This window comes from Telmatherina bonti, assembly GCF_933228915.1.
Source record: "Telmatherina bonti genome assembly, chromosome: 14".
NCBI classification, from domain to species: Eukaryota; Metazoa; Chordata; class Actinopteri; order Atheriniformes; family Telmatherinidae; genus Telmatherina; species Telmatherina bonti.
The window spans coordinates 11,918,414-11,990,502 of record NC_136612.1 but is presented as its reverse complement, the minus strand read 5'-3'; the positions used below and the strand labels follow the sequence as shown (position 1 = coordinate 11,990,502).

Below are 72,089 nucleotides of genomic sequence, written 5' to 3'. Positions count from 1 at the left end.
TGTGTTTCACTTTAAGATAAAATATGTGCTTTTATCTCACTGAATCTTGTCCAGCTTACAGACACCTGCTGAACAGTTTCTTTGAAAAACATACAATGAAGCCCACACATGTAACAGATCATCATGATGAGCATGACAAGCTCTGCTAGCCGACAGTAGTATGTGCTGCCTGGACTGCCATCAGCTCTTCCAAGGTTTTTATTGTTCCATCATGAGGCAGCAGAGACTGGAGAAATGAACTGGGAGAGAGTTCACAATGTGAATTGTAATGTGTGGGGTTTTTTTTTTGCATCTCTATGTTGTTCCCCTTCAGGCGCAGTATAAAGATGCCTCTTTTTTTTTCACCTTCACCCATCCTGTCATCCTGTCCTCATGCTATCTTTTTTCCCATCTTGCTAAAAAGGTGCACCGCTCACGCAGCAGCTGCCTCAGTCTGCCTGGTCCTGTTTATGTTTATACTGTGTGTGTGGTGTCTACTCTTGGACGGGTTGTACAGGAATGATTTCGTTGGGTAGGGACGTTGTTTCAGTTACAATAAATAATTCTTATTCTGATTCTAATAGTTATGTGTGCTCACTGTCACCTCAAGCTACACCTACCAGTTTGTTACTGACAACATGGCATCTAGTCTGAATGTGTCTGCTTTTTTGCGCTGTAACACACCTAACAGTGAGCCACAATTTGATAACTTAACTACAAGGATTCAAGATTTTCCCTGGATAACTGTGTTGTCCAATCACACAGTCCGACAGCCAGGACATTTCGCCGCCAACACAAATAACGCAAGTTCTAACATTACACAGAATTTGTGCCTCATGTTCCTTTGTGTGCTGAAAGATTGTGTATTTTTGTGCCAAAAGATAAGAGTTTGGGATTTTATTTATATTTTTGCCATGTGACACCTTTGACACATCATGTAATGCTAGCAGCCTTAGCTAGCGGGTTATAACAGATACTTTTTCCTGCATGTTCTTTGGGAAATGTAAGTCTTACAGCTTTGGGTCTGAATGACAAAACATTGTCTTGTGTATGCCCTCACACCAATACTATAGCCGTCCCACAAACATGTTCTGGGTCTGTGGAACGAAAAGGTAGTCCAACATCAGGTACTGTCAGACCTCTCTGAAGATCCACATGTAAAACAGGCCAGAGTAAAAACGGAAGTTGGAAAGAAAAAGTCAAAAGTATGTTTATTCCGGTATGCAGGCTTCACATGCTTACCTTTAAATCATTCTTACTATTTTCTGAAGGTAAAATCAGTTTACATACAATAAATTAATAATGGATAAAACTGAAGTCTTCATCCAAGGCCAAAATAACAAAGAAAAGTAACATAACCCAAACACTCTCAAAGAAAATGAGAAGTTCTTCCCAATGACTGCAGTTCTCTTACTTAAAAATGTCTAACTTCTGTTTATAATCAGACTGAACACTCGCAGCTTGTTAATTAAACAATGTCAGAAGCTCAAAACACACACAAAAAGATTAATTTGAGAGAGTAGTTAGGCAGACAGCTGCTGCCAGAGGCCGCCATTACATTACAAAAAGCAATCTTGGCAAAGGTGTATGTCCTAGGCGGGAAAGAAATCTGGAGGTAACTAGAATTTAGGAGCAGCCAACCAGTAGATGACACGTCCCGGAACAGCCAATCACACTTGAATCTGACAAACAATGCGATCAAGTATAAAAGCGGCAACAGATTAAAACCTATGTATTAACTGAAACTAGCCCACCAGTTCTCTCCAAGGGAATACACCAATACTACAGCAATCCCACAAACATGTTCTGGGTCTGTGGAATCAAAAGGTACCTTTATTTGCCATTATTTGCCAGCCACAGGCTCACACACACACACACACACACACACACACACACACACACACACACAGATGTTGTGTATGTTGTAAGCCCATACTTTTCTCCACCTCTTCTCAATCCCCCTCAAACTTGACAAATAAAAAGTCTTTTCATGGTTTTTTTTATTGCCAATTGTTTAATCACTTTCAGTTAAAACTGCAGAAGGTAACTTACATATACATACAAAATGATGAACATATTTGTTAAAACTCTTTATCTTCTGGCAGTTTAAGTGAGCCAGATAATCTGTGAAAATTAAAATTCACATTCCTTTTTCTTTTCTTTTTCCATGTTATACTTTCAGGAGTCGAGGCTGGCTTTAGGCAGGGGCAAGAGGGGGCAAGGCCCCCTCAAACAACTACTTTGGCCCCTCAAATCAAATCAGCCAAAACTGCACAGAGCTGCGTTGTACAGCATTGCATTGGGGACCCCCCTCCTTCTCCCCCAGTGAACAACCAATCAGCATTTAGTATGCAAATGAGTTGACAAGCAGCCTGATTGGTGGGTGTCAGATTTCTCCCCCTAGCTGAGGTGCAGCTCATCGATAAACGTCGATAGCTTCGCATATATCTGATGTTTGAGGAAAGACACGGACTGTCTCTTGGTATTTTTGTCTCCATACAGAGACTCACATGAACTCCAGATGGCAGATATTTAATGTGAGGAACTTGGAGTAGCAGCAAGTAAATAAAAGCTGCGTTGTCAGCTCCTTTCGACGGAAGTGCTGGTGGCTTAAAATTACCTTGGAAAGATTTTGTTCTTATATTCAGTAATACAAGATTTGATGCATTCTGTTCGTTAAAAGCACCATCTGCAACGTGGCACGGATATAACGTGCTTACCTCCAAGACACAGCGACAGCGAAATAATAACTAGAACATAAAGATCTGAGATCGAAGTTAAAAATACTTCGCCACATGAAACATCTATTTCAGCAGCTTATGAAGCTGATGTATCACCTTACATGTTGATTATTTTGGGATAAAAGTCAAAGAAATATCAAAAGCGCACCGATCAGGAGGTCGACGGAAAAATGCGTCAACAAAAAGCAGCAGTTAAAAGAGCTGCTCAACATTTCCTAAATGAATTAAACGGAACTGAAAACCTGCGAAGTATTTTTCTTAACATGAATTGAAGATGTTTTCATGAAACATTTGGGCTCAGAGACGCTAATGTCGACAAGCAAAGCGTTTCTTCATAGATCCAATATGGAGTCAGGAGCCAGAAGCAGATAAGACACAAGACACAGCGTGTTGGAGCAGCACCTTCTTTTCCGTCTCCTTCCCAAGTTAGCAGCACGCAAAAACAAAATCAATTAAAATAAAATGCTTGTGACTGTGTTTTAGTCGTTGTTTGTAAAACCAGACGAGGCTGATTCCTTGCTGCAAAGCAGCAAACTTCACAGCTTTCCAGCACAAATCCATGTTGGTGAACCGTTCGTCACTTTTTCTTTTTTGGATCATCGGTGCTCACCTGCTGGTTTCACTGTGAAGCTGTTTTCAGTAGACATGGACAGTCCTTGTGGGTTGTAGTATAAAGCGCTTATTAATTGGGGACATGCTGGCCTTGGTGCGGCTCTCTCCTTACTGGGAAAGCCGTTCAGCAAGACTTGTTTTCCGGGATGAGGACAAGGCGTCTCCCGCTGCGCTCAGAAATCACCGAAGCTCTGTTCTGCTGCCTGACTATTACATGTTACAACGTGAATAGTTTTTCGGGTTTTCACACCCGCTCTTCATCCAGGGTTTGGACAACACATGACTCATGAATCGAATACCCAGTAAAGCTTGATATATGATGTTGACTAAGATAAATATGATGGTTTATTCCACTATATGAACAACTTTTATATTCAGTGGGAGCAGCATGGTTTTGAATAGATTTAACATGCTACAAGGCAAGTTGCAAAGGACCAGAAAAGACAGGAGAGTTATTGCACGAAGACACAACACACGTAAAATGGGATTTTAGATAAATATGGTATAATTATACATTAGTACAAAAGCCTTAATATAGTATATAAATTATCAATTTGAGGAAAATGTTAAATAGTCAAAACAACAATTAAAAATAAAGTTCACTTTTAATAACTGGGTTGTACAAAATACCATGAAAACCAAAAGACTAATCTGCAGATACAGTCTCTGTATGGAGACAAAAACACCAACAGACAGTCCGTGTCTTTCCTCAAACATCAGATGCGAAGCCATCGACGATAACAGATGAGCTGCACCTGCCGAGGTTCATTAGCAGCTCTTCTTCTTTCCATTGTTTGTTGATTCATTTTTATTAAAACGGATGAATTTGTTAAAAGTGTATCAGTCTCAACCAGAGAAGCTGATATATGGTCTGTCATCGGAGAAAAGACGTTACATTGAGTTTATGCTCAACTCAGCTTGCCATGGGCGGAGACTATAATCTTCTCGATGGTTCTGTACAGCTGACACGTTAACTCCAAATTCTTCTTCTATTCGCCTCATCCGCCCAACTTTCCGTGGCTCAGCGTGTAAAATGCAGTTTCCACAAAGCAGCCGTGTTTGCGCTCAGACACCTCTCCCTGATTGCGAGAAAAGCAACGAAGACGTTTCCTCCAATAAGAAAAGAGCTGTAACTCCCCAACCGGTGATTAGTCCGAAGCAAAATGGGAGTGGGTCAGCCCATTTGCATGAAAGCTTCACATTTCACAGACATGCACAGCTTTCCCTCCGCCTCATCCGCTCAACTTTCCGTGGCTCAGCGTGTAAAATGCAGTTTCCACAACGCAGCCGTGTTTGCGCTCAGACACCTCTCCCTGATTGCGAGAAAAGCAACGAAGACGTTTCCTCCAATAAGAAAAGAGCTGTAACTCCCCAACCGGTGATTAGTCCGAAGCAAAATGGGAGTGGATCAGCCCATTTGCATGAAAGCTTCACATTTCACAGACATGCACAGCTTTCCCTCCGCCTCATCCGCCCAACTTTCCGTGGCTCAGCGTGTAAAATGCAGTTTCCACAACGCAGCCGTGTTTGCGCTCAGACACCTCTCCCTGATTGCGAGAAAAGCAACGAAGACGTTTCCTCCAATAAGAAAAGAGCTGTAACTTCCCAACCGGTGATTAGTCCGAAGCAAAATGGGAGTGGATCAGCCCATTTGCATGAAAGCTTCACATTTCACAGACATGCACAGCTTTCCCTCCGCCTCATCCGCTCAACTTTCCGTGGCTCAGCGTGTAAAATGCAGTTTCCACAACGCAGCCGTGTTTGCGCTCAGACACCTCTCCCTGATTGCGAGAAAAGCAACGAAGACGTTTCCTCCAATAAGAAAAGAGCTGTAACTCCCCAACCGGTGATTAGTCCGAAGCAAAATAGGAGTGGATCAGCCCATTTGCCTGAAAGCTTCACATTTCACAGACATGCACAGCTTTCCCTCCGCCTCATCCGCTCAACTTTCCGTGGCTCAGCGTGTAAAATGCAGTTTCCACAACGCAGCCGTGTTTGCGCTCAGACACCTCTCCCTGATTGCGAGAAAAGCAACGAAGACGTTTCCTCCAATAAGAAAAGAGCTGTACCTCCCCAACCGGTGATTACGCCGAAGCAAAATAGGAGTGGATCAGCCCATTTGCCTGAAAGCTTCACTTTTCCCAGACATTCGCAGCTTTCCCTCCGCAATTTTCGTCGTACCGGTCATTTTGGTTCCCAAGCACGTAGATCTGTTCGGTTTCTGCAGTTACACCCTTATCCGTGAAGCTGTGCGAGCTGCAGTGGAAATGGCATACCTGGACCAAAGAGAAGATAACCCCTCCCACCTCTTTTCTCGTTGGAGGAAACGTTCACCTTGCTTTTTCGACAGAATCAGCGAGTTGTATCGGACCAGGTAGCCTATTTCACCTGCGTTTTACACGCTGAGCTACGGAAAGGCTGTTGAGGCGAATAGAACCTGGACAGAACCACCGAGAAGATTATAGTCTCCGCCCATCGCAAGCTGAGTTGAGCATAAAAGGCAGGTGCTGCTCTCAGTGTAACATCTTGTCGCCGATGACAGATCATAGATCAGCTTGTCTGGTTGAGACTGATACACTTCTAACGAATTCATCCGTTCTCATTAAACTGAATCAACGAACAATGGAACGAAGAACTGCTGCTGAACCTCGGCAGGTGCAGCGCATCAGTGATTGTCGAATTCTTCGCATGGGTCTACATCTGACCCTTGCTGAAAGACACGTGGTGTTTCTCGGTATTTCTGTCTCGATACCGAGACTCTCGTTGATCGTGGACTTCAGATGCCTGATCGCATCTGCGCGACTGACGCGCTGGTGTCTTAAAATCACCTTGGAACGATTTGACGTTCAACTTGATTATCGATATGTGACGAACTCCGTTCGTCAACAGGACCGTCTGCAACGCGGCACGAATGGCGTGTTTGTCGATTTGTGATGCACTCCGTTATCATGAGCGTTGTCTGCAACGTGGCACGAATGACGTGCTTATCTCCAGGACACAACCAACGCGACATAATTACTAAATCGTAAAGAAATGAGATGGAGGCGATAAACACATCGCCACACGAAACGTCGATTTCAGCAGCTCATGAAGCTGATGCTAAGCGGCCCTACATGACGATTATTGTGGGATAAAACTCAAAGAAATATCAAATGCAAACTCCGAATCCGGAGTGTCCGAAATCCACACTCGACGGAAAATTGACGGAAAAAACAGAAGTTAAAGGAGCTGATCGACATTTTCAAAATGAATAAACTGATTTGAAAACTTGCAAAGTGTTTTTTCTAAACATGAGTGTAAGATGTTTTCATGAAACATTTGTGCTCTATCCAGAAACGCAAATGTCGACAAGCAAAGCGTTTCTTTTTAGTCTCAGCAGGTTGTTTGTAAAACCAGACTAGGCTTATTCGTGGCTGTGTACGCTGTGATTTTCAACACAGAAAGCAGCAAACTTCACAGCTTCCAGCAGAAATCCTGGTTGGTGAACCGTAGTTTTCTTCGTCACTTTTTCCTTTTTGGATCATCGGTGCTCACCTGCTGGTTTCACTGTGAAGCTGTTTTCAGTGGACATGGACAGTCTTTGTGGGTTGGTTCACACTTTGCGCTTATTTATTGTGGACATGCTGGCCTTGGTGCGGCTCTTTCTTTCCTGGGAACGGCGTTCATCAAGACTTTTTCCAGAATAATACACGACGTCTCCCGCTGCGCTCAGAAATCACCGAAGCTCTGTTCCGCCTGATATTACATGTTACAACGTCAAGTTTTCACACCCATCTTCATCCAGGGTTTGGAAAACATATGACTCATGAATCAGATACACAGTCATGTCTGATATATGATGTCGATTAAGATAAATATGATGGTTTATTTCCACTATATCAATACATTTTAAATTCAGTGGGAGCAGCCTGGACCTGAAAAGACAGGAGAGTTATTTTTTTTTATGTCACAGCACCCACACCCACACGAAGACACAACACACGTGAAATGGGATTTTAGATAAAGATAGCATATTTATACATGAGTACAAAAGCCTTAAAATACACTCAGTGTCGAGTCACACAATATTAACCAGTGCAGAGATCTGACAAGTTTTGCTCTATACCCATTGAAATGACATTTAACTGCTTAGAAATAAATGTCAAAAAACACAACAAAACTAGTATATAAACTATCTGAGGACAAAATCCAACAAACAAAAATAATATTCAGTTTTTCTTTTTTTACTTTTCTTTATAACTGGGTTGTAAAAAAAAAAAAAAAAGATGCAGTTTAACAATTTGCTCAAACTCTTGTCCCTGGTTGAGACTTTTCTTTAAAACGTGACATGAAAGACACTGTTGTGTATCTGTGCTGTGTTTGTGCAAGTGTGTGAATAAAGAGTAAGTCTGTTTTGGTGATGAGTGTCGTGCAAATTGTCCAAGCTGTTTTGGTCAAGATTAGGATGTTTGCTAATATCTGGCGATCTGGAGAGGAAGAATTCTGCCTCCTGATAAAGAACTTCCTGCGATTTTCCGTCTTATTTCAGTGAAACTCTTTCCTTCTCGATGAGGTGTTTTAGCTGTTATAATTGAAGATTTTAATATGTAATAATTCGGCCACACCAACACCAGCCCCTGCCCGATCAATAAGCAAAGTGTGGTCCGACCAACCTTCAACAGCTGTTCATGTCAACTAAAAACAGCTTCACTATGAAAAATGCACATCGATGATTTGAAGAATAATAGTTGAAGAAGATAAAAACAAAAAAGTCACACCAAACAACAAATAACCATTTTGATTTCTGTTTTATTCCACAAATAAAATGTCTTTCATTTTCATCAACTCTGGATGTTCCGGTACAGTTGGGTCATTTTACCAGCTGTGGGGCTCCTCGGTTACTATTTACTACTTCACGTGTAAATATGTAATAGACAGGCGACACAAAGCTCCGGAGATTTCATATGAAGGCCGACAGATGTCTGAACGCAGCGGGAGAAGCCTTGTCCTGATCCCGGGAAAAGTCTTGCTGAACGGCTTTCCCAGTAAGGAGAGAGCCGCACCAAGGCCAGCATGTCCTTGGTGGAACTTGGATTTTTTTCCCCCCTTCTTCTATCTGCCATTCTCCCATCCAAACTTCTTATTTTAAAGTTTGTTTAGTTATTTTAAATGTATGCAGTGGGGGGTCACTAAACAGTAGAGCCTGCTTTGTACAAATAAACTTTTTGTAGCAGTGTTTTCATCCTGACATGATCATTCTGTGTTCTCTTTGTCAGGATACTGATGATAAGGAAAGCCTGTACAGTGATGTACCAGCAGGGATCTCCTGCTATGATCAGGAAAACGTGTCTCCACACATGCAGTCCCTTCACCATGATGCATCTCCGGTGGGAATCATCCTGGAGGGAAATGTTGTGATGACTGCGGAGAGTCTGCACCAGGCTTTGTACATTGTCTTTGGACTCACCTATTCACTGCATCTTAACTCCACAAAGTACATGAAGAACACAGATTTTTTTCAACAGGTACTTCTGAACTTTAGTAAGACAGAACTTAACCTGAAACTTTAAACAATCAAGAATCAACTTGCAATGTAAGGTCCCAAAATCTCTTCTTCCCAAGTTGTCAAGTGTAAGGTTTTTTGTTTTGTTGTTGTTCTTTTTGAAATGAATCTCAAGTAGGTTACTTTCTTTTAAAAAAATGTTTTTTACATCTTTGTTTAAACTGTTACATGTCCTGAAAGTATAGCACGGAAGAAGTAAAAAAGTAATATGAATTTTTTTTTTCACAGATTATCTGTCTCACTTAAACTGCCAGAAGAAAATGAGAGTTGATATGTTGATCATTTTGTATGTATATGTAAGTTACCTTCTGCAGTTTTAACTGAAAGTGATTAAACAATCGGCAATAATAATAATAATAATAATAAAAAAACATTATGAAAAGAGTTTTTATTTTTTAATTTAATTTAATGTACTACAGGGTAAAGTGAGGATTAAAAGAGAAGCAAACACTTAAAAAGTGGTATTCCAGCATATAATGCAGTTTCGATTTTTACCTTTGTTATATCACAGATCTTTTTTTTTTTTAGTCCTGAAAATAATTTAAACTTAAGTTCAAAGTTGTCAAGTTAGAGGGGGATTGAGAAGAGGTGAAGAAAAGTATGAGTTTGCAACATAATACACAAAATATGTGTGTGTGTGTGTGTGTGTGTGTGTGTGGTTTGTAAATGCTAATTAGCCAATGTTTAGCAGGGCTGAGTTTGACCATGTTTGTTCACAGTTGAATATGTGAAGAACAGTCAAGCTGCTACATTGAATGTAGTCCACTGCACTTATTGAACTAATGCTTCATTTATTAAAAAAGTTTAAGTCCTACATGTTTATCCTTGCGGAGTAAAGCTCAAAGAAACATCCATAGCTTACTGCTGAGGATTGTTTGAGAACAACTGGAAAATGTGTCACTAAGAGATCCACAAAACATCAACAGCAGCTAAAGGAGCTGGTCAACACATTTTCAATGTGATTAAAACAAAGTTAAAACCTTGTGAAGTGTTTTTCTTAACATGAGAGTAAGATGTTTACATGAAACATTTATCATATATATATATATATATATATATATATATATATATATATATATATATATATATATATATATATATATATATATATATATATATGTGTGTGTGTGTGTGTGTGTGTGTGTGTGTGTGCGTGTGTGTTTGTGTGTGTGTGTGTGCGTGTGTGTGTGTGTGTGTGTGTGTGTATATATGTTGGCAGAGCCTCTATTCAGAGAAACATGCACTGTGTTCGTCCATAGTTGGAAATTAAATCAGATAAAATAAAATGTTTGTGATGATGTTTTAGTCTTGGCACACTGATGTCAGTTTGTTGTCATGTAAAACCCGAGTAGGCTGATTCACAGCTGTGTTTGTTACGACTTTCTACACAGAAAGCAGTAAATCCCACCGTTTCCAGTGCAAGTCCTCATTGGGGAACCATTTTTAAAAAAAAAAAAAAAAAAGTACTTCTTCCTCTCTGGATCATCAGTCTGCATCTGCTTTCATTGTGAAGCTGTTTTCAGCTGACATGGACAGTCCCTGTGGGTTATTAACTGGAGACATGCTGGGGATGGTGAAGCTCTTACTTGGGGTTTTGTTCAGAGCGTTTCACACTCAGACATGTTTTTCTCTCTCAGCTGTCCTCCTGCTCAACAAGTCTCTGCTTGTCTATAAGAATTATCTGCTTCAGGTGAAACCTGTTTTCACTCTGACAGGATCCTGTATGTAAAAACAAACTTTACTCAACGTGCTTCAATGTTTCTTTGTTGGTACTTTTGTTTTACTTTGCAGTACGTCATTGTTTCACCCCTGTTTGTGTAATTATGTTTTACAGTGCCATTTTCTTTGTGATCATATCTTCATGAACATGTGAACAGCTTCCAGCACAGACTACAGTTTACTTGTCATACTGGGGTTGGTGTTGAAATTCTGCCATCTGCCTGCTTCAAAGATTCCCTTCTCACCTGGACAAATCAGACTAAATAGTGTGATCAATAGTTTAGCCTTGGATTTGAGATTATGAGCCGGTCTGAGGTGAAACACAGCATGCTGACACACAAGCAGAGACATATTGAGTGTGAGGACAGAGTTCAGGAAAGCAGTTTTGTAGAACAACGACTCCCTCCAGCTGAAAACAAATGAACCCCATGAGTTTTCTGGTTTTCACACCCAGTTTACAGCTCTGGTTTGGAAAACATTTACAGGTTCATGATTCAAATACCCAATAAAGCTGAACTAGTTGTTATATCTGATACATGTTGGTAAAGGCAAATATTATGGTTTATTTGAGATATATAAATTATTATTAAATTCAGAGGGTGTAGCCTGATGATTATAAACAGTAAAATGACACTTTTATTAATTTCAAAAATTGTTTTAAAAACAATAAACAGTTATTTTATTATAACATGTATTTATCTATTAAATGTTTAAGTGTCCTGTGTTGCTATGTCCAGTTATTTGCAGGGTGGCCTCAGCATGTTAAAACATAAAATAGAAAAATAAAATAAAAACAGGTAAAACTAACAGTCCTGAGCCACGATGGTCCTTTTAAAAGTCAGGGGGAGCAGAGTCAGCCACACTAAACCTTGAAATAGTAAAATCTGGTTTATTAATAAACAGATAAAGGATCAAAAGTTTAAAATAATAAAACCCAGTCCTCTAAAATGCCCACGGTGCGGCTTGGGGTGGTCCTCCTCTCCTCTGACGTATCCATTCACACAGTCTTCCGTTCTGCTGCACCAAGTCCCAGGACCTGCAGAGAGGAGCAAATACGGCAGTCCACAATCCCAAGAGGGGAACCCTTCCTGCCTGACCCTGCTGCCAGCCTCTCCGTCTGGACCCTAAACTTGACCATGATACTCACGCTTGGTCCTGGGTCAGGAACATCTGGAGGCCCAGGACTGAGTAGCTGTCCCATCGGGTCCAGACTGGTTGCTGCACTTCAGGCTCCTGCCCTCCCACCGCCAAGCCATGGTGGGACCCGTCCTCACTGCTCCCTCAGCGGTCGCTTCTTCTTCTCCTTCTCCTTCTTCTAGGAGCGTTCTCTCTTTCCCTCCAGCTGTGTCTCTTCCACTTTTCCTTCTTTCTCCTTCTCTTACCTCTCCATGTCACACCTGTTGCCCCACTTTAAATGGCCTGCTGCCGGGACACTCACCGGTGTTCTTAAGAACTATTAACTATTAGGTTGACGGGTCTCTATGAAGGTCTTTATGAAGTGGAGTTGTGAAAAATCACCATTGTGTTAGTGTGAATAATTAGTAGCTCAAATACTGAAAATATACTGCAGACTATATAAAGCTATTATGTTTAATAATGTTAAAGTATGTCAGTATAATGCAACGTCCCTGACAGCGGTTTGGCTACAAGAAATTGATCAGGTGAATTATGCTCTGCATAAGTAAGACAGAAGCTCCACTAAGTGGCTGTATTGTGTAATTACACATTTAAGTCTCAAGTTGGTGATGAAAAATATGCAGTTGGCACTGCAAGGGTGGATCTAGGTTTATTTTAGTTGGAGGCAGGAGGGATATACTCAGAACCAGAAAAGGTTTATTGCTAAGTAGGTTTACACGTACAAGGAATTTGTTTTGGTGTATGGTTGCTAAAAAGACCAGATATATACAGAAAAAAAGATAATTAAAATAAATGAAAAAAAAAATAAATAAAAACCACTAAATGTACAATAGTGACAAGGTGTGTATGACCTTTTCATTTAGGACATTAAAGCTGGGCTAGGTATTGTTGGGGAGCTAGCAAGATGTGAAAGTGGCGCCTTGTCTTGGCTCCTCCCCCTGCATTGGCTCCTCCCCCTCTGGTTTTGCTCCTTGCCTGATCCAAGGCTTTTTAATTTGCAGCTTTTTCCACCAAAGATTTTCTCTTTCTCGGCTGTTTAGCAGGAGGAGGCCAATAAACCGACCCGGGTCGGGAAATCCTCTCTGCATTTTCTCAGCCATGTTTGCCTTCCAAGTTTCTTCTTCTCTACTTTTTATTTCATCCTAACATGCTGATTATATGCAGGGTGTACCTATCAGGAATGTGCTGCTGGAGGGGGAGGAGGGGAGCCAGGAGAAGAAGCTCCGAAATATAAGAAATAAACAACTTCATTTGGGTCTGAAAGTTTGGATTGGTTGGAGTTTTTACAGATTTACAGTAAACTGAGGGGTCTAACTAGATTTCTTATTGTTCATGACTACAAAATGTACAGACTACTATCAGGACAAGGATCCACTTCAGTCAGAGTAAATAAATAATGTCTCTGAGGAACATTACCTACCCCAGCTTTCAAGGTGCTCTATTACACTATTTCTAGTTTTCTACAGTGTTATAGTGGTGAATACTCATCAGACATATGAGCAGCACTTTTGAGTTTTCCAGCACGCTCTACGTTTGGTTTCCATGGTGACGGAAAAATTGGTTTTAGAGCGTTTTTTTCTACTTTGAAATTTTAGTGACATCCCGGAGGAGGGACTCAGTGATTGGTCACCTTTTCCAGGTTGTGGTCATTCACAAGAAAAAAGCCATGCTCACCTTCACTGCTCGGTATAACTACTACTAGCAGCTGACCAATCAGACGCAGCCCGCAGGCAGGACATAGGGCGGAGCTTTCTCTGTTCGCTTGTTGCTGGCAGAGGCTGATCTGAGAGGATCAACACAAAATGAATGAAGGGGTTTGTGAAAAATGCTTTATTATTTCTTGCCCTTCCAGACTTGCATATTGAAATAAACTAGAAAAGCACTCCGAGAGCACAGACCTCCACCAAGCATATTGTGATTAACACCCAACATAACTTCAAAGTGATCCAGAATCCAGGATCTCTTCCGGATGTCCACCAAAATGTAATCATTTATTCCTTGTGAGACCCCCAACATATCCTGAAGATTTCATCAAAATCCATCCATAACTTTTTGAGTAATGTTACTAACAGACGAATGAACAAACTCAGATGAAAACATAATCTCCTTGGGGGAGTAGTCAGACTGAAATGTAAAGAATAGAGCCACTTTAAAATTATGATGAACATGTAATTCACATAAACAAGGTAACATCATCATCTTCAACATCTGCCTGTTATGTAAATCTGGTAAACTAAAGAACAGTATGCTAAGGGCAATTATTGTGCAAAAACAACACCAATTTTAAATTAACATTTTGAGGCCTTCAAGCTTCAATTAAGCAAAATGGTGTATTTACATTTTGTGTTGCTTAATCACCTTTATGTTTAGTAACTACATTTGCTGTTGCAAGTTCTGAACGGTTATCAGAATCAGAACTATCCAGCTCCTCTGCTGGTCAATCTGAAAGGTCTGGATTGACACAGAGTGAATACATATGTAACCAATGTCATATTTTTAGAAAGAAAAAAATTACATTATTTAGAAAAAAAGTTTTTACATTGTGGCATAAGTTGCAGACATTTAACAGAGACAATTAAACGATGCACAGAATTCAATGCCATCAGTTTAGTCATTTAGATCAAGTGATATAGTCATTTAATTCACCCAACTATGACAGAACAACATTTAATTCATAGCCCTAAGCCGGGTTCTGCCGGAGGTTTTCTTTCTGTTAAAAGGGAGTTTTTCCTTCCCACTGCTGCCTGGGGCATGCACAGGATGGGGTATTGGATCAGTCATGATTTGATGCAATTAGTTGGTTTCTATTATAGGATATGTATGAATTGGCTTGAAATGATGTGTATGTTGATTTGTGTATGTAAAGTGCCCTGTGACAACATTGTTGTGAAGTGGCGCTATACAAATAAAGTTGAATTAAATTGAATTGAAATCGGAAAAGGGAACAGCAAAATAAATCAAAGGTAGGATTAAACCATCAAATCAGAGCATAAATGTTAAAAACCAGAAACAAATTAAGATTCAAAACAATTTAAGGAGTAATAAAAATTATTAAGAAAAAATAAAAATCTGTACTCATCTGATCTATACTTAAAACAAGTAAAAAAAAAAAATCCAAGCTGAGACTGTAAACCCATCAGTCCTGAAGAGGGTCATGTTAGCCCTCGTACCATGGGGCTGATAGTTTTCAACCATCCAGTCACTGTGAATCACGTCAATGTAGAAAACGGATTTTTAAGATCCGCCAAATGAAACCCATCCAATAATCGATTGGTTTAACAGAGTCCAACTCCTAAAGTATCCAAGGTTAATCCAAGTAAAATCCACAAGTTATTGTACTTGATCATGATCAGAAAGTCAAAAGTCTGATTTTATTCCAGCAGCTGTTTGGATTGGATGATGATAATTCCTTAAACAGTCCAGGTTTTGACTTCTTTTCAGACTCTGTCCTTTTGCAGCAGCAGATCCAGCTTACTCCTCACAGGGCGAGAAGAAGGAAACACTGTTTCTCTTAATGAGTGTACCTTATAAAGTCTAATTTTCTTTTGACATCATCTATTGCTGGGTACATGAGCACACAAGCCTTGCCTTCAGACCACTTCTGATCAGTCTGTCAGCCTTTGGAAAGTCCCGAGTTCTGACAGTTGATGAGACTTGCTGAGCTGTAAACTTGAGCTGCAACAAACAATCTGCATCCCATACTTACTACGTTATAAGATGTTTACCACTGTTCAAGCTGCTGCGCTAACCGGCTTTACTTCTTCAGAAGGGGACTTTCTCCAGAGCTCAGCAAATCTGCTGCTTCTGCTGTCAGTTCTTTCCATAGGAGGCTGAATAAATATTTAGTTTGAAAAGATTAAATATACAGAAACAGTTGAGATGCAAAATCAGTCATCGTTTTACACAGGGTTACACTTGGTGAAAGGAAACAGAGACGAAGAAATTTTAGACTTTAATGCTATAAAGCAGGGTGTAATTATTATTATATTATTACTGTTGGTGCATTTGAGTCACATTTAATGCATGAATGGGCCATATGAAAAGGATTTCCTTATAACTAGGTGTGATGGGCCGAGCAGTGAAGCACAGTCAGGCACAGGTTTAAAGTTAAAAAGTAGGGTTTTTGTTCTGACCCAAAAAGAAAAAGTTATTTTAACATAAATGAATAAATTCAGCCTATAAAAGAGGTAAACTGAACAAAACTATGATCAAAGAACTTGTAGCAGAAGGAACTCAAGAAACTAAATGAAACCAACTGACCTAACAAATGACACACAAGGGGAAACTTACAGGGGTGCTATGATGGTATTTGGAGTTTTCTGAGCTTTCTACAGTGTTACAGTGTTGAATCCTCATCAGACATGTGAACGGCACTGTTTTTTTTATCACCTAAACGCATGTTTGAGTTTGAGTTTGAGTTCCAGCACGCTCTCCGTTCGGTTTCCATGGCGACGAAAAACGTGTCGTTTTAGAGAGTTTTTTTCTACTTGGAAATCCTTGTGACGTCCCGGGGGATAAGGTTCGGTGATTGGTTACCTTCTACTGGTTAACAAGGGCATGTACAAATACATCAGGCGGGTGGAAAACGTGGGATAAAGTTATTTCCAACGATGGCTGGTGAGTTTACCAAAGAGAGACATCCTGCTGCATTCGTTGCTGTGGGTTGCTGTTTTCCACTTTGTTTTCAGGCTCTGATTCAGGTTCCAACATGTAGGGCTGTATGCTATGTGTTCACATTATATTTTGTTTTTTTCTTATTGAGTTCATATTAGCCTAATCCTTCTGTTTATGAGACGTTACAATGACGGTGAAAGCAGTTGCGGTGCGCGCTCCCGATGTAGTGCAGTGGTGGGAGGCGGGGCTTAATGCGGAAGAGTCTCAATCCACTCGTTTTGCCCACAGGCTGATCTGACAGCCTACGGAGAGGGTCGGTCTGAAGTAAATAAAGCCATTTGTGACAATAACTCCATCAATCTCAGCCCTTCTGGTCTCAGAAATAAAAGTAAATTAGCCTAAAATGCACAGAATAGTTCCACTTTAATGCTATAAAGCAGGGTGTAATTATTATGTGACCAACTGTTGGTGCATTTGAGCCACATTTATTGGATGACTTAGATATATGAAAAGGATTTTTTTTATAACTAGGTGTGATGGCCGAGCAGTTAAGCACAGTCAGGCACAGGTTTAATGTTCAAAAATAGGGTTTTTATTATGACTCAAAAAAGAAAGTTATTTTGACATTAATGAATAAGTCCAGCCTATAAAAGAGGTCAACTTAACAAAACTATAATCAAAGAACTTGTAGCAGAAGGAACACAAGCAACACAATGAAACCAACTGACCTAACGAATGACACACAAGGGGAAACTTAAATAGTGGCTCATCAGCCCAAACAAAAACAGACAAAGGGGATAACACACAAAAACCTAACTAAATGAACAAAAGAAACCCTAAATTCCCCCTCCCATTTCTGCCACTGGTCTGGTTCAATTAGCTGGCTCCACCCTGTGGCCACCTGCTGGTTCACAGCCAAGGGACTGGAGCCACTGAAACTCAAAGGAAAAAGAAAACAAATTAAAACAATCATGCCATCACAACATAAACTAAAATGCGTGCTTTTTCAGAATAGCTGCGATGCTACATGAAACTAATATCTAACAAAAACATTGCTCTGTAAATCAAATCCTGGTAAAACAAAATAAATCTAAGTGTATGTGTGGTGCATTTTAATATCACCCATGTGTGACTGTAGGCACAGCCATCACACTAGGCTAATTATTTTTTTTACATATCTAGAAAAATGCATCAGAAAGACAAACAGTAGAAGAAGTCAGGCAGGAAGTTGACTCAGTTGACAGTTACTGGAGAATAACTTTAACACCATTTTTTAACAGTACATTTCTGGTCTTATTTCAATAAAATAAAGACGTCTAACATTTGATTCTTAATATGTTGATTTTTCAAAGTGAACCCTCAAATTCAAGTTGAATTAAAATCACATCACCACAAAATAAATTTTCTAAACTGATCCTTATTCATGTATTAATCTGATTAGATTATAAATGCATTATTTGTAGTTTTTGTTGACTAAACATAGGAAAAAATGTAATAAAGCTGTTTTTTCTTTCACCATATTAGTATTATTTTGTGTTAAAGATTTAGTGGCAGTACCAATAATAATCTTGCCCATTTTTATAAACAAAGCAGATCTTTGTGACAAACAAAATGACTTTGGGGTGGGGCGGCAAAGGGGGCAAGCCCCACTAGTGTGTTGTGTCTAGCAACACCTCTGCTCATGATTGACATACCCTTGAAGAACTTGTGATTTTGTGACGTTGCCTACTTGGCAGTTGTGGTTGTGGTGAGAGGGGCAAGCAGTGGGTCGTTTTTCAATCTGGGCGCTGTTGGAGTGACTTGGGGAGTTATTTCAATAGGCAACTTTATATCTGAGCAGACAAGGATTACATGTAGAGTTTCCTAAGATTCCATCATACGACCAGGAAACTCGCAGGCTAGTTGTTGATATTTCCATCTTCTTTCTCTGACTGCCCATGTTACCATCCACCATGAGGTGTTTGAATGGCACGGAGGGAACGACCCCTGCATCATCAGCACCAGTTGTCTGTGACTGTGGAGACAGGCTGATGGCTAAACAAACACTTAAAAATCATCTCCCCATTCTGGATTTTTTTTTCTTTCAATAAAATTAAGCTGAACCATTGAATTTATTGGCGTCAAACTTGCTGCTCTACAAACTGTTTTCACCGACTGACTATTGTCACAGTCACTGTTTACATAAAACTTCATCTGCAGAGGAAGATGATGACATTAAAAAAGTCTCTTGATTTTCTCACAGAAGTTTCTGCTGTGAGGTTACAGCAGAAAAACCTTCTGACTGATTAACCTGGTGAAAGATCTCCCTCTGCAAAATGCAGAGACGGACGAATGGCTTGCCTCCCTGGGTCAGGTCGCTGATCTGGAAAAATATACTGGGATAAATTATAGCCTATTATCATCTCAGGACAGTAACCCTATACCTGGGTCTTATGCAAACACGGGAGCGGACAGCGAGGGGAACTCAGCAGTGAATTGAAGGCGATTTCCACCGAGCAACAGGTGGATGCTTTTTATTTCTTTTTAAGTTAGGATTTTGGATAGCAGCACAATTGAAGCTTGTCACCCTTTACCTGGAAAAAAAAAAAAAACAGCGGTAACACAGCAGCTGTTATACCGAGATGTTTGGGCAGAAAGGACAAGATTGAGGCATGGGAAGATGTTTAAATGAACTGTTTATTAAAAAAAAAAAAAAAAAAAAGACACTTGCTGCTTGAAGAAAATAAAAGCAATAAGAGAACATGGACTAAAACTGCAAAATATTCCTCTTTATGAACGGAACGCCAGGAAAAAAAAACAAATAATGCGAAGCTTGGAAGATCTGCAGAACCAGTAAGAAAGATTTACTGTTCTGATGACAGTGGTGGCATAACGGAGTGGAAATTATGAACTGCAAACATTTCAACACAGTGACGACAACACATGGGACATGGAACAGACACTGATCTGAACAACAGCTTTTCCAACTCTGTAACAACATCTGTTACTGTTACTAACACAGCTGTCAGCAAGAAAATATGTTTAATGATCAACTTAAATATCAGAAATCTGTATGCAAATTTAGAGCATATCACAGACCACTTAAATATTTTACACATTCATTATTGCAATGTAAGAAACATGGATTAACACAGAGAAATGGATTGATTTTGAGTCAGAGGGATATGAATTTACATGTAGATCGTAGGAGTAAAGGTGGTGGAGGTATGCGTTAAAAGGAGAATACTAAAGAAATGTTTTGGAGTCAAATGGATCATTTTATCAATAGAAAATTATAATTACAAAATTAAAATGAAAAATGCAACTATAGCTGTTTAAAGGTGTCCAGTATCGAACAATCACTGAATGGAAGGAATGTTTACCATCAAGCAGGATTGCCCAAGTCCAGTTTTTGAGATCTATCCTGCAACTTTTCTTCCACTCTTGTGCCTCAACACACCTGAATAAATTAATTGCTTTCCACAAGGCCTCTATAGAGCTGAAAGATGTTCATTAGTGAGGTAAGCCATTTGATTCAGGTGTTGCAGAAGAACAGTAGATCTTGAAGACATGGGTCCCTCTGCCATGAATTGATAAACAATTTATCAATACAATGTAATGTATGAACTTGTACCCAGCTATTCGACCTACCAGAATATCTTCTTTCAGTGCCATTTATCAATAACTTTTTTCATATTTTAAATAAGATACTTTTTACTCAGTGACATCGGTGACATTTTTTTTTTCATTTTATAGTGGAATTTTTATTTGCTTTGTAAGTTTCTTGACCTGTGACCTTCAGGTACCAGGACAACTAGCCAAGCCACTGCTATCTACTTAGATCAGAAACTATTTGTATTCTAAACATTTGTTTATTTTAAAAAGAAAAAAAATCTAATAAAGTACACCATAAAGTGTTTACCATAAGAGCGATATAGCATCAAGAAATAGTTTTAGGTGGGGGTGAGAAGCTATAAATGACACAAGGTGATGCTGTTTTAACACTTGCTCTGAGCAAGTGCAAGCTGAGTTCTTCAGCTTGCTCTCAGCTCACATTCACATCTTCTTGTCTTCTGTATTTTTGCTGAAAGTGAAATTGGATTAGTAAGAGGGACACAATAATATCCAAGCAATCAAAACTTTATTTGTAGAGTGCGTTCACATACCACAAGGTAACCCAAAGTGCTGTACAGCTAAAACAAAATACTTTAACATTATTTGCACAAAAATTTCAAAAGTAAAACTTTGAAAACTATTCTAAAAGAGAAAGACAATCAGTAATGTGCTCACACCGTCTTTTCCCCATTAACAGGCAGACAGCTGAGTTCTGGACCAGCTGTTGGCGGCGGAGGAGACACTGGTTAATCCCATTATAAAATGAGTTGCAATAGTCCAGTCTAGAGAAGATAAAAGCATGAATAACCCTTTCCAGGACGGCATGAGGAACATAAGGCCTCACTTTACTGAACAGGTCAGTATCCCGAAAGTCATTACATTCAGGTTTCTTTCTTAGTGCATGACCTCGCTGATAAAGTCACACCTACCTGCTGGTCAACCCATATATAAAAGTCAAGCTTCGCTACTGTCTAGGAGTGACATTTGGTGATGGAGGGCCTTGGTGTACAATTAACTCAGTGTTTGAGCTTTGTGACATAATCCACTATCCTGCTGGAAGTATCCACCAGAATAACGGTGGTGTATCTGTGTTATATACAAATATCTGGTATTCAGATGGTAGCCACTTATTGCTTGACTGATCTGGAATACTTAGCACTTAAATGTTGTCCCTCTTATCTTCCACAAGAGTTTTCTGTTGTGGTAATAACATTGCTATGATGCTTGGTTACCTGCTATCAGTCTTAAAAAACAACTACAGATCCATCTAGATGGAGTCTTTTCTTAAAGGCTCACAATACTGCAATCTACTCAGGTATCAGACAATGTCACGGCAAAGTCGGAGTAAACCTGAAAAGAGGCATCAAGGTTACAAAAGCCATTTTCAGGGCAGGCAAAGGACTGAACAGCACTTTGAATGCTCTGACCAGTGGCAGGCTGGGGTTAAAATAATCCCCAGAACTTGGTTCAGGTAGATCTTTTTATGTGATTGAACAAAGGATGCAAGTGAGGCTATAATTTAAGACAATTTTAATTGAAGTATAAAAACATAATACATAACATTGAAACGTGTGTGTGTGTGTGATGATGACATGAATAAAACAAAAAGAGAGAAAAGAAAAACAAAACCAAAGCAAATTTTTTCAGTTTGAAGTTTACAGTGTTTGACCAGTATGGTTGTCTCAGCCACTCTGTATATGAATGCATCATTATCCGCCATTATCAGGCCCTTTTTCACAAATAGAGAATTTAAATAACAGTGATTGAGTTATGTTAAATCAGAGGAATAAATGTAATTTCTATTGGTTCAGAGCCAAATGTGTCGGACATCCCAGCTCAGCAAGTTGGTTTATATTAATCCTTTCTGACAGCTAATAAATGCTAAGCTAAATTACGACTGCAGTAAATAAGGTTAAACTCTTGTGAGACAAAGATTTACTGATGAATAAATCTTTTAAAAATCGTGACTTATTTGCTTTTTCATTTTGATGACAAACATTCAAAGTTTCAAATTAAAAATGTAAATATGTTATAAAAACAATATATATTTACCTTCTAGTTATTGCTTATGTTTAGTTATTGCTTAAGAATGTCCTACCTTGTATTTACATTTATTCTTGAGGCATTAGTTGTATGAACAAATATCCAACAGAGAAGACTGTACACCAGCGCTGCTGCCTTGTGGGTTTAATGTAAAAGTATTACTCAAATCACAACATAAATAATTTGAATATCTGCAGATAGGTGACAAGGATGAACATTGACCCCAACCACGAGGGGACGTGGAGGATCTTTCATGTTGCTGGGGCCATTTTGCAGACATAGATTAGGTCTATTTATGGAAGAAACTTTCAAAGAAAAATGAACACGATCAAAACTTTCACCTTTATGTTAAAAGTGAGTATTACATAATAAAGGAAGTGGCTTTTTATTAATAAGTAACAATGGACCCAACCATAAGGCCTCAAAGGTCACTGAACCAGTTGACAATTACTAAACTCATGCTAGTTGTCATTTGTTGAAGAATTTTGAATGAAATGTTAACACTTGCATCATTATGGAGCAGTCTCATTTAAAAGAGCAACGGTCAGAGGTTTAAAGTGAACAGTAAAGTTTATGTGAACAGATTTAAGCTCTGGTTTTTGTTGGTCTTCCTGAACGTGGTGAGTACAACATCTAACAACAACTCTGCGTTGCATGATCAAACAATCATTACATGAACAGGACCAAAAGCAATATAATACTGCACCCACAGGGAGACAGGGACAACACCGTAGTGTCAGTAAAAATATTGAGCACAGAGAAACTTTAAGTTCACTCTACAAACTTGGAGAGTGAAAACAGCTTTGGGATTTAGCAGTTGACTTTCTATAGACAAGCCAAGACTTGCTGAGGGAGAGGATATCAGGAAGAGAAAAGTATGTCTGCATGTGAAATGCACTGAAAAATAAAAACAAAAAATAAAACTGAGCATGTCCAATCAAAGACAATTTAAGATTTGTGAAACCTCTATCATATTTGTGAAATTGCAAAGTCCTTTGCTTTTGTTGTGGAAATTTTATGTTCTGACTTAGATTTTCATATATTTCATAGTCCTAGCGTATATTCATTTCTGATTATGGCTTTGTGGGCTTTCTGAAAAGGTCATCATGAACTTAGGAACTTAAGCTTAGTTACACAGTGTCTGCTTATTCCCCTTTACAAACAATGTGTAGAGGGCCTGACATGTTTGCATTCAGACATCTGATTAGTTAGAACACTCTCTTCCTTGAAGAGGGTTACAGCGAACAACAGACATTTCTTGTCTCTACCGGGACTCAGGTAGAGCATTTCAGACTTCTGCCCCGTCGGACCTCTGGACTGTCTCTCCAAATTGCACTTTGTATTATTCTGTTCTTTCTTATTTTCTGTTCAATAAATTTTGTATTTTGTAACATTGTGTTGACAGAAAGAAAAAGGCGGTAACCTAGTGATAGCCTGCAGGCATTCTCACCAGACCCTTTAGAGACATTTCTCTTCCACTCTCAGTCTCTGTAGCTAACATGAGTCATTTTTATTTAAACCTGTTCTTCTTGGTCTGGTGAGAAGGCCTGCAGGCTATCACTAGGTTACCGCCTTTTTCTTAATGTCTACACAATGTTAGGCTGTTTTTTTTTATGTATCAAACTGCTCTCGCAATTTTATGTTTATCTTGTTAGAGAAAATACTTGTTTAAAGATGCAATAAGCAGCCTAGGGTCTGGTTTTTGCATTTTTAAATTTGTTGAATATTAGCATTAAAAAGGAAGCATGGAGGCCTAAAGTCAATAATGACACAAAAATTGGCAGCGAAGATTGATACAGCCCAATGTGCAAATAGCACAGGACAGCCCTAAACAAATGAAAAAACGTCTTCCTGTTTCTTTTTTGCTATCTTTCACCAAATTATCAGATGAAAAAGAAAATCCCATTTTAGGACCTATAAATGTGGGTGGAACTTTACCACAGACACAAGGATCAGAAAAAAGAGGACCTAGAAGAATAAATGAGCTCTTTACTTCTGAAACAATCTTCAGATTCTTAACATTTTTTCACTTTTCTTCTATCTGACCACATTCAACCACTGCTGCAGCCTTGGTCTGCTCCACCCTCTTTAAACTTCCCATGTCTTTATTGTTACCTGTGATACACATTTTTAATCATTAGGATTCTTTATCCTTAACTGAGTGAAGGATGTTTTCATCAATACTTTATATCCAACATTTACAGATGTACTGATGTCACCTGATGTTTCTTTTCACTCAGATGACTCATTATTTCAGATCATCCTCTCCAGCTCTGACCTTATTGAGGCTTCTTTACCCCAGTTTAACAGCAGTTTCTTTTGTACACATTATCATCTATAGATTGGATACAATCATCGGATCAATGGTATTAGTATAAAGTATAAATCTGATGAGAAGAAAGTCAAATTTCAGTAGCTGCTGTCAGAGAAAAAAATGATGTGAGCGTTCTTTTCACAGTGAAAGAAAATTATGTCAGATTGGAACTTATTTATGTTGAATGTCACTGGATATTGAACCTTGTAGTTTCATCTGAATCCAGAAATCCCCACCTTTCCCCCCTCATGGCATCTGGAAATTCTTCAACTGTATATATTAATAAACAAAAACTTTCCATGCTCCATATTGTGAAAGTACAAGGGGAGGTGGGGCATGTCACCTGAGGATATAGAACCACTGATGCAATCCAAGGCAAACACATACGGTAAAAATCATTCATATAGTTTTAAATATAAACATATTGTCACACATGCTTCTTTTCTAGGTTATGTGAAAATGTTTCCAAAACTGAATAACTATAAAACTGGAGCATGAATTTGCACATCCACATAAATAGATTTGTCTTTTCAGTTAAGCAAATCTCCTTCGGCTACTGAGACTGAATCAAACTCATTCTGCCCAGACATGTTCTTCACATGGAAATTCTGCAAACTTTGGATGAAGACAACAGCCCTGTACATAAACTTCAGGACACAAGAATCAAGATCTTTATTTGCCATGAGTTGCATCCTGGAGTTAGGGGTGCAACATAAAAGGCTTCACATGCTTACCTTCAAACCACTCTTACTATTATCTAAAATTAAAATCAGTTTACATACAATAAATTAATTAATGGATAAAACTGAAGTCTTCATCCAAGGCCAAAATTACAAACAAAAGTAACATAACCCAAACACTCAAAGAAAATGAGAAGTTCTTCCCAATGACTGCAGTTCTCTTACTTAAAAATGTCTAACTTCTGTTTATAATCAGACTGAACACTCGCAGCTTGTTAATTAAACAATGTCAGAAGCTCAAAACACACACACAAAGATTAATTTGAGAGAGTAGTGAGGTAGACAGCTGCTGCCAGAGGCCGCCATTACATTACAAAAAGAAATCCTGGTGAAGGTGTATGTCCTGGGCGGTAAAGAAATTTGGAGGGAACTAGAATTTAGGAGCAGCCAACCAGTAGATGACACGTCCTGGAACAGCCAATCACAGTTGAATCTGCGGGTTATACGATCAAGTATAAAAGTGGCAACAGGTTAAAACCTACGTATTGACTGAGACTAGCGCGCACCAGTTCTCTCCAAGAGCAGTAACAAGAATACATCAAGTATTTAGACAATGGATGGAGACCAAAGACGCGACGGTAACGGACAGCAGATTTTACTTTATGAATTTCATCTTTACAATATACGGATACGCTTTGATTGGAAAATAGGAAGGGAACCAGTTGTCATAGTTCATGGTTTTGAACAGGAACTCGCCAATATATTCCTCTGGAGAGTTATAGAGCATGTCATAATACGGCGCTTTATTTAAAAACACATTTAACGTCTAGCATGTCGAGCATCGGATTGAAGACAAATATGCAATGATTATGCAAGAAGAGATGAAAGCAAGACGAGATTACGCAAGTATTTTTGAAAGGAAGCTGCACAGAGGATGTCTGCGAAAAGTAATGTGAAAAATGTGGCAAAAGTACCACAAATGTATTCCACTCAACAGATCAAAATATTACCAGCAGTATCGGAATGAAGAAAAATGTGCAATGATTACGCAAAGAAGAGCTAAAAAGTGTTTTTTTTTTGCAAAGGAAGGAGGATGTCTCTGATGACTGACGGCGACAGATGCAATTGATTATTTTAAATAAATAAAAAATAAAGCGAAAACCTTTTAATGTGTGTTTTATTGTGTCTTTACTTTTAACACAAAACTGTGCTACACGTGTTTATTGTCTGGTGTGAAGCGGCTGTGTGCTCGAGGCAGTAGGAAGAGGTTCTCTGCGGTGGCTGATGAGTGCAAACGCGCATATAGAAAAACAGCTGCAACAAGAAAACTCTGCATATTCAGTCTCACAACAGAAGTGCTCCGGCAAGTTTATACCCGAGCAGTGGCGTCGCCAGCCAGTTTTTCTGGGGATTTAGCCCTGGATGTTTTGCGTTTAGCCCCGGAAGCCAAAACCTGTGTAAGTCAATGTACATAGATGCTCTTAAACTAAGCAGCCACGCGCTCCGTGGATCCGCTCCGGTTTTTCTCTTCAGCCGCAGGCTCGCACACACACACACACACACACACAGACACAGTGCTGTGTCTGTGTGTGTGAAAAACCATTAAGTTTTATTATTTGCAGCGCTCCTCTATAGATGCAGCATTTCCCGCTTGCTTATGCAGCTATTTCTATATGCAACCGTTTTGCTATATGAAGTGCGTTTGCACTTGTTGGCCCCTGTAGTTCTCACTGCCATGGAGCCCCAACCTCTCCCACACTGAGGCGGTGAAGCAAAGACTGGGATTTTCACTCCAGAGCACAAGAGGGTTTACATCTTTCACACACACACACACACACACACAGGCACACACACACACTCACACACACAAAACATTGAAATTGAAAAATCAATCTTGATTCATCCAAATCTCCCAGACCACAAACCCACAAGTTGAACACACACCTGCACATTTCCACATAACCATACATATAATGCTGGTCGTGACATAATCACACAAAGCTGCACCATAAGGCCAGTTTTTTCACTTCTTAACCTTTGTTAAAAGGATCTGTACCACAACAAGACCCGGTAATAATTGTGTAAATATGTTATTATATCATATCAGCACATCTTTTAGATTTTAATTCATCATCACAACTGATATTCATCTCACAAATGCAAACAAGAGGTGATTGATTGTTGGCTTATCCATTTGGTTTGTTGTTTCTCAAGCAGCCATGTATTTAATTTAAAACATTTATAGCAGTATCATAACTTTGTTAAATGGACAACAATATTACAGTGATGCATGATGAGTGTTGATCATTGTAGAAATATCAAATGTTCACTGATTAGAAGTGACTGAGGTCGACGGAAAAATACGTTCAGTGTGTTTTATTCAACGTCAATAAAACAGAATTGAATACTTGCAAGGTGTTTTCTTAACATGAGTTTAAAATGTTTTGACACACAAAGGGTTGGAGCAGCACCTTTTGTATGGTGTCTGTCCATAGTTAGCAGCATGCAAAAAATAAAATAAAATAACAGAGCATTCTTAACAACAACAATACACTTGCCGCCAGGAATTTTGAGCCCAACGAAAGACAATGACACAGACCCCACCATTTGATCGCAAATTATAGATTTTATTTTTTTTACTTCAACTGCTTTAAGCTGATCAAATAAATAGCTTTTCATGGGAATAATAAAGATCTGTGGATGTTTTCAACATCTGTATTTACATCACAGTGTATACATCTGACTAGGATGTTTTAATATTATTGGTCACCTTAATACAGGCAGATGCAGGATGCTCAGTGTTTTAAATCAACTGTCCAGTAACCAGTAAAACCAGTATAGGCTATTTGCTTGATAACAGAGTGCATGTAGCAGCAACAAATGATAAATGAGCACAGGTTAAACGCACCGGACTGGCATATTTAATGACCCAGTGAACAGTTGAACAGCCTGACCCAATCTGCAGGAAAAATGCGGGACCTGAGGGTCACGGGTCAGCCTGCACCACCAGCTGACATCATCAATGATGTGATGCATCCAACCTCAGATGCTGGAGCGGGTGAATGTTAGTTAGCATTAGCCTGTAGATAGCTAGCTTATTTCATGGAGCAACAAGTTCAGTTCATCCGATCACAAACAAAGAAGGTTTAAAAGCATAAGTAGGATGTGACAAAACTGCTGAATACCTGTGCGCATCAGGGAAATTAATTAAACTATTTTATTAGGTTTGTTCTATTTTTTGTGATATGTATATATATATATATATATATATATATATATATATATATATATATATATATATATATATATATATATATATATATATATATATATATCTAATTCTATATATTCTAGAAAAAAGTGTCTACATTGTATTTACTTACACAAATCTTTCAGGTAATCACATAGCCCAGATATTTTACCCAATTAGGGACAGCTTATATGATATGTACCCTTCGAAACATCACAACCTGACTTTCTTTTATGAAGTAATAAAAGGGGGCAAAGCACTTTTATAATAATTGATGCAATGTCTCAGTATGTAAATCACTAGTGTTCATGGATAAATAGGCTATATATTATTTATACACTCACTGGTAGAGTTGCAAATGAAATTTAGGCTATGTTTTTGTGATATACAACAAAACAGAATCAACCTAAAATGAAAATATAGACACTGAATGCACACATTTCTCATATTAAACTCACTTCACAGAACAACATGAACCGTGAGGAAAATGTTTTAATGTCTGTGTTATTTCAAATTGAAAATGTATTATAGTTTCATCATCTCCATTCTTTTACTTTCGATGAAGTAATTTACCGTCTAGATTTTTCTGTACATGTGAGTCATTTTACCAGTGGTACAGCCCCCTTGCTTACGATTACTAATTCACACTAAAACGTGCAGGTGACACAAAGCTGAAGTGATTTCTGAGGGATGCATGAGAGAGGCCTCTCCCAGTAAGGAAAGGTCCCAGTTGTCCCTAATTATAAAGTCTGGGGAGGATTTCCTCCCTGTCTATTAGAAATCTCTCCTGACAAAAAAAAAAAAAAAAATTGGAACACAGATTTTTAAGATCTGCCCCATCAAACCCACCCATAACTCCATTAGTGTAACTGTATTGTCCTAGGTTAATTTATTTAAAATCCATTCAAGGGGCTCTACGATGCTATTTCTAGTTTTCTGAGTTTTGTTCGGTGTTATAGTGTTGAATACTCACCAGACATGTGAGCAGCGCAACACATGTTTGAGTTTTCCAGCACTCTCTATGTTCGGTTTAAATGGCAACGCAAACGATAGGTTTTGGAGAGTTTTTTTCTACTTTGAATTTTAGTGATTTTAGGGACTCAGCTACTGGTCATCTTCTCTAGGTTGTGCACATTCACGAGAAGAGTGAGAGACAGGCTGATAGACTTATATACATATATCTTTGTTATGTCTACGTTCAGGCTAAAGTTCACGCAGATGATGGCTAACTGAACCAGTGTAGCATCAGTAATCTTAGCTGAGCTGAGATGTTTGTAATTGTAATATCAGCATCTTAGGGGGTTTAGAAGTTTAGAAGTGGGTATACTCAATGCTGACTGAAAAAGAAGTGGGTATACACTGTACACCCGCGTATACCCTGGACTACACCACTGGTGGCAGGGCTTGAGGAAACATCTTTAGTCTACCTGCTGGGCATTGCTGCCTGATGCACCTCCGCAAGTGTCTTCATGCAATCTGAACATCTCCTTGGGCATTCATGGGTCATCAGCCGAGGACCACCAGTCATTGATGTTTCCAGAGGCGGTCCCGGCTAGTTTTGCACCATGGGCGATCCACCCATTAGCGCAACCTCCCACATCTGACCAACCATAACCACTCAACCTCATCCCATATTTCAGAAGTGCCTCTGAAATATGGGAAGAATGTACAATTAAGATACAATAGGATAGTTAGATCACATTTAACACAAATCAGTTACCCAGTTAAAATAAGTCATAATAATGCACAAATTAAAATAATTTGTTAACCTCCTATTAGCTAAGTATAACACATTGCAAATGATCTAAAAAGCATCACATAAAGCTTACAAAATTTCATGTCAAAATATATTGACATCATATGAATGTTATATAAGTTATTTAAGTTAGCATAGACCCATGTATAGCATTAAAAATTCCGCAGTCAGGACATGCTATTGTTTACCGATTTCCCAGACTAATAGGCCCATGTGAACTTGCACTTGTTGTGTTGCAAACACAAAGTGGCCCATTGGTTAAAAATAACAGCATGAATTTATGTCTCAAATCTTAATAGTTAAAAGCTAAAAAACAATTACAGTCATCTTCTATAGCTAAGTAGCAACATATTAGCAAGAGGATAATAAATAGTGTACAGGCTACTGTTTTATTACATGTACATTTAACGTCACTCATAGAGACCTGCATACCTTTATCTTTTCAGTGTTTCTGTTTTTTTTTTCCCCTTCTCTTTCTGAACATGGCACCTGATGGTTTCTTTCACCTTTTGTCCATGATACACCCTTGACTCAACCTAACATCATCACCTTTTCCAATCCGTCAAACACGCAGAATTAAGACTGACATTGCGTGATATGAACAAATTCCTGTTAATACAGGCAGATTTGTGTGTTTTTGTTTTTTTTTTCTTACATTTTCACATAACCTAATAAATTTAATATTACATAATTTTATTAATTTTATGAATGAAATACAACTAATTTGGAAGAAAGAGTTTGTGTTGTGTGTGGCCGAGATCATAAGAAGTCAATCTATCCCTCGCCTTCCTTGCTTTTCCTCTGAGAGTGAAACTAACCAGCTCACAACCTCTGCAGTTGTAAGTTGATTCCCTTCCCGTCTCCCCCCTGCCTTTTCTTCAGACACACACACAGCCTGTATGCATGACTCTCAGCAGTAGGTTGACATGAAAATAGCGTGCCAAGCAACTAGCGATTTTCTCTTCTTTTTGAGAGCACTCGTGTGAAACTGTCCTTGGATGTTTCACTCCTTTAACCCCAGGAAATCTGGTGGTGGAGCGATGGCAGAGATTTCTCCCTGCCATCCTCTACTGATGGCCTTTGTGTTTGGCCCCCAGTACTTATACTTCCTTCTTATCCACAGTCATGAAGCTTCCATTCTCTGCCTCCTCTGCCAGATCTTTGATGGTTTTTCTGACACCCTGCTTCTGTGCATCCTATATCACAAAGCAGGCAGACAGCTGCAACACACTTCAACAGGGTATGTAATGGCTTTCCAGCCACACCAAACCTTAAAATAGTAAAATCTGGTTTATTAATAAACAGATAAAGGATCAAAAGTTTAAAATAATAAAACCCAGTCCTCTAAAATGTCCACGGTGCGGCTTGGGGTGGTCCTCCTCTCCTCTGACGTATCCATTCACACAGTCTTCTGTTCTGCTGCACCAAGTCCCAGGACCTGCAGAGAGGAACAAATACGACAGTCCACAATCCCAAGAGGGGAACCCTTCCTGCCTGACCCTGCTGCCAGCCTCTCCGTCTGGACCCTAAACTTGACCATGATACTCACGCTTGGTCCTGGGTCAGGAACATCTGGAGGCCCAGGACTGAGTAGCTGTCCCAACGGGTCCAGACTGGCTGCTGCACTTCAGGCTCCTGCCCTCCCACCGCCAAGCCATGGTGGGACCCGTCCTCACTGCTCCCTCAGCGGTCGCTTCTTCTTCTCCTTCTCCTTCTTCTAGGAGCGTTCTCTCTTTCCCTCCAGCTGTGTCTCTTCCACTTTTCCTTCTTTCTCCTTCTCTTACCCCTCCATGTCACACCTGTTGCCCCACTTTAAATGGCCTGCTGCCGGGACACTCACCGGTGTTCTTAAGAACTATTAACTATTAGGTTGGAAGATCTGCAGAACCAGTAAGAAAGATTTACTGTTCTGATGACAGTGGTGGCATAACGGAGTGGAAATTATGAACTGCAAACATTTCAACACAGTGACGACAACACATGGGACATGGAACACGACACTGATCTGAACAACAGCTTTTCCAACTCTGTAACAACATCTGTTACTGTTACTAACACAGCTGTCAGCAAGAAAATATGTTTAATGATCAACTTAAATATCAGAAATCTGTATGCAAATTTAGAGCATATCACAGACCACTTAAATATTTTACACATTCATTATTGCAATGTAAGAAACATGGATTAACACAGAGAAATGGATTGATTTTGAGTCAGAGGGATATGAATTTACATGTAGATCGTAGGAGTAAAGGTGGTGGAGGTATGCGTTAAAAGGAGAATACTAAAGAAATGTTTTGGAGTCAAATTGATCATTTTATCAATAGAAAATTATAATTACAAAATTAAAATGAAAAATGCAACTATAGCTGTTTAAAGGTGTCCAGTATCGAACAATCACTGAATGGAAGGAATGTTTACCATCAAGCAGGATTGCCCAAGTCCAGTTTTTGAGATCTATCCTGCAACTTTTCTTCCACTCTTGTGCCTCAACACACCTGAATAAATTAATTGCTTTCCACAAGGCCTCTATAGAGCTGAAAGATGTTCATTAGTGAGGTAAGCCATTTGATTCAGGTGTTGCAGAAGAACAGTAGATCTTGAAGACATGGGTCCCTCTGCCATGAATTGATAAACAATTTATCAATACAATGTAATGTATGAACTTGTACCCAGCTATTCGACCTACCAGAATATCTTCTTTCAGTGCCATTTATCAATAACTTTTTTCATATTTTAAATAAGATACTTTTTACTCAGTGACATCGGTGACATTTTTTTTTTCATTTTATAGTGGAATTTTTATTTGCTTTGTAAGTTTCTTGACCTGTGACCTTCAGGTACCAGGACAACTAGCCAAGCCACTGCTATCTACTTAGATCAGAAACTATTTGTATTCTAAACATTTGTTTATTTTAAAAAGAAAAAAAATCTAATAAAGTACACCATAAAGTGTTTACCATAAGAGCGATATAGCATCAAGAAATAGTTTTAGGTGGGGGTGAGAAGCTATAAATGACACAAGGCAATTTGTGAAGATTATTCGGCAATATGGGCATGACTTGTGGAGTCCCCCAGGGGTCAGTGTTACGACCAAAACGGTTTATTCTTAACAAAAATAGTTTATTTTTTCTTGTACTGCTTTATTAATTTATTTACAGCCGTTTGTCTTAAACGTCTTTATAAATAAACCTGAGTTAGGTATCATATCTATGTAAGCCGAGAGCGGCCGTGATCTCATGTTTTTTTTATTAACACCGTTATCTTGAGATAACGGAATAATTATGTCGTTATCACGGGATAAGCAGCTCCATTTTGTCGTGATAACGAGATAATATCTCATTATCTCGAGAAAACAATGTAGGTTATGCCGTGATAACGACATAAATATTCCGTTATCTCAAGAAAACAATGTTGGTCGAGAAAACAATGTTGGTTATGCCGTGATAACGAGATAATTATCCCGTTATCTCAAGAAAACAAAGTTGGTTATGTCGTGATAACGACATAAATATTCCGTTATCTCAAGAAAACAATGTTGGTTATGCCGTGTTAACAAGATAATTATCCCGTTATCTCAAGAAAACAATGTTGGTCGAGAAAACAATGTTGGTTATGCTGTGATAACGAGATAATTATCCCGTTATCTCAAGAAAACAATGTTGGTCGAGAAAACAATGTTGGTTATGCTGTGATAACGAGATAATTATCCCGTTATCTCAAGAAAACAATGGTCGAGAAAACAATGTTGGTTATGCTGTGATAATGAGATAATTATCCCGTTATCTCAAGAAAACAAAGTTGGTTATGTCGTGTTAACGAGATAATTATCCCGTTATCTCGAGAAAACAAAGCACTATAGTTTGCGTTCTTTAAACTTTGGCAAGAACGGACTGGAACATGTCAGCTCGAAGCGCAGCCAGTGTTGATCAACGCATCAGACTTTACTTCTCTCGAGGTCTGACACAGGCTGAGATTGCATTGTGTCTGTCTTGTAGAGATAATATTCATATTAGCCCACGTCAATTAAGGAGACGACTGGCCCAACTGCAACTCTTCAGGCGATCGCACTTCACTGATCCTGCTGACATCGTTAACTTCATAGATGACCAAATCAGGGGACCAGGCCGTCTTCATGGCTACCGAATCATGCACGAGAAGTGCAGAGCAGCAGGGCTGCGTATCACTCGAGACCTTGTTTATGAGGTTCAGTCCTGCCTTGACCCAGATGGCGTACAGCAACGGCGAGGGACACGACTTCGGAGACGGACATATAGTGTTCCTGGGCCTGATTACATGTGGCAAATGGATTCCTATGACAAGTTGACTCCTTTTGGTATTTCAGTAAATGGGTGCATTGATGACTTTTCACGTCATATCGTCTGGATGCAAGCAAACTCATCAAACAGTGACCCAAGAATAATCGCATCTTACTTCTTAAACACTGTTATTTAAAGGGGTGGTTGCCCAAAGATAATTCGATCTGATTTTGGAACTGAAAACGTTCATGTAAACAGGTTGCAACAGTTCCTGCGAGAGAATGACAGTGGGGTACTCCATGGGCCATATGTGTTACAAGGACGTAGTACATCAAACCAAAGGATTGAAAGCTGGTGGGGAATCTATCGAAGACAGAAAGTGAACTACTGGCGAGATGTGTTCCGGGAGTTCCAAGCATCGGGAGAATTTAATGGGGATTCAATAGATAAAAGTCTCATTCAGTTCTGTTTTCTTAAAATAATCCAGGTAAGTGCCCTTTTGTGTTTGTTTGATTGGCATGGCTAATATTTTCCCATTTTCGGCAAAATAGGTTGTAGCCTATTGTTGTAGAATAAAAACAATGGATGAAAAATGGCCGATGGGTGGAATTACCTATTGTGTGTCTTTCAGCACCATAAAAGCTTGGAAAGCGAAGCGAATGACAGACAGACAGAAAGAAAGAAAGAAAAAGAAGAAAGAAAGAAAAGTAGACCTGTAACTTCCAATAGTGTCGTCTGCATGTAATTGGAATCCACATCTTTGCATCACCTTACCTTGTGACTCCATAATTAGGCTGTTTAGAATATCAGTAAAGAGTGGCTTAATTAAAATATGTTTGTTACGTTTTTGTAGATATACTGCAAAATCTTTTACTAACTTTATGCTGACAGTCTTTTATAATTGTCATAAAGAGCGTGTTTTGTGTCCTTTAGACAAGAGCTTTGAAAAATCCCATTCACAGATATAAGTATTTTTAAGTAAAATAAGTACTCAATAGTCTTCTTGATTAATAACTTTGATCAGATTTACAGTGAATTCAAAGCAAATTAAGAGTATAAAAATGTTACCAAAACAATTTTATGCCTATTGCAGAGTGAACTGGACACTGTTGTGAGAATTTGGGACAATCACCGGATTCGACCAGGAGGAAATGGACGCGATTTGTTTCATGGAAAACCATTCCTGATGTACAATGTTCCTGAGCTGTATCTTGCTCAAGATTACTTGCATCCAGTGGATTATGGCAAAGTTGAAGTTATTCTGCAAGAGGATGTCTGTCTGTGGAAATCAGACATTCCCTGTGATGTTGACCTGCATGAGCTTTGTTTGTTGGTGATGGAGGAAAACAACATGGTACCAGCTCATAATGCTCCAGAGTCAATAAGACTTTATAGAGACCTAAGACCTTTGATAAGGGAACACCTGCCACTGCCTGGTTAGTGATGTGTTGCACATAGACTCATTGACAGAACTGTCTAACATTGTTAGCTTAAGGCACTGTCCATGGTGCTAATGATCATCATGGCATCTACAGCAATAAGGACTCTTGAAAGCTTTAGATTTTTCAGTTAAAAGCCTTTACATCAGTAGAAGCTATGTTTGAATATTTGTAGCAGAAACATATGACTCTAGCATTATAGTGAAGAGATCTGCCTAAAGAAAAACTGAGATTTTTTTTATTGTCATTTTCTAAATAAAATATTCCACATAACAAGAGACACATTTTTTTATTTGCTGAAACTTTGGTATCTACACAAAACATTGGATCTAACTGACAAGAAAGTGATGTCATAGGTCCATATTAACTAATCAAAATGTGTGCAATTCTTGAAATGGGCATAAAAATCAAATCCATATTTTAACTAACATGTTGCTGTAAAAAATATTTTCAAACTAAACATAATTTTTTTATGTAAAAATAATATTTTTATACTGCCAATGCCCCCAACCAGTAAAGAAAATATACACACACATATATATATATATGTATATATATATATATATATATATATATATATATATATATATATATATATATATATATATATATGTATATGTATATATATATATATATATATATATATATATATATATATATATATATATATATATATATATATATATATATATATATATATAATATGTGTGTGTATATTTTCTTTACTGGTTTGGCTGAAACTCAAAAGAAAAAAAGGCTTCTCATGTTATTAAGTTTGAGTCAGCCAATAAATTATACTTCATAGTGCTGGACTATGCACCATAGAAGGAGCAAGTTTGAAGTTCTAAAGTTGTTGTGTTTTTAAAAAAAAAAGTATTTGTTGAAAAAGAAACTTTCTTCTGCATTGTCAAAAGTCTCTGTATCTTGATGTACTGGTAGTTGTGGAACAGACCTTTTCAGTTGTTTGTTATATATGTATACACACACACACACACACACACACACACACACACATATATATATATATGTGTATATATATATATATATATATATATATATATATATATATATATATATATATATATATATATATATATATATATATATATATCAAACTTGCTCCTTCTATGGTGCATAGTCCAGCACTATGAAGTATAATTTATTGGCTGACTCAAACTTAATAACATGAGAAGCCTTTTTTTCTTTTGAGTTTCAGCCAAACTACTCCTTTAGGACATGTCCATCACCCACACTCCACTCTTTAATACTGAGCAAAATTCTGATTTGAATTCTGCATAGCTGCTGTAGTTACATGGTAGTTCCAGTGAGCAACTACAAGTGTGCGCCACAGGCCTCCTCGTGAACTCCGACATCTCTGAAAATGTGACCTTAATGGTTTTAGACAGGAACAAGTCAGACCCTGTGCAGTATCGAAGGAAAAGGCCAAGCTCTTTTTCGTCTCTTTCTCTTATGAATCTCAAAAGCTGGTTGGAAGTGATTGTTTCTGTGTCTGACATACATCCAGGGAATTGAATACATTTAGCGACATTTCTGGCTCTTGGTTTCAGATCATCCCAAATCTTGTTCAATCCCTCGGAACTCATGGATTCTCCAACAGATTTAAGAATTGGCTGCCAGCACTGGATGATGAAAGCTGGCTCTTGCACCATCTCTTTGTGAGCTATTTCTTCCAGGAGTTTTGGCAGATTTTTTTCTGTTGGGAGCAAAGAGCAGTTGTAACTGCTGAGTATGCTGAGAAGCTCTTCTTTATCAGCCATTGGGAAATTGTCAAGAGCTTCATTTAGCACATCCTTCTCAGTGGGGCTGATGAAGTTGAAGAAAGCCTCCATTAGATTGTTTTCTGAAGACCTGAGTGAAAGTGTAGGAGCCATAAATGTAGTTTATGTTGGGAATTATCACTGGTGGATGGTTGATGTTATATTGTTGTCATGGTGATATGAATTGGGGTCACGTGGATGTGGAGCGGTATAGGGCTGAGGAGTTAAAAGGGCACTGTCAGCCAGTCACTCAGGGTTTTTTGCTAGAGAGGAGGGCTGGGAAGCTGTAATTTTTGTTGACCGCTCTAGATACATACTTGACGTTGCACACTGTGACATATTATGCTGGTGAAATAACATCGTACCCGATCATCAGGCAGTATGTGTAACACTTCCAATAAATAAATCCTCGATATCTGCGACCTATGTGCGTCATTTATGGGAACCATCAACAGCGCGTCAAACAAATAGACCGGACCCAGTCGTCGCCTCAGGTAGCAACTGTGGAAGTCGCTACATCTTTTAGTCAACAAAAATACGGCAATCTACAAAAGAATCATCACAAGCAGCATCAGATCACAGAAACCAGGAAGACGCCAAGTAAGCGCGGATCTGAAGGAGAGCGCGCGTAAAGCGGCCACACCCGACATATTCATAAGGAGCGCAGGTAAGCCTACCTGTGGATGTCTGTGTCAGACTGTGTGAAAAGCAAGCCACATATCGTTAAACGACGGAGTATCTCCGGGAGAATAAAGGTACGAATGTTGGATATGCTGCTGGATGTTTTGCGCTGACTGCGCTCTATGATTAAACTCCGCACTTCGCCTCTTTAAATGCGCTGCTTGGATGATGTTTAAAGGACAATAAAGATGCCGCTCTGTTGAATGGAATTATGACTGTTGTTGCCCACAGGGGATGCAATTGTTTAATGAAAACTTAAGAGGAAAAGAAGAAAAAACAAAGGAATCATGAGTCAAATAGGTGGTGGTGCAGCCCTGTCTGCTGACGTGGACTATGTGGAAAAGAGGGAAAGCAAACTCACTGAAAAGGCTTTGTTCAATAAAATTGCAAATTTACAAGATGACCGCAAAAGGGTTGTCAATAAAATTAAAGGATTAATACCAAAAATGAAAGAACTCATGAAAGAAAATGAAAATCTTGCAGAAATAAAACAGAACATGGGGGATATAAAGGTTTTCTGTGAGAAGGCCTCTGTTTTACACAATGAATTGCTGCTTATGATGCCTGAGGAGGAAATCACAAAACAAGAAGAATGGTTTTCGAGTATCATGAATTACAGCAATGCATTTTTAAAGGACACTGAAAACTGGATAAGTGAACAAGAACAAAACCCAGCTGTTTCTATACAGCAACTGGATCAAGAAAGAAGTGCAACAAATTTCCCATCAAAGACAGCAATAGAAAAGGAGGATGATATCAAGCCAAGTGACAGTGTTTCAAATGTTGGAAGCTATAAAACCTCCTCATCAAGATCCTCAACATCTTCTGCTCGTCTGGTGGCTGAAGCTGAGTTGGCAGCTTTAACCATTAAGCAGACACTTCTGAACGAAAAACATGCACTTGAAGAAGAGGAAGAGCGACTGCGCAAAAGAAAGGAAAAGCTACAACTGGATGCTGAAATAGCTGAAAAAATGGCGAAACTTAATGTCTTTAAAACTCAAAGCACCATAAGCAGGAAAGGATCATCAAAGGTTTCAGACAGAATGAATTCCTACCTTGAAAATGAACAAGTGAAACTGCCACTCAATGCTAACGCAAATGAATTCATCCCTCTCCTTCGTCCAAATCAAACTACAGCAACTACTGTTGAAATGAACCTTGGAGCCAAACAGAAAAGCAAACAAGAACCAGTGAGGACTGAATTTCCTTCAAATAATCATCCTCATTCATATTCTGCAATTCATCCAATCTCACCTGATCAACATGGACAAAATAAATTTCATGCAGATGCTGTTGCACAGCTGGAACCACAAGGTGATGTCATTGGAGTCATGAGGAAACAAAATGAAATAACAGCACTCTTGATCCAACAGCAAGGACTTTCAGTGCTTCCAAATAACATCGTACCCGATCATCAGGCAGTATATGTAACACTTCCAATAAATAAATCCTCGATATCTGCGACCTATGTGCGTCATTTATGGGAACCATCAACAGCGCGTCAAACAAATAGACCGGACCCAGTCGTCGCCTCAGGTAGCAACTGTGGAAGTCGCTACAGAAAGAACCTCTGTAAGAAAGGGAGGGGCAAGCTGGACTGGGAGGTACTGAAATCTCTGCCATCCAAAGGCCAAGATACGAGCAACAGCAGCCCAATGTGTTTCTTGAAAGGTGTGATGCAGAGTTGGGATCTTGTAGGTTGTTCCACATGTCTTTGTAGTATAAAACAGATCCCAGAAATCAGTGAGGATATCTCTGATGATTCCACTTCCCACTCCAGCTTCAACTTCGCCATGCTCAAGCACACGTCTGAATGAAATATTAGCATCAAGTATGTTCTCGTCAGCAAATGCTTCAACCAAGTCACTAATACAGTGAACTTGGCGGATGATGATTATTTGCTTCTCAGCAATATTTTCTGGATTTTCAAAGAAATCCCCTGCTGCTGGGGTGGAGGATACCTGCCCAAAATCCATCATGGGATCAATATCATCTTCATTTTCAGTTATCACTGTTGCCACTGTTTGATTTACACATGTGTTTGTTACACCCAACTGGGTGCTTGAGCTCATTGGCTGGGGTGAATCTAAACCTAAAGTGGTCACCACTGTTGCTGGCTGATCTGTACTGACTTGTAGGGGTGAGTATATCAATGTGTCTGCAAGATCATGAAAAGGTAAATTTGTATCTGAGCCAATGAAGACAATTTCATCATCATCACCATTAATCAACAGCTGTACTGACTGTGGCAGGCCTGGTGCGTGAGAAGTAGCAGCCTGGGGTGTTGATGTGTTTGGTGAATTGCTGCAAGGCTTATTCACTGGACTGGAGGTACCAACTGATGTGCTAGATGAGGATGGCTCATTGAGGTTGGATGTGCAAGGCAGAAGAGGCTCATCTGTAACATTTGTTGGCTCATTATCGCTACACTCTTTTGCCTTTGTACAAAGGTAAATCCTGAGGAGCTTGTGGTTAGTTTGCTCATACAAACTTCCAATCGTGACATTGCCCTCAAGAGGCTCCTCAGAACCCATGAGGCACAGCATGAACTCTAAGTCTTCTATTTTGCCTTTCTTTGATCCCCCATTAGGGAAGAACAGTTTTTTTCCCTTTTCAACAAGGGTAGATACCAAGTCTTTTTTTTTTTTTTTACAATTATCTCTCTTGTTCCACCTCCAGTAGGCCTTCTTACTTGCCTGTATATAGAATCGTGGTAGTTCAGCCAGCCAAGTTCAATTTTTCTTGTTTGTCTCTCAGCATTCTTATTTCCACATCCAAGCCTTGATTGGCTATTGCTGGCTCCTGTGAGTGAGGCTGTAGATGGAAGTCTCATTTTCTCTCTTAGGCGGTTTATCAACTTTTTTTTCCTCTGCTCTGTATCTTCTACTTCAGCTAAGGTTGCATTCCTCCAGTTTTTGGCAAAAATGCGGTCACCATATCGAGGAATATAAATTGAGAGTTCTTCTTCACCAAGGAGCCTCACAATATCTTCATCTACCTAAAAAGCAAAACAAATTGCACTATGAAATTTTAATATTAACCAACTATTAAATACATTCCAAGAAACTTGTATTCCAGTGATTATGTACATATGCATGTTTGCTGTATGTGTGTGTGTGTGTGAGAGAGAGAGAGAGCGAGAGAGAGAATACACAGGAAATGTGCCCATGGATCATCAGTTATTCCACAGATATGCAAGTTAGAGCAACATACAAAATTGTAGCTTCTATTTGGTGTTTGGTTTTTATTTTATTTTACCCTATGAGGTTTTGCCCTTGAATATTGGTTTAGATCATGTAGGTGTACCTGACCTTGTGCACTGCCATTTTTGTTAGGTTTTCCTCAGGAACACCTCTTTCTCTTAAGGCAGAGAGAAACTGGTCCATCGTGATCTGGCAGGATTAAAGGAATAACACTTAGTAAAATCACACGTTAGTGGTGGTAAAATGTTCAACTCTAAATTCCCATGACATTCATCGCACTTAAAATATAAAAAGGTCACCAAAGTCAAGACACAGGGATTGGCCAAATTCTCAAAGATGCTATAGCAACATATAGGCCCTAAAATCTCCCTTTAAGAAAAATTAAATTTAACAAAGTTACTAACTAATCTTTTAAATGCATGAAATGTCAGCTCAACTCACCTTTAAACAAAGTTCTGTACATAATCAGCCAAAACAACTCAAGTACAATGCAATAAATACAATAAAATAATTAATTATTTCTAAGAACAATTTACAAACAATCAATTATTATCAATAGATTAAAAACAATTAAAACAAAAAAATAAGAGGAAGAAACTTGTCTAATGTGGAGAGGGAGCTTATTCCACAATTTTGGATTGACAACTGAAAAAGCTCTGAAAAACCAAGGTCCAAGCGGGTACATCCAAGTCAGCTGACCTGAGGCATCAAGCAGGAGTTGTGGGGATGGAGAAGCTCAGAAAGGTAAGAGGGTGAAGCCTGTTTAAAAGTTTTAAAAACAAATAAAATAATCTTAAAATGAACTCTGCGGCGCACTGTCAGCCAGTGGAGGGAGACCATGGGGTATTCCAGAAAAGAGTTTTATATTTAAGGCCAGCTCAACACGTTTTGATGTGGAATACACTTGATAAATGAAACATCAATTCACACTACTTGCAATCTTACCGTTTTGTTGTGAAAATAAAGACATTAAAAGACAAATTTCCTGTATTGCTGCACCAGTTTGAAAATACAATGACTAAAGAAATGAGTTTCTGTGCTATCACATTTCCCTTTTAATGGGTCCAACAAAGAGAGACTGTTATCACTCACACATCTCAAGAAATAAAAATATATCTTACAATGGAAGAAACTTATGTTTCACACAAACCAATTCCTCTCTCATGTCCTCCATCTACTCTGATCTCTTCTTTTTCCTATCTTCTAACTTTAAATCCTGTTTCATCAAAGATATTTATTGTTGAGATTTCTACACCATCCTTAGAATTCCTTTATGTCAGAGTTAATTTCAGATTTAACCCAAATGTGATTTATTCAGTAATCCAATATATGTTTTAGAGAATGTAATTCTTCTTTTTCCTTTCATTTTAAATGGAGCTTCTAGATGCTTCTAGAATAAATAAACACTCTGTGGTCAGTAGCTACAGTAGGTGAAATAAAACCAGTCAATTAGGAGTTTTGAAAAACTCCCCAGCATCCATTTATCTCTACATTTACGATTATTTAGGTAGCCATCTGTCAGAATAAATTTGAGGTATTCTCTTTATCTATTAGATATTTTTCACTCATTTTATCTTTAAATGCCTGCAGTGGCTTTTTTATTCCAAGTCCTGAATAGTTTAAAGACATCTGGCTTCAATAATAATTCAGCAGGTAATCTTACCTGGCTGAGTTTAGAACCTGAGGAATTGAGCTGGTCTCAGTGACGTATTACTCCAAGATAAATGCGTGCAGCTATTTAGTTTATTATTTTCTTATTTCATTACTAATTTCATAACCTTATTTAGACTATTATTGCAGGGCAAAGCCTCGGACTATAGGAACTTCAGTTGTGTAAACATCAGCAAATGAATAAATACTACTACTACTACTAATAATAATAATAAACATTAAACCAGCATTGCAAAAACAATGAGCAACGTATATTGCCACCGAGCAGCACCTGTCCTCCTCCTCCTTTCCTCGTTATAAGAAGTGTGAGATTTATTATAAAGTTAAGAAGGTTCACGCACACACATCAAACTGCACATCTTTGCTGTGGGCCCACCGGGAATTAGGCACGGTTAACAACTTTTATGTGACACTGCAAAACAACGTGTTTCTCTTTTAAGGAAATGAAACATGTAGTTGAAAAGTTGGTTTTGTATACTAATTCGGGTCACAGAAATACTGTGCGCAACGTGGTCTAATTGCGTAATTGTGTTTTACCAATAACTCATTAACAGAATTACATGCCATTACTTAGGTATACCTTTAGAAGTCCTCCCCCAGCTGTTGTGGCACCTGGTTTGGTGGCTGAAGCTTGCACATTAACACGTGTTCTCGAGAAAGAAGATCACGTTTTCAATCATCCTATGATCACAAGAAAACGCTCCGTTATCTCAAGATAACGAGAAAATTAAGCCGTTATCTCGAGGTAACCGCTGGAAAAAAAGAAAAAAAAAAGAAAAAAAAAAACAATAGCGGAAAACGGCCGCTCTCGGCTTCCGTAGATATCACCATTGTGTCAGTGTGAATAATTAGTAGCACATATAATAAAATCAAGCATTGAGACAATTTAGATATATTTTGTCGAATATTTTAAATGGGCTTTTAAAGCACATCTGTTCGATGCAAAGTCCCAGACAGGGTCACGTTTGACTCGGGTCAAATTATGTCTGCATAAATAAGACAAGAGCTCCCTCAAGTGGCTGCATTGTGTAATTACATATTTGAGTCACGAGTTGGTGGTAAATACACAGTAGGTACTTACTGCTCCTCCACTTCAAATAAAACGAGATTGAGAAGCCAACTTCACGCCCCCAGTTTAGCTGATATTTAATAATCAACTCCAAGAAAGCAAACATCACCCTCTTTATATGTCTACACACTTTCACTCTGCGTGGAAAGCCACAAAAAATGTAGGCTTAAAAATTGTTTTGCAGACTAACAATAATAATAATATCATTATTATTATTATTATTATTATTATTGTTATTATTATAAGTCACTTTAAATGGCAACTTTACTGATGGGTCTGCTTGCTGCTGTAATGTGTGCGTGGCAGTGGTGCCACAGAGGAGGAGTCAGCGCGCTTCTGGTTGTGTAACGTGCACGCTCGCACCGACGGATCCACGCAGATGGCTGCGTGCCTTCACCTCTGAACGCCTTGAAGCTCATCAAGAGTAAACTGTTTTGGAGCTTTTATGTCAAGTTTTGCTTCGTAGGTTTAGTTTGAGCACTTTGTTTCACTGCGCGAGCCCTGAATGCTGCTTCTACCAGAGACCTGCAGCCGAGTTCCGAACAGGTGTTTGCGGAGGGGGGGCACGCCGCCCGGAAAGCCAACATGTCCAATGGAAAAGACGCGCGTGCTGCGCAAAAGTGAGTACAAGCAACAGAAATATCACGCTTAGTTTAGTTTTTCTGAAGGTTTTTTTTTTAAAATTTTCTGGCTGCTTTGCTGGCGCACTCTCTACTGAAATTACTTTGGCGCATCTTAGAAAAAAACTTCACACGAAACAGGAGTTATTATTGTTCATCACGCTTGTCTGCGCCAGGAACAGTCGTTGCACTTGTTTTCCTGGATGTTTTCAAGGTGTATTTCTCCTTAAATTTCTCCTTAAATAGCTCCAGACAAGAGCAGCAGAACCGATCTGCGGCAGCAGGAAGGAGACTTAAGTGTTGCAGGCTTTTAGTTTGAAGTTTTTCCCAAGAGAAAAATATAAAAGAAACTTCTGGTAAAAACGTCATAGGAGGATTAAAGTAACCGCTAAGTGAGCCCTTCTCGATGCTTTGCATTGCATGTGTTTATTTTGTTTCCATTTGTGCAACAGCTCTGCAGAAATGACCCTAAAGGAGTCCCTGGATGAGTGTATGGAAGCCTTGGATCTCTTCCTTAACAACCACTTCAATGAGAGCCTGGAGAAGCTGCGACCAAGGTAACGCACTAATCCTTAGTGGGTTGCTCTGCAGCCCAGTTTAGCTCAAACTGTGTGCTCAGTTTTCAGCATATTCATGCTGGTATTTTCTCAGCATGATGTCAGCAGTATTTGGCTTCTGCTGATGTTTTGTGGTGTGAACTGTGAAGGAAGAGCCCACGCTGCAGGCTTTAGGTCTCCAGGATATGAAGTGTTTGCTAAAGCTGACGCCCAAGGACTGACTGCCTGAGCAGCCAGCTGAGTGTTAGCCCTGCAAAACAAACACTTTGTGCCAGCATGGAAGAGGAGATGGAAGGAAGAAAGAGGAAGAAAGAGGAAGATATTTACTCTTATCTTCTATTTGCAGGCCAGCGCACAGGCCATACAGTAGCTACCTGTGTTTTCTTCCAGTGCAGTGTTGAGCTGTCGTTCTTGTTTTTCCTAATGCAGAATCCATGAGAGTATGTACCACGCTCTTATCTACGCCACGGTGCTGGAAATGCAGGCCATGATGACGTTCCAGCATGAAGACATCAGCAATGCAGGGAACACCATGAAGAGTGCCCAAGAGGTCTGTCAGAGGTCAGGAGGTCTCCATATGTGTATTTTATTCATTCGATGTACTAAGACTAATAACATTTTTAAACAGTATTTTCTGTATGACAGGTACATTTACATTTATGACTCTTCTCTGATCTTGCTACTAATTTGAATGGATTTGCATAGAAGAAGCTAAAAGAAAGTGAATGTTAAATGTAGAGGTGGACAGGCTGGGATGGTATGATTGGTGTGTTGTAAAAATATGTGGTTACAAAAACAGAAATGTTCCTTACATATGTTTTTTTTTTTTTTTTGTTTCAGGTTTCGGCGAAAATCTCCAGGTTTGGCGAACAAGTCAGCGGGGGAATCGCTTTCAGAAGGTATGAGAAGTTTGAGTGTCTCACTCATGTGAAGGTCCAAAAACGTAATTTTTCTACATAGGCATTGAAAAATGCACAAGTTGCATCACAGACTATTCAACTAAAACTAATTACTTTCTGATTGTGGTAAGCAAAATGTTTTAGTTCTTTTAAAGGTTCATTTTTAATGCTGTAATGCCTTTAATGCGTTTATGTTAAGCACTTTTATTGTCTCACACATGTGCTTTACAAATAAACTCGCCTAAAGACACAATAAAGATATGAAGATCAGATTTACATCTTTATTCTTAACTGGTAATGGCAACTTGTTGTTCATTTAAATTCACATCCTTTCCATCCAGCTATTAAACACCTAAAACCACCAAAACACAGCTGATCTAGTCAACCTTTACATCACAGTGAGTCTGTATGGTGAGCAGTGAGGGTCAGATTGAACAGTTCTGTAATTTCTTTGTCTTTTCTAAACCCTGTGCATTGGAAGAAAGGGATTTAAATAAAAATACACAATATTCCTTCCTATAATAGCGCTGTTGCTTTTTATGGACTTAACCGCTCCATGATGCATCACAGGGAATGTTGAGCTAAATGCTAACATGTTTGCCGTTACAGTGCTAAAAGGCTAACATATAACTATTACCATGTTTCCCACCTTATTTTAGTTTTATTCAACACAAGTGTTTGATTTTAAACTAATGCACTTTAGGAAAATATAAAAAAAGCTGGTCAAACTTATTATAAGTGGAGTAATTTTTAGGACCGGACTAAAGTTGTTGTGCTTACAGACCAATACAGCTAAAGATGAAAACAGTTAGCATAACATGCTAGTAGTGACTATTATCACTCCAAACGGTGTAGTAAGTAGTTACAAGTAGCAGTATGTTTATCCTCAGTGCTGGGAAAGCTATAAAGCCTTCAGAACCAGCCCACTAATAACTGCCTAGTACCATAGAACAAGCCTGTAAAGTGATGGTTTTACTACTTTATTCTATATTATAAATCAGGAGTAGTGCCACCTCTATAATCCTGTTGATTTGTATTATTTTTGACTGGCTAGCAGGCAGTGACACAGCTGGACTTACAGGCAGGATTCACGGTGCTGTGATGCACATAATTTCAAATGATAGTGACAAATAACCACAATATCCGCTGCATGAGTAGTCGGGTGACTGGACTGGTGTCAGGCAACGAAAAACCTGAGCTGCTGCTAGAAAAGTTGGCTTTTTCTCAACTTTACACTTCCAAGTTGGACTAACAAAGCAATGGATATAGTATTTAATTTCACCTCATTAAAAGTGAAGAAAACACCATTAACATCTGAAATGCACACATGTGAATGCTACGTACAGTTGTGCTCATATGTCTTCATCCCCTTTCATTAAAGAAAAGGCTGAATTTACAACAGTCACTCAAATAACTGGAGACTTAAAAAAGGAACAATAACTAAAAACTTGCAAAAATATAATTTAGTCATATAAGACACTGTTTTTTCCATTTATTTGAGTGGAAGAAAAAAACAAACAAACAAACAAAAAACAAATTGGTCCTGGACAAATTAGAGACTTTTCTGTTGAACAGTGGGACAAAATACCTGTCAACAGGTGCAGAAGTCTGACTGAGAGGAACAGAAAACACCTGACTGTAGTGGAAACATTAAAGGATTGTTTAACTAAATATTAGTTTATCAAATCAAATCAAACTTTATTTCTTGAGCACTTTTCATGCCACGGGCAACACAAAGTGCTTTACAAAATAAAATCAAGTCATAAGGATTAAAACAAACAGTGGATAAAAAGGCATTTAAAAATAGGTAGGAATGAAACCACTTAAGAGCAATCCCTGAGAGGCCCACCAGACTTCTGGGTCTGTTTAATAAAATCTGATGATCCACTGTATCGAATGCGGCACTAAGATCCAGTAGAACAAGAACAGAAAGTTTCTGTGAGTCCAGGCTAGATCTAAGGTCACTAACAATCTTTAAGAGGGCCGTCTCTGTACTGTGGTTAGTCCTAAAACCAGATTGATATTTTTCTAAAATGTTGTGTTTATTCAAAAACTCGTGTAATTGAGTAAAAACAACTTTCTCTATTATTTTACTTAAAAACGGTAAGTTGGATACAGGTCGGTAATTATCAACCATGTTTGGATCTGAGCCACTCATCTTCAGAAGGGGCCTTACCACCGCCGTTTTAAAAGCAGAAGGGAAGACACCCATCTGAAGAGAGTAGTTTACCATGTCTAAAAGCTCACACTCATAGAAACCATAAAAAGTTTTTAAAAGCGATGTGGTTTAAAATCGCGATGTAAAAGCGACTATGACTGATGTAATATGTAATAAATTATCTTATTTGTTTGTTTTTTTTTAAAAAATATTTCTATTGAACCAGAATTAGAAAATAATGTAATGATTTTCATTAAATTTTTATTTATTATTACTTTAGTAAATTTCAGCTTATTTTACAGGCAGCTGTTTTTTTCCTTCTTTAATGAAAGGGTATGAATAAATATGAGCACAACTGTGTGTAGGAGCACCAGTCGGCTGAGTCTCTTTATCCACAACTTCTTGCTAAGCTCACGCCTGAAGCAAAACCTTCGTGCTCATCTGGATGAACTGTAGTTAAAGCTGTTTTAAAGCTCACAAGTATCGCAGAGTAAATTGATGCAACACTTAATGTTGAAATAATACTTGACAGTTTCACAAAAAATCAGATGCTATTGGATATTAACAAAATTTCTTCTTTTTTTTTTTTTACCAATTAAATGCTACTGTGACATATATATATAAAAAAAAGAAGAGGCGTAAAAACACTAAACTCTGGGTACACACAGGGATTACTGCACAACATCAGACACATTTTTGCTTTTCTTTTCAAATTAAATGAACTCATTCACTCACAGACTGAGAAATGTTTCATGGAACAGAGGGCGAAGACAGAGAAGAAGGACTGATAAATACATTTTATTAAGCAAAATGAGTTTGCATTTGACCCTTTAATATATGAAAGGTGAATGTTGTTATTTAACACGTGTCTGTTGATGTTTTTGCAGTGCAGCTCCATGCAGAAGTGTGTTTTGCAGAGTGTCAACTCCAAAGAGCTGCTCTCACCTTCCTACAGGTGCTTTAGGCTAACAGGCTTACTCAAACATACAGTAGAAGCAACAATATAAACTCATGTGTTCTTAAAAACAACAACGTTTCTGCCCATTCCTGATTTCCCAAAACTGCAAGCTTGATGACCTTTATGTTAACCCTTTGTCAGGCAAGTGACTATTTTTGTTCACTTTGTTTTTTTTCATTTTCAGCATAAAACATTTTTTCAATGTAACAGAATGGAGGTCTTGGTACATACAAGGAAAATTTTAGGTTAAAATGTCTTATTTCAAGGTATTTCATTGAGTGCCCTATAAAGCATTAACAAGAAATTGTTGTATTTCATTATTTAAATCTAATCCACATACTTTCAGTCCAAGTGAGAATGTAGCTTTGCCTGCTTTAATAAGATTATTATCACATTTTACCTTTTGTTTTTCAGGATGAGAGCATGGTTAGTTTTATCAAAGGAGGGATCAAAGTACGAAATAGTTACATGATTTACAAGTAAGTAATATGACTAATATGTTATTAAATTAATGTGAGTGGTGTGTGTGTGTGTGTGTGTGTGTGTGTGAGAGTATGTGTATGTAAGGATTCATATATAAGAGTTATTAAAAATAATTTGATCTTTACCAGATTTAGGTATGTCAGTTTTAGACAAGCTGCACCATTTCATTTTTATTTAACAAAATCACATTTAAAATCTTTTTGAAAAATTAAGTCAAATTTAAAATAGTTGCCAGTCTTACCAGGAATGGATGTTCCAGCAAGTTCACCACAGTCAGACGGTCAGTGAAACGGCAAAAAAAAACAACCAATAGCCAATTAATTTTTGCTTTTAACACATTTCTTATAACTAGTCTCAGTCTTTACATGAGCGACTGCTTTTGTTTTCCTTATACTTTGTTCAGACAGGCACTCGTGTAAAAGAGGACACCACACACAGCATCATAAGCACATAGTGGATAAATAAACCCTAGTGGAAAAGTGTTCATGACAAATGTAGTTATAACACTGTAATAAAAAATAACTATAAGGCAAAAAATCACCAATAAGTTTTCATTTATATCAGCCAAACCAGATTTTAATCAGCATTTATACTCCTGCTTACAACATGATATTGTTTTATTTTGGTTTTGTTTTTTTTGTTTTGGTTTTAAATATCTGTGTTTTTAAAGGAGTGACTCGTCTGTTTTCTCATCTAGAGATCTACATTCCTTCATAAAATCTCACAACTTTCTCCAAGGACCGAGCCACATCCACCTAGAGGGAGGGATCGCATTTGGAGTAGGGGCCTTTAACCTGGTATGTTACACCCTATTTTACACAACACTTGTCCTGATATGAGATATAATCATTAAGGTCGGGGGATTGGACTAAAAACCCCCAAAAAAATCAGGATTTTTTTTTGCTTCACAGTTTTAAAATCTATATTTTTGTTAAAATATCCTTTTTTTTTCAAATAGATAAAAATAATCCATTATAAATATTTTTGTCATTTTTATTGTTTTTATTGGTCTTTTAACTTCTTGGGCATTATAGCAGCAGAATGATGGTCTGGCTGCTGGGTTGTTTTTTCCTCATTGAAACTAAGAACAATGACGTGCAAAAAAAGTTTTGTTTGCAAATTAAATGTAAAAATTTCTGTTTTTTTAGCTTATGGAAGAATGAAGCTACTTGGGAAATTAGAACCTTTTGTTACTTAAGTGTAATGATTATGGATTAAAAATCTGTTTGAATCGAGAATTGATTCTAAATCAAATCGTCAATCAAATCAGATTGAATCATGAGTTGTTGTTAGACTTACATCCCTACTAATCATGTGTTTGTACAGTTAATGAGGTTTCCTTTACTTTCAGACACTATCGATGTTCCCCCCACGGATACTCAAAGTGCTGGAGTTTGCAGGCTTTTCTGGAAACAAGGTGAAGAAATATTTCTTATGTTCTGCATTTACTCTGAAAGCGTTGCAGATATTTTCACTTTGTCTCTCTGCTTTAGGAATATGGTCTGTCTCTTCTATGTGACGGAGCAACAGGGATGAACCTGCGCTCCATGCTGTGCGCCCTGCTGCTGCTCTGCTACCACACCTTCCTCACATTTGTGCTAGGTAACGCCCCATCTAGAGGTCCAAAGCTGCCTCTGAATTTCACTTATTTATTCACTGGGATGGGATCGTGCCTCTGCTTTTACCCCTGCAGGAACAGGTGAAGGAGAGGTGGTTGAGGCTGAAAAACTGCTAAAACCTTTCCGACCTCGCTACCCAAATGTGAGTAGCAACACAAACAACTAATCTCTTTGTTAAAAAGTAAAGATTCATTCTTTTTGGAAGTGAAGATGAGATGTGAGATGAGAGAATAGGAAGAACTTGAACACAATGAGTGCTTTACTGACATGTCAGAAGTTATCTTTTAAGGCCTGATAGACCGAGTTGTTACAGTATTATCTCCAGCTTTGTCATTTTTCTTCCATGCAGTTTGGCAGGTCGTTCCACCACCGTGGAACAACAGAGGAAACGAGTCTGGTTTGTGATTTAGTCCCATGTAGTGGTGGTGATGCGAGGCAGAGCGTAACGGTGGAGAGGGAGAGTAGCTCTGGATTAAAGAGTGAAGGTAGACAGGAACCACTTGTGTTTTTAAGCCAGAAGCAAAGCTTTGAATGTGAGGCATGCTGCAACCCGAAGCCAGTAAAGTGTGATTAGCAGCGGAGTGACGTGAGCTTTTTTTTTGGGCTGGTTGAAGACCAGACATGCTGCTGCAGAGGTTTAACCCCGCATGTAGGCAGACCTGCCAGGAAGGACTTGCTGTAGTCGATGCGTGAAATGACCTTTCTGTACTTCAGCATGTTTAGCGAGTTTTGTAGAGAGAAATAACATTTGTTATAAAATGTTTACTGTGTGGGACCATGTTATAGGCGGATTAACCAACTCGGATCTGTGCATTACGCTGTTTTAATGCACTTCTCCGACGCTCCTTGTTTAATCCTTACGTAGTGGTGTTTCACTTGAAATAAAATGAAGAGAGCTGAACGATGGTGTGGTGGTTTGCACCGCAGGTAGGGCTGGGCGATATGACCTTTTAGGGATATCCCAATATTTTTATGCCATGTCACAATACATGATATATATTTGGATATTTACCTTAATGAATTAATGCTTTGGTGCATACAATCACATCAGTAAGATGATTTTGTGTCTACATTAAAACATAATTGTTCATACTTCTTTAAGATATGCTGATTTTAAACATTCATGCCAAAAGGATGAAATTGTAACGAAGCAAATTAAAACCGTATTTATTGAACAGTTAAAGCAGTGGCAGAAGCATGTCATTTTACATTTGTGGTACTACGACCTTTAGTGGCGACACTTTTGCGACATACTTTGCATACGACAGTTGTTTGGTCAACATCCTCTCTCTGGTATCCAAACCACCGCCAGATGAAGGATCCTGTACTACTTTTCTTTGGAACAAATTCTTCCCCCTCCATTTTTTGTAACTTGCGCTGCTACAAGAGTTCTCTGCTAGAAAAGCTGCTCCACGCTGCTTCTCATGACGTAGCACGTAGCTCACGTTATGTACGTAACGAGGTGCGCTTGCTTTAACTCACTGTGCAAAGCGAGTCGAGGAGGAGGGAGAAAACCCCGCCCACAGTTAAAAACAACTTTGAATATGACGAATATAGACATTTTCTGTATCCCACAAGGGACTAGCCACGATATCTCCAGTATATTCAATATATCACGATAACCGCAGGGTGTTCAAACAGCTGTGTGGAGTTTGCTTGGTCTCTCTGTGTATGCGTGGGTTCTCCTCGGGTAGTCGTACCACGTCCCACCATTATGACATGTGTGTGAGGTTAATTCTCCTTCGGAGTTAGTGTGAGCATGAGTGGTTGTTCGTCTCTCTGTGTTGCTGCTGTGATGGACTGATGACCTGTCCGAAGCGTACGCTGCATCCCGCCTGTGAAATCCTGGGTCAGGCTCTAGCTGTCCCCTCGACCCTGAAATAGATTAAGCCATATAGAAAATAAATGAATGTATTCTTGGTATAACTCTGCTTTTGTTCCCCTGCCTGTGCTTTCATTTGCCTTCAGTGTCGCTCACTCATCCATTCATTTGGGCTTGTTAGATATTCCGGGTGTGTGCACAAAGTGAGGCGACTCAGTTCTATCTTGACTTAGTCTGGATTAAACAAGGCTGAGCTGTGTTTGTGGAATGACTTGAGACTTCTGACACTAAGCTGAGTCTGACTTCTCCTCAGTTACATGATTTGGCAACTGTGAAGTGGAAAAGTAAATGTTTGTCGAGTCAACACAACAACTTCTCATCATTGCCATCAATGAAAAGGGTTTACAGTAGACAGTATGTGTAAGGCTCCGTCCTTCATCAGCACCTTAGTTATCTGTATCTGTCTAATATTAAGTTTAATAAACGGTGCCTTTAATGCTGGAACCATTGACACTGCCAAAATAAGATTTGGAGCATGTAGTTGGCTTTAATAGTTACTGGAATAAGCAGATTTATAGCTGTGGTTATTTAGGCTGCATGATATCAGGCAATAATGTGACTTACAGTTTTCCATCCATCCATTTTCTTAACAGCTTGTTGCGATTAAGGGTTGCAGGTAAGCTTGAATCTCTCCCAGCAATCACTGGGCGAGAGGCAGGGTGACATGCATTGTTCAGTATTATGACAATATAAACAGCAATACACTAACAAAACATGAGGGGTATTCTGCTTGTTATATGACGTCAGAAGGAACCGAAATGTATTGCAACCGTACAGGTGGACCTAACTCGATTTCTTCTAAAATTTTAAATCCAAGTGTACAAAATTTTGAAGGTTTAAGTACTAATTTCACAGAATGCTGTTCAATCACAGGATGATTGACCTCAGAAAACCCAATAAAAGCATCTGATAGGGCTGTGATGATATGCTTTTGTCCTGATTGGATTTAATTCCGACGTTTTGGGTGCAGATTCAATTTAAGTTGCAATTATCACAAATCTTTGATATTGCTGATTTTTGTAGACTGAAAACTAAAAAAAAGTAGAAAACTTTTTTTTGCTCGTCATTTTATTAAATTATAATCAGGAAAAAACAACACAGTAGCCAAACCGTCATTCTGCTGCTCTAATGCCCAAGAAGACAAATAAAAAGATAAACAAAAACAATAAAATTACCAAAAAATGTGTAATGGATTATTTTTATTTATTTGAAAAAAAAAAATCAATTTAAAAAAAAAAGTTTTTTAACAAACAAAAAAAATTATTTTAAAATTGTGAAACAAAAAATCCTGAAATTGGATTTTTCTGTTAGATTTTCCCACCTCTAGCATCTGAACCTCAAATCAGCCACTAAATGTTCTGATTCAATGACAGCTTGTATCCAAACAGCGCTCTTTATCATCCTGTTTGTATTTTGCATCATTAGGCCAAAACAGCACCGAACACATGACTAGTTATTGAGACATATTTATGTTGTTGTTTGACCTCCACGGTTCTTAGTTTTTGTTTCAATAAATTGTCTGAAATGAAAGAATTACCGTAAAATAATTTCTCTTAAATGTCCTACATTTTTTATCATACCAGTGTTATGTTTTTACATTTTCTGTAAATTCCATCCCAAAGTTGAATATTAACTAAATATCATAAGTTGTTTAGTTCAGGTGTGTTAATGATGGCTGTAAACCAGGGCTGTCCAGCTCTGATCCTGAAGGGCCACAATCCTGCAGGTTTTTCATGTATCCCTGTTCCAGCACACCTCACTCAAACTAATCAGTCATTGTTCAGAACTTCATTGGTTGTTGGATCCATTTGATGGACGCCAGGTGTGTTGAAACTCGATGACTGACTTTGGACTTTTCTGCAAAGCAGTAACAAATGCAGAAAAGCAGAACTTCCTGTACTGATGCACTTAAATTAATCCAAGAGTGATATTGTGATGGTATAAATGTTTTGATACTGTGCATATTTACTGGTTATGCAGCTGCTTTGCATTAACTAGGACCTAATAATAACACAAACCATTTAGGAAAGCAGCCATCAGCGGTTTCCTGTGGACACTGCTGCCAAATTATACTGCTCCAACTGTCACTGACTCCTTACTTTTATTCCTGGTCGGCTAAAAGTTTTTACAATTATTAACCCTTTCATGCATGAATTAATAAAAAAAACAATGCAACATTTTTTTTTTACATACACTATTTTGCCTCTAGACATATACGATGATACTTGTTTGTTTAATAGTGATATTTAGAATTATCATGATTTATGATTATTTAATGTATTCTATAAGATAGTTATAAAATAATATATAATCATAATTATATCATATAAATATTGTATAAAATATAGCTGTATAATTTTTTTTTCCGATTTATCACAAACGCAAAGTTGCGTAATTACATCATGTTGAAATATATCATATATTAATTCTCCAGTGAGTGGAAACATATTGGATGACTTACTAACATGTACTGAAGTGGTTTATTTACAAACATACCATCCTCATTCATGGCTATGCAAGAAAAAAGCTTGTAAATAGGTGTCCACTTTAGGGCCGCTATGCATTAAAGGGTTAAAACTGTAACAGTTAGGTATGGGCTTAAGAAAAAGGACTTCTTCTTTTTTTTTTTTTTTTTCTTTTTTAGAAAAGTAAAACGTAATCATGTTTTAACATCATGTTTCAGTGGGATAGTCAAAACATATGAAGTTATCTCAGTCTCATTAAAAGTTAGATTCTGTTTTTATGCTTACAGCAGCAGCTGCTTAATTAACAGTGGATCCTGCCAGAATTGAGTATTCTGAATTTGAGCTGTGCTGTATACGAAATCACATCAAAACATTTACGTTGTGGGGAAACTTATTGTCTGGTGATACTTTGGTTTTAAAAGGCTGGATATAGACCAAACAGCTATTTACTGCATACACTGTCAAGCTAAAGTTGTCAATGGAGAAGGCAACGGGAGTAATGTTCTGCATATTTTGGAGATCTACAGATGTTTAAAATGAAGCTCAGCCCCCTCTGCATCCTCAGGTAAAACTGAAAAAAACTGGAGGGCACTTGAGTCTAAAGCCTGTTACATACTCCACAAGAAGCGAGAACTTTTTTCTTGTTCTCGAGGCTCCGAGAAGAAAATGACGTCATTTTGTTCTCGCGGACGTGTTTGAGGACAGTTCTTGACACACCGGGCTGGCAGAACTTTTTTCTTGTTCTCGAGGCTCCGAGAAGAAAATGACGTCATTTTGTTCTCGCGGACGTGTTTGAGGACAGTTCTTGACACACCGGCCTGGCAGAACTTTTTTCTTGCGGGGCTGTGAGAAGTATCGTGTGATTGGTCGGACATTGGAGGTGGGCGTCTGTTAACACAGAGAAAGCATGAAGCGGAGTTGCTGCTTCCGTGTGTTTGCTGTTGCCGGCAAAACGGATTGTTTTGATAAAACAGCTGATCGAGGTGGTGAGAAAGTACGAACATTTTTACACGTCGCGTTAAAACACTCGGACCCAGCCGCGTGCACGACCCGCCCTGCCGCGGACGAAGCTGCTCGTTAAATATGAAACAAGAAACTCGGAGAGCGAAAACCTCCGCCAAGCACAATGTTTAAGAATCCTTTTAAAACATTCCTGGATCCAAACGGTGATCCTGATCACCACCAGAATTTAATCAGTTCTTCATTTTTACATTTGCAACAACTCTTGAAATATTTATAAAATCCCTCCGTAACCTTTTAAGTTATCTTAAGCAAAAAGACGCCGGGGAAAACAACCTCCGCGGCGGAGGTAACAACCAGGTTCATTGCACATAAAGCAGACACCACCCCCCGCAGTGATCCCTCCCCGCTGCAGACGTGCTTCTCGTGTAGTATGTATGGACCTGCCGAACAAGACGTTTTTTCTTGTTCTTGCAGCCTCGAGAACAAGAACTCAGTTCTTGCTTCTCGTGGAGTATGTAACAGGCTTAATGCAGCAGGTAGATGTGTTTGGTGCAAAAAGGCAAGAGGGGACGTGGTTCTGCTGAGTACTTTGGAGATAGATGAAGCCAGGACATAAAGACATTAACATGTTGGGGGAGGAGTTGTACAGTGTATAATTGTCAAAATCTGCAGTAGCAACATTCATTCATTATCCTAACTGCTTAATCCAATTAAGGGTCGTGGGGAAGCTGGAGCCTATCCAGCAGTCTATTGGGCAAAAGGCAGGGTACATCCTGGACAGCTCGCATCCCAGTAAAAAGAAAGCTGAATGGAAACATGATCAAACTTTTACCTACTTGGCTTGCCGTAGTTGCAGTTTCCATGCTGTGAAGGTTTGCTGTGTGTTATTGAATCGATTCAGGTGGATAAACGATTGATGTGAATACAAACACTTCATCACTGATTCCTTTTGGATGTGTGGAAGCACAGTTTATATGTTTCTTTTTTACTTTTCAACTGGAGCAAAATTAAAATCCATGTGTTATTGTTTGTTATTGTCCTCAATGATGTAGATCCTCTCTCCTTTCCTGTCAGCTCCTGCATTCTTTATTCTCTATCTTAATGCTTCATAAACTACTTCATATCACTGCTCTCCTCCTCTCCATAATTACATTCTTACTAATTCTGTCTTGCCCTTCGTCGATACTCACCACCCTCCATCTTTACACAATCCTCCTGCACACAGGATCCTTTTTCTTTTTCTTCATATTCCCCTTCGTGCTATCTGTCCGCTCTGCTTGACTCATATTCTTGTAAATTCCCAATCCCTGTTTCCACTCCACCTTCTACCCACAGACCAGCCCATCCCAAAGAGCAAACCTAAACTCTGACACAGTGTGTACTGAAGTAAAATAGAAATGTCTCGGTAAACACTGTCAAGAATGTTTCTCTTTCCGAGTTGCCTGATATTTTATTGATAATGTTTGTTCCCTCCACCTAGGGTGCAATATTCCTCTTTTTTGCTGGCAGGATTGAGGAGATCAAAGGAAACATTGATGAGGTGTGTGTTTAAGAAATATATCTGCACTGTAAAATGTTTCACCCATAGACTGTATATGAAAGATGGACGGATCCTTCGGCGGAAAAAAGTGAAGCCTAGGCGGAAGTGTTTAAAACTGCAGTTCCCCCTTCATCCACTAGGAGCTGCAAAACAGAGCGAATCTCCATAGACTCCCATGTTAAAAAGACCAACTTCACAGCAGAAATAAACATGTTTACAGCCTGGTTCAAAAATTGATTTTAGGTTTAATAGGTCAGGTTTACCTTCATGACAACTGTGGGGGGAGTGAATTTTTTTCTAACTCGCCCATTTACAAGTAATTTAATCTCAAAATTCGGCATATTTAGGGGCATGTCCTTTTGATGGAAAGGTACCCGATGTCACGCTTCAAGTCAGAAGAACGTAGAACAACCGCGGTTTTTAGCTGGTTGACAACGTGACTTAGCTTTAGCCCGCTTACCTCCATTAGCTGGTTAGCTCCTGTCATCTCCGGGTTAGCTTGGTTCGCTCTTAGCTACAGGCAGCTCGGAGTTCGCTCGATGTCAATCATCCACCATGACGCTCGCAGCCCCCCTCTCAGCTCCACCTCTTTGCCCATATTTGTATTTTCTGGGCAAGACAACGCGCATGTCCCTGCCAAGATGGCGATGGTCGGAACCGCCCACCGAGCTTCAGTTCAGCTCTTCAGAAACCTATGGGTGACGTCACGTAAGCTATGTCCATCTCTTTATATACAGTCTATGGTTTCAATTTGTTCTCACCAACTTAACATTTAGAGTTAATAAAGTATGAAAGCCCTGTTTGCTGTTAGCTTTGTTGATGTTAGCAACGATGCCAATGCTAACAATGCTTTTAATCAGTGAAATCCAGATATTAGCATTGTGCCTCAGGTACAGTATCACTGCTACGTCACCATTGTTCTGACATGTCGTACCACTTCGCTGTAGGCAGTGGCGCTCTTTGAAGATGGCTGCAAGGCTCAGCAAACATGGAAGCAATTTCACCACATGTGCTACTGGGAGCTAATGTGGTGCTTCACCTATAAGCGTTCATGGAAGATGGCATACTTCTACGCAGACCTGCTGAGCCAGGAGAGCCGCTGGTCCAAGGTACAGAGCTAAATTTGCAAGATTCAAGATTCAGTTCGAGATCTGAACATGTTAAAAAACTGAATAAATACTTTGGTAACACTTTACAATAATGGTACAAATCATATACTTAAGTAATGTGTAACTCGTGATAAACTAATGCATTAATTTGAGACTCATTAATTCTTGTTGCTCATCACGAACTAATTTCAATGATTTCAATGTTGATTTATGTGACTACTTGACCCCTAATTGATCATCAATTGATGAACATTAATTCACTGTTAATTCATCAATATGTCAACAAATTTGCCAGTTTAGATAAAAATATCTGATTTAATTCCCTGCTACTTTTTTTTCCCATTTTTATTTAAAAACGCACTCAAAGAAGTTCACTTGAGTAATATGGATATGTAAAAGTGCTTGGAGTGATTTTTAGGGGTTTAATTTCACTGTATTAACGCAGTACATTTTATTAAAAATAAGTCACTGGTATATTAAGGAAATGCTTTATATAAAATACATAGCTGCTTTAGAAACAAACAAAACAAACAAACAATCTACAATAAACTTTTATTAATTGTCACTAAAAGTGCTTTTACATCCATGTTCACTCAAATGAACTTCTTTGAGTGTGTCTTGCATAAATAGAAATTAAAAGAAAATCAGTAGCAGGGAATTAAATATGTTTCTATTTAAACTGGCAAATATGTCAACATATTGATGAATTTACAGTGAATGCTCATCAACTGATGATCAATTAAGGATCAAGTAAACACATGAATCAACGTTGTGAATGAATCATCATTAGTTCATGATGAGCAACAGGAATTCATGATAAAGCTTACATTAATAAATGCATTAGTTCATCATTAGTTACACATTACTTAAGTATATGTGATGTACCATGACTGTAAAGTGTTGCCAGTACTTTCTATGTTTCTCTGCAAGGCCATGTATGTGTACATGAAAGCTGCTTACCTTAGCATGCTGCCTGAAGATGAAGGCAGGCCTTTTGGGGAGAAGGAGATTGAACTCTTCAGGTAAATTTGCTTTATGGGTCTACTGTATTTTCTCAGCTTCTATCTTTATGTGTTTAAGGGAAAAAAAAAGCATGGTATTTTATCCCCTCTTTGTTTTTGTGGAAACATTCTGTTTTTGGCCATTTTTAAAGACTTGATTGTTTGTGCAGATTATTTTTCCAAAGAAGAAAATTCAGGAAACCTAAAAATGAACTAAAATGTTTTTTAATGGAATTTGGAGCTGGAAGCTTAAACCCAAATGTTAGTTGATGTAGTGTGAGCTTGATGAAAATGGACAAACAGCGTGCAGTAACTCAATGTGAACACTTCTTCACACCACAGCCTGAAAAACAGCGCTGGCCTATGCAGTTTTTGGAAAATTAAAAAAAAAAGGAAATTAATACGTTTTTATCAACCCAGAGTGACAAAAGCCAAATACATACATTTGAGCTGTCATGTAAATAGACTCTCCCTGTTTTTATGCTTTGTTTTTATACATGGACACAGAGGCCGTGGATTAACTTCCCCATAAATAATAATTTTACATCATTAATGAAAATAAATATATGGTGTTATTATATTTTTGGTGTTTTTCTGTTTTTTGTTGGGTCTTTTTTAGCATTACAGCCTGAGTAAAATATTTCACATTTAAAGGAATATTTTTATTTCGAAAAGTGGGCTGTGAGAAGTATTTTAGTTTCCATACTTTTAGTTCACAGACAGCATTCAGAGCACTCAGAGAATCAGGGAAGAATCCCAGTTGAAAAGCTATGCCAGCAGCTAATCAGAATGGACCTGCAGAGGAACAAGTTGTCTCCAGCGGAAGCAACTCAAATCACCAAAATTTTTTATTCAAGCAAATGCTGTATACGCTGAAATGTACCTGGTGCCATATTTACATCAAACTATTTTTTTCCCAACCAATCATCCATGTTCCTCTTCGCTGATGCTCTCATATAGGCTAATCAATGATGATCAGGTGTGACTCTCAGTTTGATGAATTCCCAAAACATTCATTCATCATTCATTCATTATCCTAACTTCTTAATCCGATTCAGGGTCGCAGGGCAACTAGAGCCTATCCCAGCAGTCTTTGGCGAAAGGCAGGGTACACTCTGGACAGCTCGCCAGTCCATCGCAGGGCCATCCCCAAAACAACTTCAAGAAATTAAACATTTTTGCAAAGAAACTCAGACTTAACATCTTCTAAATCTTTGGAAAACAGCAGTAAGCTAACCTACAAGTCAAACACAACTCTCAACGACTGATCAGCTGCATTTAATCCCTCAAAACTGTTGCGACTTGTTAAAAATGCTCAGATTCACTGTTTTGCCATCACTTTTAATGGCCTAGGTGTGTTGGGAGTTAATTGAAGACCAACACAATCAGCACACCAGAGGAACAGATTAAATGGAAGATAGATGCATGAATGACTCAGTGTGCTGTAAATCAGCGTCTGGTTGGAATAGAAAAACTCTCTTAGAGTATTTAGTCATTTTCAAAGTTTTCAGCTGTAATCAGCAGGGCCGGATTAAAAGTGCACAGGCCCCAGGGCAGAGTGTCCCATGGGCCCCACTTCCCCAGCGCAACATTGTGACAATTGTGAATGACACAGTGTGAAACGAAACTTCTAATATTTCTCAGCCAGTGGTACCAATAGCAATACACTAGACACTGTGGTGTAACTATTTGGCTTTTATGTACATTTTGTTTCATGTCCAAACTGCTGGTGTATGGCCTATGTGGGCCCCACTAGTCTCCAAATGGGCCCCAGGGGCCCACGCCCATAATGCCCATTGGATAATCCGGCCTTGGTAATGAGGATAAACACACAGACATACTGAGAACCATGGGAGACTAGCTGGTAATTATAGTTCTGTATTAACATAAACATGATGGAATCCAGCCATAGTTATAAAAAGTGATGATGATGATGATGATGATGATGATGATGATGGGGTTATTATCTGCAAAGATGGTTTCTGTAGATGCACAAATGTTGGCATTTCAAAGCTTTTATAAAGTTGTAATGTGTTACTTTTGTGTTTACAGTTTGAGTTGGTTCTATTTTCCTCATTCCTTTTTTTTCACCTTATTTAGGCAAGTACACACTCTTAAAATGAAGATAGCAGGGAAGTCTCCTCCAACAGAGAAGTTTGCTATTCGCAAAGCCAGGCGCTACAAGGCCCCCCACCCAGTCAGGCTTCCAGTACCAGTTCTGGTAAAACATTCGCATGAATACAAATGGATTGACATTTGGCCTGTTAGAGCGTTCCAACGGTATCAACTGGTTTGTTACAGGAGATGATGTACATGTGGAACGGTTTCAGTATGATCAGCAGACAACCAGAGCTGACTGAAGGCATGATGCAGACGTTGGTGGAGGCAGAGCGCACCCTGCTGGAAGCGCCTGGTACTGTAGCTCATCCCAAACTGAACCCATCTTCATGAACTGTGTCTTGAGCTATCCTTCATTTCCTTATAATTTGCCTCCAAGCAGCTTTTAATATTTTAAAGTCGTCTTGAGCAACAGTTCTCCAGACCTCATCAAGATTTCAATGTTTTTCTTGGACGATTGTTCCTTTTTTTCAATCATTTTTAGTCTAAAAGTCTTTCAAGAAGCCTGAGAACTATTCCTGAAGACTAAAAAAGAAATTACAATCGTTTTTCTAGGTTTGTCCAATTTGTACAAACTCCATTACTTTCCAGTTTATATGATATGAAGAAACGGGTGTAGCTCAGGGCTTTGGCCAGGGTGATGAAGCTTTAGATGACTGATGATATGAACTCCAACCTCCACAGACAACGAGTATAAAATGGATGACCGCTGTCTGATCCACATGTTGAAGGGTCTGTGTTTCAAGAACCAAGGTCTTCTCCAGGCTGCGGAGGAATGCTTTAACAAAGTGTGTTCAAGGTTAGCACCACTGGGAACGGACAAAACCACAAGAAAAGCTATTTTAACTGTGTTTGGTCAGTTTGTAAATGTCCCACCTCACGTATTTGTTCTGTCGGCTACCATGAAGCTTCATTCTGCACCCTCGTACAATATTTGCACAGAAGCCAGAATAACATCAGTTTTTTCAGTGTAGTATATGACAGCTCAGCATACATGTGAAATCAGCACATTAACTCAATGCTTTCTGTTTGCACTCAGTGAAAAGAAGATCAGGTTTGACCACTACCTGGTGCCCAACTCTCTAGTGGAGCTCAGCCTGCTTTACATCGACCAAGGCAGAAGAGAAGACGCTATTAAAATACTGCACAAGGCCAAGTAGGTTTTACCCAAACACTCATTTTTGTGCATGCATTATTCAGAGGGAACTAAAACCAACAAGTATTAGCTTTGTCTTTTTATATATATATATATATATATATATATATATATATATATATATATATATATATATATATATATATATATATCTTGCCACTGATTTCAGGACTGGTTGCTGGTAGTTTAAGGCAAACTACAGCAATGTTTACGCTGCGGTTAAAAAGCAGAAAAGTAACGCAAGGAGGAAGTGACATCAATTAAATTCAATTTGACTTTATTTATATAGCCTCAAATCACAGCAATGCCACCTCAAGACGCTTTACAGACAAAAAAAAAAAACATAATGAAAGCCAATTCATAATAGCCTATTTAAGGAAACCAACAGATCCCATTCAGAGCAAGCACACTGGCGACAGTGGGAAGGAAAAAACTCCCTTTTAACAGGAAGGAAACCTCCGGCAGAACCCGGCTCACGGACAGGCAGCCATCTGCCTCTGCTGTGTGGGGGGAAGAGGACAGAAAGACAACAGACAACAGGAACTGCTACTCCCAGCCAGGGAGACCTGCTGAGACAGGAGACATACATGTTAATGATGCAGTCAGGGGATACGCTGAAACACCGCATCACATCGATTATCTTGTTTATTTTTGCTTATGTGTTGATAATTACATTCTGTTGGGGTTGTTTAAATGTGTGATATTTGTGGTATGCATATTGGTTACGGAGAACAAATAGACTTTACAAAAAAACTGCCTTTTCCATGATAATTGGGAAGCTTCCTGTCAGGGGAGGATTTTGAGGTTTATAAGACACTCATTTTGAGCTAGAGGGGGCAGAGAGTAGGAGTTGGGATGGTTGATTGCAAAGCTGGCATGAAGAAAACTATTGGTGACATTGTGCAAATATTGTAAATATTTTGTAGGGACACTACATCTAATGCTGCACTTTGGAGGACGAAAAATAAATCACCTCAACGAAAACATGACATCGGCATTATTGACTGGAACCAGCACAGAACCCAGTGACGATTGGTTACTCTAAATTGTCCCTAGCAGTGAGTGTGAATGATTGTTTGTCTCTCCATGTGGCTCTGTGATGGACTGGCGTCATGTCCAGGATGTATCCTGTCTCTCGCCAAAAGATTACTGGGATAGACTCCAGCTTCCCCGTGACCCTTAATTAGATTAAACAGATAAGTAATAGATGATTTTCCCTGGTGCTGTGTATTTCTTCAAAAAACTTTTAAGTGGTTGTTGTCAGATTTTGTAATATATCTTAAATTACTGTCTAAAATCTACACTTTGTGGAATTTTTATAACGCAAAATAATAAAAATAGATCTATTTATAAATGCATTAATGTGCATCAAACTAAGCTTCAATGCTGAATATAGGGACATCTGTTAAACCAGAGGATATAAAATAAATATCTTGTTTTAAACAGGGAAAAAAATCAACCACCTCCACTATGGTGCTTCTTTTTTTAAATAAGTCAGACTTGTTTTCTTAATTATTGTAAAATGTATATTATAAAGTTATATTACTGTTATAATTTCCCCTCATTAAGTTCTTTTTTTCGTTTTTTAAAATGATTATTTGTCATCAGATTAAAATTTTTGCGCCATCCTCAACCCTTTATATTTAATATAAGTGTTAAAAACCTTTTTAAAACCATAAAAATGTAGGTTTCTCTTTATTTATCTTCTCAACTTTACAAGAAGTATTAGAAACATGTTAATGACTGAGCCACAGTAAAAAAAAAGTTTTTTCTCTTTATAAATTGACATTTAATTGCTCGACATATTTTTCACCAACTTTCATAAATAGTTATTCCTTTTTCCGTTTTGATTTAACTTGAATGGAATAAAAAAAAAGATTACTCACTGCAGGGACACTGGAGGTGATACTTTGTAGACCAGGGATGGGAAACCTGGTCCTAAAGGGCCACAGCTCTGCAAGTTTCACATGTTTCTCTGCTCCAACACACCTGATTCAAATTAATGAGTCATTGTGAAAACTTGAGTCAGATTTTTACAACTTCCCAGTTGAAACTGAAAGAAGTCAGAAATGGAGGAAGACTCATAGCTCGGGTCAGATCTATAGATCAGACTTCTGACCTCAGAGTCAACAAAAACATCTGAAAGCTGCAGGACTGCAGCCCCCCCAAGACCAACGCACTCACCCCCGGTGTGGACTCGTCATCTGAAAAGATGTTTAATTTCTGCCGTGCTGCTCCAGCGGGTGCAAGTTACTGTACAGATACGGTGCAAAGCTGATGTAAATTTCTGCTTCTGCTTCCACCCGCAGACACAACTACAAAGAATACTCCATGGAGTCTCGGACGCAGTTCAGGATACACGCTGCGCTGGCTAAACTCAAGGCTGACCCTGCTGAAGAGGACACCCAGCTGTGAGGGAGTTCATCATCATCATCATCATCATCATCATCGCTCCTCGCAGCTTTAGAAATTCCTGCATTTACAATGAATGGAAGTGTTGTTGCCATGGTGATGCATTTGTGCCATCTTCACCTTTGGACCAAAGGAAAACAGTGTAGATACAGTTAATATTTTATAATATAAATGAACATTGAAGATGTAAATGTTTTGTTGACATTGGTGAGCACTAAATCTTAAGTTAATGCACAAATTTTAAGTGTAAATCAGACGTAATGAAATGTACATAAATAAATGTCTAAGAGCTCTGATTGCTGCAAAAAGTTTCAATTTTAATAGTTGGTGTGAGGTTTGTGTCCCACAGCTATGCATTGTGGGACACTTGTCACATTTTAGATGGGTGTGTAAACTGTATTAACCTGCTACAGGCCAGAAAGTGCATCTATTTCCTGCTAGGTGTCTGAATCGAACCATGGGGGATGTAATCAGTCCAGGTGTGAAATTTCTAAAAACATGAACATGTAAAAAAATATTTCTGCATAAATAAATTATCCTTGTAAATGTATTTCCTATGACTGAACTCTGGAGTCTTTAGTTTGTCATTTCAGACAGAAATACAGTCTAAGGATTTATTTAGAGGACTGGCATATGAGGTGAAAATGAAAGTAAAATACAGGTGAGAAGAGTAAACAGAGGAAAACAGGTTTTACAGTGACTTGGAAACCCCACAGTCTTATAAACAGGCAACATTTTCCACATTATATCAGTTTATCATGAAAACTGCTGTAAATCGTTACAGAGGATGTAGTTAGAAATGAGATGTTTGGTTACTCAGGGTAAAAACTCTGCACTACAACCCCACAACAGAAGATTAATGTTCCACTTAAAACTTAAAAGTTGTAATTATTTTATGGCTGCAGCAGAAAAACCGAACAAACAGGCATCTAAAATGATGCAGTCCAGGGCTACGACGAGGCAGCGGGCGGCGTGACTGAAGCCGCCGCCGCCACCTGCTCTTCTCTTAGCTTGCGCTTCAATAGTTTCCTTTTCTTCTTCTCTTCCTTCTCGAGTTCGGCTACCATTTCCAAGAACTTGTTGCTGCGGGGGTCCACAGCGAAACCGAAACGCTCCCTGGCTTCAGCCAGCAGCCTCTCCTTCCGAGCCTTCTCCTCCTTCACCTTCTGCTTGGTCTCACACTTTTCTTTGCGCCAGTCGGCGACCATCTTGGGCATTTTGGCCATGTTTGCTGCGATGAGTTTCTCTCTGTGATGGAAAGGGAGAACATATAACACAACAGTGACTACTTTGTTATAAAGGTGACACTGATTTAGGATGTGTCTACATGTGTTTTGTCTGCTGTGTTTAAGCTCTTGCAGCTTTTTTTTTCCAGTGTTCATTTTTCTTCTGCATACTTTCTGTACTCCCCAAACCATGAATAACAGAAGAAGATGTTTCAGTAGTTTGTGTTGGAAACAAATCTTGCATAGAAAACAACCTGAAGATGACCTGCAGCAAGCAAATGGTTTCATATCCCAAACAAATCATGTGTTAACCATGAAAACGTGGACATTTATATAGCAAAGGGCACTGAAAGGGTTAAACTGCACTGTTATTTACTGGTGTTTATACTGACCTGCAGAATCAAACACTCTGCAAGATGACGATAACTGGGTGCTATTCGGACTATCGTGCTGCTTCATCTAAATGGAAAATTATTAAATCTGAAGGCAAATTTATTATAAAAGCAGAGAATTTAGTCTCAATTTAGTCTTTTTCAAAATTCAAGTATTTTCCAGCCTTTACAATAGTGGGCATCTTTTTATTTTAATATGAACTTCCACCAGAGTTAACATTTTTAAATCATATCAGCTCTGTTTATTTGTCATTTGCAAAATAGAAAAAAACAACATTGGAAAAACTGTTGCAAGAGTTAAACAGCAGATAAAACACACCAAACACACGTGGACACTTCCTATAAAGCAGCAGTAAAAAGGTAAACAACAAAGTGAATGTCTGACGTATTTCATGCATTGTTTAAAGTCATAACAGCAAATGTTAAATATCTTAAAAGCAGAAACCAAAATCCTCATACCTTAACTCAGGTGCTCCACCTGAGTTCACAAACTGTTTCTAAATGTATTAAATGACTCATATCTTACAGTGACACATGCTGCGAGGACAAACAAAAACAATACTCTTACGATAGCACCTTGTCTCGGCGCCATCTCAATCACCCATCTTGTAATTTTTTTAAAGTGACTTTAAAATTTTTTCTTTTTTTTTTTTTGCTCAGTTATAGTCAGAAGAAAAGTTACATTTTAAACAATGACTCAGGTTCTCAGAATTTAATTCCTCATGTCAAGGTAGATGTTAAAATCAGTTATTTAGTTTTGACTGGAATAGTTTGCGTTGCAGTTTCAACTCGAGTCTTTTCACAAGTTCACGTCACAATTCCAGTTTATATCTGTCATAGTTTCATGCGAGAACAAGTTTGCATATTTACACACCATAAAACTAAATTAGTTTCTGCGTCTCAGGCAAGAGATTGTCATCCCTTCATACATAAGGTTAATACAGACGAGGCTAAACCATAAAATGTTAAGGGATTTTGATAATTATTTAGTTAAAATGCAGAATTTTCTGGACAAAAATCTACATTTTCTGCCTCAAATATTTACAAAAAAAAATCCTGTTAATGGAAACTTATAATTCATAAGCTGGAAATGGCAGGAACATCAGTATTTCCACACATCAGAGTTATTCAAGTCAGTCCCATGAGGGCCACAGTCCTACAGGTTTTCAATGTATCCCTCCTCCAACACACCTGCCCAAATTAAGTGGATCCAAATGCAAATGGAGTTGATTGATCTGAGTCAGGTGTGTTGATGCAGAGATATGTTGCAAACCTGCAGGGCTGCAGCCCTTGTTGGACTAAGTTGAATAGATCTGCACTAGAAAACCCATTATTCCTATCTGATAGGTATAATATTAATTAATTAAATCTGGACATCTCACTTTTGTGTCACAGTCCATGTTACCACAAAACCTTAGTGTGGATCACTGCTCAAATATCAGCTTAAAGACCTTTTTCTCCAGGTGCCTGATGAGAAAACACTTTACACCTGTGATGTATAAAGTCCCTTGGCCTAATTTCATATTAATCATTATGGGTAACAAAATCTAATCGAAAATCAGGATTTTTTTGCTTCACAATTTTAAAATCGATTTTTTTTTTTGTCAAAAAATTTTTTTTTTTGTTGTTCAAATAAATAAAAATAATCCATTATAAAATTTTGGTCATTTTTATTGTTTTATTGATCTTTTTACTTGTCTTCTTGGGCTTTACAGCACCAGAATGATGATCTGGCTACTGTGTTATTTTTTTCCTCATTGAAATCAAGGAAAATGAGCAAAAAAAAAAAAAAAAAGTTTTATACATAATTTTTGTTTTTAATCTAAAAAAATCAGCAATATCAAAGAAATGTGAGAACCGCAATTTAAATCAAATCGGCACCCGAAAAATCAGAATCAAATCGGGACAAAAGCATATTGTCACAGCCCTATTAATCATATTAGTTAGTGCAATAAAAGGGACTTAATCGGTAACATCAAAACAGTGTCAAATGATGCCAATTTAACAGAAAAACATGGAACAACTTTTTACATAAATTTGATCTTATTTTATGACGTGCAGCTGCACACGTAGATATGCCAGCTGGGATAGGCTCAAGCTTCCCCGCGACCCTGAATTGGATTAAGCGGTTCAGAAAATGAATGTATGAATGAATGAACGTAGATATGATCACATCACCTCAGTTTTATCATCTCTTCACTGGCTGCCCGTGCACTTTAGGATCCATTTTAAGCTGCTTTTATTTGTTTTTAAATGTCTGAATGGTGATGCTGCGCTGTACCTCTCTGAGCTCCTCCATCCCTACACACCCTTTCGGTCTCTCAGGTCAGCTGACCAACTACTCATGTCTCTACGGAGGACAAAAGGGAGGGGACCGGGCCTTTGGGGTGGCAGCACCTAAACTGGAATGAGCTTCCTTTACACATTAGACAGGCCTCCTCTGTATCTGCTTTTAAATCTTTACTGAAGACCCATTTCTTTAAGCTGCACTATAAGTTGACTTTTTAGATCTGATTCTATTTTGATTGTTTTAATTTGATTGCTTTTATTTTTGATTGCTTTTAGCTGACTGTTAATTATTAATTGTCCTTGTGTATGTTATTCCTTCTGGGGTTTTTTTGTTTTGTTTTTTTAACCCCCCCACAATGTGGCACTTTGGTCAACATTGTGGTTTTTAAAGTGCGCAATAACAATAAGTTGGATTGTATAAAGTTGTATTTTAATTATGGATAGAAGTAAACTGTCGTAATCATGTTCATTGATCTGGTTCTAAAGCAGGGGTCCTGGATAGTTTAGGAGTCTCCCTGTAGCAACACACTTGACACCTTGACTTCATTAGAAGACTCAACTCTTCGACCCCAGAAGTAATGCTAATTACTTAAATTAAGCTAATTACCCATTGATTTGTGTCAGGTGTGTTGCAGCAGGGAAACGCCAAGCACTTGCAGGACTGCAGCCCTCTAAGACCGGAGTTAAGTGTACATCTTACATCGGGGGTCACCAACTCAGGTCCTCCAGAGCTACTACCTCGGGTTTCTGTTTCCCCGCTGCAACACACCTGACCCAAATAAATGGCGAATTAACAGGTAGATGCAGAAGATGATCGCAAGTTGGAGAAACCTTTTCATTTGAATTATGTGTGTCATACCAGGGAAACTACACCCTGCAGGATGGTACAAGGCTGAAGTTAGCTTCTGATTCGCTATATGTGTAAAGGGAAATTCCACTGATTTTTTGGAAAACTAGACTACATTAAACTAGGTTTCATAAATCAGAAACGGCCTTTTCTTGAATCTGCACAGCATGTAGAATATTTCAGTCTAGGTTTGAAGAGTCTAAGTGTTGTAATTTTTTGTCAGGACCTGGTCTAATGTGGTCCAGATGCCAAAAAATATCATAGAACTAGCCTAATTTCCATTTTCATGAATAGAATAAACATTTCACAAATCAGAAACGGCCTTTTCTTGAATCTGTGTAGTATGTAGAATATTTCAGTCTCGGTCGAATATTTAAGTCTTGCAGTTTTTTTGTCAAGACCTGCTCTAATCTGGTCTATATGTCAAAATTATCCCAAAATGAGCCTAATTTGCATTTTCACAAACAGATTAAAGGTTTCACAAATCAGAAACTGCATTTTCTTGAATCTGCACAGTATGTTGAATATTTCAGTCCAGGTTTGAAGAGTAAGTGTCGTAGTTTTTTGTCAGGACCTGGTCTAATGTAGTCTAGTTTTCCAAAACTTCAGTGGAATAGCCCTTTACACATGTTACGAATCGGAAGCCAACTTCTACCTCTAGACCGGAGACCCCTGTCTGAAACTTACTTTGCGAGTCTTTTTTCCATTTCCTCCTTCTCTTTTGCTCTAATGTTGTTCAGCATAACTTCTAGAGGGGGATGCCATTCGTTTTCTTCTGCAATAATTTTCTCCAGCTGCTCGTGACTGGGCCAAAGAGAAGCCGGATCGACACCCGACGCCGAGCCGAACCGACCGAAACGCTTCGCATCGTATTGGGCTGTTTTCTGCCAGTCCGGCGTCTTCTCGCTGGTTTTATCCGGAATGAAAGGTCCCCCAAGTTTCAGTTTCAGCGGCTTTGGGTTATAGCATGCTGTCTGCAACAGAGACCCACACGGAGAGTTTACAGGTAGTAAAGCTTTCAAGGAGGAAAGTCCTTTTAAAGTCCTACATAAATCTAATGTCCTCTTGCAAAGCATGGATGTCGCCATCTTTATACAAAACAGGAAGAACCTGGATGTTGCTTTTCTTCTTGTGGGTGAAAAATCAGATTGGAGATGTTTTACCGCCACCTACTGAAGTGGAGAGAAACACAAGCGGCACAGGACTTCATAAATAGTGAACTATTGTTGTGTTCAGAGGTGGCAATCCCTGGTCCAGAAAGTAAAAGTCCTGCCATGTTTTTTGGATCTACCTGTACATTTAGAACAGGTGTTT

At 38.6% G+C, this 72,089-nt stretch overlaps 2 protein-coding genes across 2 annotated transcripts; one reads left to right on the top strand and one right to left on the bottom strand.

Annotated features, from left to right (window-relative positions):
* The first annotated feature begins 44,575 nt into the window (after positions 1 to 44,575).
* On the top strand, positions 44,576 to 66,065 carry LOC306765486 (tetratricopeptide repeat protein 39A). Its single transcript, XM_079252962.1, has 18 exons — positions 44,576 to 44,701; positions 45,154 to 45,258; positions 45,688 to 45,819; positions 46,099 to 46,157; positions 49,203 to 49,270; positions 49,688 to 49,752; positions 50,454 to 50,553; positions 51,108 to 51,173; positions 51,250 to 51,358; positions 51,450 to 51,517; positions 58,166 to 58,225; positions 59,173 to 59,334; positions 60,265 to 60,356; positions 62,436 to 62,556; positions 62,637 to 62,748; positions 63,138 to 63,252; positions 63,493 to 63,609; positions 65,919 to 66,065. Exons 1-18 carry the CDS (start codon positions 44,667 to 44,669, stop codon positions 66,022 to 66,024), a joined length of 1,692 nt encoding a protein of 563 aa, XP_079109088.1. The 5' UTR covers positions 44,576 to 44,666; the 3' UTR covers positions 66,025 to 66,065.
* Positions 66,066 to 66,634: 569 nt separating this feature from the next.
* gadd45gip1 (growth arrest and DNA-damage-inducible, gamma interacting protein 1) lies at positions 66,635 to 71,864 on the bottom strand. Its single transcript, XM_079252963.1, has 2 exons — positions 71,463 to 71,864; positions 66,635 to 67,269 (listed from the first exon to the last, which is right to left on the bottom strand). Exons 1-2 carry the CDS (start codon positions 71,861 to 71,863, stop codon positions 66,972 to 66,974), a joined length of 699 nt encoding a protein of 232 aa, XP_079109089.1. The 5' UTR covers position 71,864; the 3' UTR covers positions 66,635 to 66,971.
* Between the last annotated feature and the right edge of the window lie 225 nt (positions 71,865 to 72,089).

Excerpts from the sequence above, each read along its gene's own strand:
- LOC306765486 (XM_079252962.1), top strand. The coding sequence starts at position 44,667 with ATGTCCAATGGAAAAGACGCGCGTGCTGCGCAAAA. Across the intron at positions 44,702-45,153 it reads GACGCGCGTGCTGCGCAAAA|CTCTGCAGAAATGACCCTAA; the intron begins GTGAGTACAAGC and ends TTTGTGCAACAG. Across the intron at positions 51,359-51,449 it reads CTTCCTCACATTTGTGCTAG|GAACAGGTGAAGGAGAGGTG; the intron begins GTAACGCCCCAT and ends TTACCCCTGCAG.
- gadd45gip1 (XM_079252963.1), bottom strand. The coding sequence starts at position 71,863 with ATGGCGACATCCATGCTTTGCAAGAGGACATTAGATTTATGTAGGACT. Across the intron at positions 67,270-71,462 it reads ATGGAAAAAAGACTCGCAAA|AGAGAAACTCATCGCAGCAA; the intron begins GTAAGTTTCAGA and ends TTTCCATCACAG.